Source organism: Cricetulus griseus, chromosome 3 (assembly GCF_003668045.3).
Source record: "Cricetulus griseus strain 17A/GY chromosome 3, alternate assembly CriGri-PICRH-1.0, whole genome shotgun sequence".
NCBI lineage: Eukaryota > Metazoa > Chordata > Mammalia > Rodentia > Cricetidae > Cricetulus > Cricetulus griseus.
Window position 1 is genome coordinate 127538975 of NC_048596.1, and position 72089 is coordinate 127611063.

The window sequence follows — 72089 nt, forward strand, 5'->3', positions numbered from 1 at the left end:
ATTATTGTGCCACAAAGTATCTAGAAAGCACATTCATTCTCTTCCCTTTCCTGTGTGTACTTCCTGATGAGAAATAATGAGAGAAATGAAAGTTTCATTATATGAACTTTCAACATCTCCTTCACTTTCCCATGATATGAAAAGGCTAAAGCACTTGTCCAGGAAATAGCTATGCCTGGCAATCCTTTGGTTCTCCAAAGTCTCCCACCACCCTCTTCCTACAAAAACATTGTTTGGATTCTGTGACTTTATTTTCTCCAATGTACTGCTTGGAAAGCCTGCTTACAAGAGTCATGCTGATGCTTGTTGTCTTTCTTTGTCCTCCCCGACCCCATTTTTCCCTAAGGGAAGATAATCTGGTTCTCGTGTTACTCCTAAGTGTTCTAGTGCATGGGAAAAGGTTGACATCTGAGGTCATTGCTGTGTGGATGAACTTATATCCATTGACATATCAGGGAACATCTAAGGGAAATATTATAGGGGCCATCAAGGCTGTTTCAAATTTCCTGATTGCATATATTAAGACAGGATAAGCTCCAATTACATAAGTACTTGCTTCCTATAATGGAGAATCAGAGCCACATGTGGATTCTCATCTCCAAACACCCAAATGTATCCAGAAATATGAAAAATGAAGTTAACTATCTCCATTCATTATATTGGGAGAGCAAAGGAGCCAGAGCATGACATTTGGAAAAGAAGAAGGGGCCATGAGTTTTCAGAGTAAGGTTTGTGGCTTTTCACCTAAGGCAGCATGGATCTGAAAAACATAGCTTTGTATATCCCTTTCCTGGGGGTAACTCAGATAAGCGATGGAAATGTATCCTTAATGGCTTTAAACCATTCTTTCTGTGATCAGAGAGTTACGCATTAAAATATGTCACTGACCTGAGATCCAGTTGCTTCTGGACCTGTCAATACAAGTCAGATATCCAGGTAAAGCAACAGCCAACTCATGCCCAAAGTTTTCCACAGTCTTTATGTGAGGAGTTGGCCCTGAAGACAGCTGCTTACAACAGCTGTCTACTTACATAGCCATCTTAGGGGAGAATGATTAATGAACTCACTTGGGCAGCAAGGAGCCCACTTCCCTGATCCATGGTTGCAGCACAGGTATTGATGTGAAACTAATGAGAAATTTGATGCTCAAATTTGAATGTTTATTCCAATTACCAACCAACAGATCCAAATTTTTAAAAAGCTAAACCATTAACCTTCTGTTAGGCATGGGCAGTGTTGAACTATGGCTTTATGCTGTGTGCTAGAGCATGCTGATGGAAGCAAATGCAGTCTGACTTAATACATGGTGCTCTTTCCAGGCAGACTGTTTCCTTTGACTTCCCCACAAAGTCTAAGCAGTAGAAGAAAGAAAGAAGGAAGTGTTTCACACCTTGGCAGCTACTTATCACTAAACACTTGGGCAAGATGAGAAGTCCTTCACAAATCAAATCAACCTGCTTCTAGATAGAAAGCATCTCAGTGTGGGACTTAGAACTAGGGCTTTGGGAGAGTAGATCTTCTTTGTGTTCATGAGACAACTCATAAATTATTATTACAACACTAAATGTTTGCTCTTTACTAGAAAAAGTATTTGCTAGCTTATTTTTTACCCTAAGAAAGTTAAAGCATGGTACATACTAAAAATAAATATGTAAATAAATCAAAAGCCCACAGGGGAGTTAGTGACTTAATCCAATGAGGCTAGGCAACCTAGATCAAAGGCCCTGACTGAGATGTAGCAAATATATTACAGACCTGTAGTCTGCACATACTGACTATCTCCTCCTTGCTCCTGTATAACAGCATAGTAGTTATTATTCATCAATCTCCTTTACACTAGCTGGGACATGACTGATGTTCTGCCTTGAAACATAAAGATCTGGAAGGACTTCCTACCAAAATGATAGAGATGAAATCTGTGTATCAATCCTAAGTGTTAAAGGCTAAGATCCTTGCCCTCAGACATAGGTCTTCAGCTGGCCCATTCCTGTCAGTCATCTGCTCACTTACCTTTAATAAGTGAGACCCTCTCTTATCATTTGAGAATAACTCATAATTTCCAACTCAATTTTGTGTATCAGAGTTTCCTCCTTTCTCTACTTCTTATATTTCACTTTGTTACTGTTGTTTTATTGGTTTTATCCTTCCATAGAATATTCGTTCCACAAGAGAAATGATTTTCAGAGTGGACATGGTGCTATACTCATGATAAAACACGCAACTTTTGTTTGTTGATTGCCCCATCCCCCATCAAGTTGATTCATCTGTAAGTCGTTATGAATGCTCAACTGGTTGGATAAATGAATGAGTGTTTTCATTATGATGTTACTATGGAAACCATGTGGATAAACAACTAAAGTTATTCTCTATAGCCCTTAATATGAAATTAACTCAAGAAGGTTAAGTTCATTTCCAATTCATCAAACAAGGGTGTGGGATAGTTCATGAGATGGGGACTTTTCTGATAAGTGGAGATCCATCCAGAGGCCTCGAGTCTACCTATCAGAAGAATAGTAGAGGAGTCATGTATTATGCTGATGGTATGCTTTATTACTCCTCAGACCCTTCCAAACACCCCATCATATACCCATTCCTTCTGAAAGTGAGATTTAGAGTGATTGGTTAATGACTTCAGGTACTGGAAACAAGCCTGCAGAAACTTCAGTAAGATTCAAGTCAGTGTCTGCCTTGGAGACAATGCTGGGAACGTTCTATTTGCATAAGGGTCTACTAGTCACACAGTGAGTGTGATTTGGTCATGCTCTTTCACAGAAGGAAAGAAATCATCACTGTGTAAGCTATATTCTCAAGCAAGGGTCCTTTCAAAGCTGAGGGTAATATTTCAGTCTATGAGAATTTTGTCTTGGGAAATGGCAACTTCATTGCTTGAAATGAGGCCACTTTGTGCAGAAAGAGTTAAGCTTTCTTCCAGAGAAGCCTGACTCTAAGCCAGTATATGGCATTAAGCACAGAGAAAATTGGGCTGAATAATCCCTTTAGTCTCTTTAAGGTGCTGAGCTGACATTTTGATATGCCGTAAGTTGGCAACTCAACGTTTTATACTTTATCTTCAAATTCCACATTTTAAGTCTTATTTTCCTCTTTCAGAAGCACACTGGATACCTGCAACTAACTTAAACCATATTCATAAAAAAACTGGACGTTCCCTAGTACCTTGATAAAATGAAAAGTTAATATCTCCCATTTTGTTGAAAGAGGAACCTAATTTATACTTAGAACTCATTCCTCTAAGATTTTAAGACTAACAATATTCTATAAGGACAGCATGTTAGAAAGATGTGAAGGGCTAGAGTTAGTACTGTTGTAAATAAATTTAATGTAGATTTGAAGTATGAGTTTTCCAATCAATTGGGACCCCTTTATGAGGTTTGATTATAGATATAACAATATAATTCTTATTCTACTCCTAATCAGACAGGCTACTGAGAAAGTTTTTCTGTTGGGATGTCCAAATTTAATTGAAATAAAGCTTTCAAATCCAACTTACATGTTATGATAACTAAAGCAAGAGAAGTCAGTGTAAGCTAGGATTTGGGGGACTGGATCTGCAACTTTTTCTACATGTGGTAGTCCTAATAAGGAACCAGCAAAATCACATCTGTAAATTGACTTTCTTTCTTCAGCAAGCAAACAACCAAATCTCCCATATGCCTCCCTTTTTCTTCCACTTACATTTCTTCTTTTAGATGCTCCATCGGTATACACTACTTTTCTTTCATGTGTGTCAACACAAGTAGAATTATCTATCCCTTACTGCCATTTTTCCTGACACGTGATCTCCATGAGAGCTGGGCTGAGTCCATTGGAATAAAGTATCTCTGGAGGCTGAAATAAAGTAGGAGTTCAGTAAATATTAGCCAAATGTAAGCATGAGGCTTGGACATGCTTTACAATGTTCCCACTATGATGGCTTTCTGGACTGAAACCCTGTTACACAGTGAGCTACTGACGCGCAAACTCTAACCTGGGACTTACTGGTCCACACCCAAATTCTAATTTTCTCTAACTCAGAGACATTGCTTTAGAAATAGAATGGAACCAAAGCGCTTTAGTGTCATGCTTAGCATCAGAGATATCTTCCATGACATCCTGTGACCTATTTGAGAGTAGAAGGGGGTCTTCATCCACAACAGTCATGCTTGCAAGGAATCACTATTGCAGTCACTTTGCAAACAAACAAACAAACAACAACAAAATAAGTTTTGATAGGCTGTGGTATCTTCAAGAACTTGCTAGTGGCACTCATGTGGTATGCCGATGTCACTAGCTCTGGACATCAAGTAAACAATGAGTAGCCCTGGATGAATAGTGGAACTAAAGATTCCAGCCCTGTCACCCATGTTAGAATTTTCTGCCCCTGATTAACAGAGCAGCATTTGCTAGCAATGTTTATGTTCAGATTTTCATGTATCAAACACTTATGGAGAAGTATGTGCCTTAGGGAAGACCTTACCTGGAGAATTGCCTACTATATGCAGTAGCATAAAATAGAACATTCTAATGCTCCAGAGTAACCAATAATCTCTGTACCTTCATCATCGTGGATTACTGAAAGGGTTTCTCTCATTTGATTTCCTACTTTGCTTCTGCCTTATCTGTGCATGTGTGTGGTATTTGCAGATTTGAAAGACTTCTTCTTTGTAACACACACACACACACACACACACACACACACACACACACACACACACACACACACACCCTCAAAATAAAGTGCCTGATCCCTGCTTTGGTTTTTGCCCCTTTGTTGGGTCAGGGGTCTCTCTCTGAGGAGTTTCCCTGTGCACCAGCAGTCATGCAGAACCTGTTTGCTGGCGTTCAGCCCATGCACTTGAAAGGGAATGCCATAGAGATGGGCTGACCTTCCTGGCCTTGGAACCAAAAGGGAGCCCTGTGGGGAGTACCTGGAGGGGGAGTTTCTCTTCTTGGTAGCATCCTGGTTGTTCACTTCAGTGGCTGTGTTTTAACTGTGTCCTTGTATTCTTTACTGGCCACTGAAAAGGTGAGTGTTTTCTTGCCCCAGCTTCAGAGGCACTGAGCCCTTCACCTTGACTTCTCTTAGAAAGCAAAAGCAGGGAAGGCAGAAAGAAAGGCACACTGAAGGACCTAACAAAGGATGTTGATGTTCCTAACACACAAGCAATTATTGTGCCCCAAAACCCAGGGTGTTGGTAGGCTGTGTGCTTGCTGCATGAGATTTCTATTTATAATTATTTTACTTACTGTTTTAAATATAAGATAGTTTTAAGTTAGTGTACTTCTCTTGCTTTTGAGGTCAATAATCTCTGTCACAAAATGTTATTTTTGAAATCATGTCCTTCTGAATTTAGGCAGCTTCTGTAGCTTCTCAGTTATGATTAAATCCGAGAAAAATCAATGGTCTTAATCATCTTTTCCTACTGCTATACAAGAGGTACAAGGCCAGCTAAGGGTGTGTTTACAATAGAAATAAACAATATTTTAAGTAAATGCTTTCTCTTGGAAAATATTCATATAGCAGTATTTTTTATTTGATTTCACAATTGTGTCACAGCTCCAAATTCACCTCCTTGAAGTTTTAAAAGGTTAACAATTAACCTTGGACAAAGGATCCAATATCTTGCATTTCAAGTTGGATAATTGCGGGCCACATTTCCTTGGCATGTTTCAGAGAGATGAGTTAAATTTTGAAAGAGAAGCCTTCTATTTGAGCTTTGTGAGCAAAGGCAAGTTTATATATTGCAAGGCCAGCCCAAGGGATTTCTGCCAAGAAAGATGAAATGACTGTGGTGAAATCAAACTACCTCTGCAGCCCCTTTGTCCAGTTTGTAAACTCTCCTGGGGATTCTCCATTTGCTTGGGAAAAGTCGGTCAGTGGTCAAACAGAGGTAGATCAAGTGTAGCAGGGATGAATATGCACACCCACCTCCAGGGGCCTGGACCACAGCAAAAATAGGCAAGGCACAGACAATGAAAGAGAGGAAAGCACTTTGACAACAGTAAGATGCTATTGTTAGAGTAATCCACAGTCCTTAAGGCTTGCATGTGGTCTGAAAACTTTGCTCTCATTCTTTCTGTAGTTCAGAGAGAATTACCTGGAACCTGGGGCTTGTCTCCAGTCTACATGGATATTTTAAACTCATGTATACAAAACTATAGAATCTGGTTTTGGTTCTATAGTCCGATGGAAATTTCTGTTTACACAAAAAGAGTTAGAAATGGATGAGACTATAATGTCACAGCTACAATGAATTAAACTGGAATGATTGGGTGATGAACCAAATCACAGCACAGCTGGAATATTGTTTGTTATACATGACTCACAAATTCTTGCTAGGTTGAACTTAAGGATTCACTGCATTTATTTGAACTTATTTAAATCAATTTTATTGCTTTGGTTTTGTAGTGTGTGAGTGTATGTTTCTTTCCCTTTCTCTCTTTGTGTTTGGGTCCACCCTCCCCCCCTCTGTGTGTTTGTTTTTTTTTTTTTTTTTTTTTGTGTGTGTGTGTGTGTGTGTGTGTGTGTGTGTGTGTGTGTGTGTGCCTTTGCATGTACATACCACAGTACATATGAACAGGTGAGAGGACAGCTTGCAGGTATCAGTTCTTCTCCAGTCCTTTCACCACATGGATCCCAGGAATCAAACTCTTCATCAGTTTTGCCAGCAAGCACTTTTACCTGCTGAGTTATCTCCAATGGCCTACCACTGTACTTTGTACAAAAATTAAATGAACCAGATTGTATTGCCCTTCACAGGAATTTTAAAAGGATGGCAGAATTATTGGGCTCTCAGAGGAGGGGTAAGTAAACTTGAAACCCTCTTCCTTTGCAAATGAGATATGCTTATCTCAGTGCAAGAAAATGTCACCAACTCTTAAAATCATATCTCAAATGCTTTTTTCTTCCATTTTGGAGTTTAAACTTTGCACTCATAGCCTAGTTTTCCAGCTTCTTTGTTACATCTGGCCCATTTTAACTTGTGGCTAGAGATTGAAACCATGCAAAAACTCTGTGGTTACAGTCATTTCCACCAGGAAAATGAGCAAGAAGCAGAGTGGCATGTGAAGGGGGGATTGGGGGGAAGGATTTTTTTATTTCCATGTTTGAAATAAAGTTGGATCATATGTGTGGAGGACTGAGTACATAACTCCAGAAAGCTCCAGAAAGAAAATGATCAAAGGCCTTCCTTAAGAAAGAAAACATCCTCTCTCTCTTTCTTTTTAACTTATAAAAATTGTAAAAAATTGGTTTTCTCATTTTAAAGAAGTAGCTTAATTATGTGGGTATGTGTGTGAGTCTATGTGGGTATATGCTCCTGTGTGCAGGTGCCCGTGGAGGCTAGAGTTACAGGTGGTTGTGAGGCACTTGGTGTGTGTGCTAGGAGCTCTGGTCTTCAGGAAGAATGGTGCCTGCTCTTACTTTCAATAGCTGAATAGTTGATGACAAAGATCCCTCACTTCCAGTTGGAATCCCTCTAGCTGTGAAAAACCACCATTTTCTGAATAACTTCGTTACTTGTATGTTGTATGTAGAGTCCACTTTGTGAACTAGACACTGTGGGTCCCACTAAGTTGTGTGATACACAACTCTCATTTTTAATTGCCCTGGTCACAGATTATTGTCCTAACTGTCTGAGGTAATGGATGTTCCTCATGTTTGTCTTTGAGAACTTCCCTTTGAAGTTGAGGCAATGGCTCAGTGGATAGGGAACAGCAGCTAGTCTATCGGAAAGAAAATGGTACGTACGCTTCATTTTCAGTGACAAATCCTGTTTCAAAATATAAGTTTGTGCTGGGTATGGTGGTGCACACCTGTAGTATCAGCACTCTGCAAGCAGAAACAAGTGGATCTCTGGGAGTTTGAGGCCAGTCTGATGTACAGTGAGTTCCACAACAGCTAGGTTTCTTACACAGAGGAACACTGTCCCGAACCCTTCCCAAAGAAAAAGTTGGAAAGTAGTAGACAAAGACATTCAATGCCATCCTCTAGCCTCTCATATCTGTCATTATGTATGTGTGCCAGCACATACATCTGTGTATACACCATGAATAAACCTATACTACAAACCTACACACACCCTCCATACAAACAAGCTTCCCCTTGCCCTGATGTCTTTGAATGTGCCTAGTGTTTACTGTGATATTTTCATATTCTAACATCCCTACTTACAAATACATAATATTCTTTGAGGGGGCAACATACAAGACAAATGAGGCTCTGAATGGTTTCCAGTAAACACATAAAATTTCAGTAGTACACATCTTCCTTCTTCAACAAAATACAGTCTCCCAAAGGTTTGGAAACACCTGTGATTTACATGGGGGAGAAAGGACGACAGGGCCAGTCCCTGTGAACAGAGATGGAAGTCTGTTCTCATCATTCCCCCATGGCATTAGCTCTGATGTTGGACGTGTGGCAAACGAGGCTTCTTTGCAACAGTTTGCTCTCAAGGTTGGTGGCCTCCAGTCAGGGCTTATCTGTAAGTTGCCTCTCAGGAGTGAGACCAGATCAATACTGTATTCTTTCAGGGCTCTCTAAACCCAGCGGGGAAGGCAATCACCACAGTGCAGCTCCTCACACCTTCTGGAGCAGATCAATATTCCGACAGCGCAGAGCTTTGTTCCTTCCCCAGCTTTAAGATGTTCTGCATGCTCTACATGATTGCTTAAAGGCTTGCTTTCCCTTCCCCATATGACAACACGGCTCCCACCCTGATCTCCCTAATACTATCACTGTAATTGCCTTGACATGAAATAGCAGCACAAACCCAGTGCTCGGCTTTGAGCTGTTTTATCTTTTCTGAACATCTCCATTAGCAAAGGGTGTTGATTTGGCTTTAATATGTAGCTGGAGCTTTCAAGCGAACTTGCACTTATTTGCACTGGTTTTCAAAACCCACTGAGATTATTTTGCCTATGGGAATCATATAAGGCACTATTTCAGGGAAGAAGACGAGGTAACTGTCTCAACCCAGGAATATTAGCTTAAACTTTATGCAGCTTGAAGCCCATTATACTTACCCCATACCGCCAAGGCAATTGTCTCAGAAGGACCTGTGTCTTACCTACTTTTTAAGTGGTGCTGGATGAAATGAAATATTTATTTGACTGTTTTTGGCCAACATTCCATTAAGTAGTAAATACCACAAGGTTCAGGATATTCCGGTTTTCCAATTTTTATTTTTCTTATTGTAGTTGCCTGCCAAGCCACATTATTGACAGATTTTAAATTTTTACTACCCCCACTTTTCTTAATACAACTGATATCTAACCCCTACAATTGAGATGTGTTTTAAAACATAGTTGTCCTTGGGTATGCATGGGGGTTGCTTCCAGGCCCCCCAAATACCAAAATGGAAAGATTCTCAAGTACATTATACAGAAGTATAGTGTTTGCATAGAACTTAACCATAGCATCTTTTGTATTTTGCAAAACACCCCTACATATTAGTTATAGTGTCTAATACAATGTAGATACTGCAAAATGATTACTATACTGAGTTGTTTAAGGACTAATGAAAAAAATAAAGGCTATACACATTTAGTACAGACATGTTTTTTTTCAAATATTGATTCTACACACTTAATAATCACCATATAGAGGACCAACTGAATACATTGCATGGTAATATTAAAACCTTAGTGACAAATGGAAAAGCTTGAGTGAAAACTCAGAACATGTCTCCCAAAATGCAAGCCAAGCCTGAGCATGATTCTACAAATCTTGAGTTCTAGTTCTGGAAGCCTGACACAAGGGGTCTTGAAATTGAAGATAGCCTGGGTCACATAGGGAGAACCTATAGGAATACAATAATAAGCAAATAATATTAACACTTTAATATGTACTCAGCGTCCTTTAAATGTATCTTGGCGGTCCATTAAATGTATCATGTCACAGGAATTTGCCTTAGAGTCTACACCATGCTGTCTGTTCTGAGCTTCCTCCAATAATTTTTTTAGACACATAACTTGGCCTTTATTTGTTCCTCTAAATTCTTCCTACCTTTTAAGATTGGTGTCAATCTCAGTCCATTTAGAAACCCTTGGTATCTGGTCTAGTGTGATGGATCACAGTTGGAATATTCTGTTGATAGGTTGTTTTGCTGTTCCAAGAAGCTTGATTTCAGAATTTGCAAGTGACCTGAAATTCTAAAATAAGAGGGGAAGACTCCAGAATAGCTTTAGGAATCTTGGGCTTTCTCTGCTACACCAATGTGCTGTTTAATAATAATACAGGAAAGTGGGTGTGGAAGAGTATCTGACTTGATATAATTTTCATCACTTCACTTTATAGCACTGCCACATTTTCTGTCACGATGTTCCACAACAGTTCATTTTTGGTTGCTTTTTCATCCAAAGACTTGATCTAATATACCATGAATACTGTCAGTCACAGATACAACACTTGCTTATGTATTGATTGATGGTGTATTCTTTAATAGAAACTGCTTACATCTATAGATTGTATGCACCAGATTATAAAAAAATGTAAGAGGAAATAAATCGGAATTCCTTCTGTATTGCTAATTAGGTGAATTGTCACTTCCTGGCAGATGCATCAGCCAAAGTTGTTTTATATGATAGCTTAATTTAATATCCAGTCAATTTCAGAGTGAATACTTACATACAACCTCAGAATATGTTGATCTGCTGAGATATATAATATAATTTAAAAGGCTAGCTGAAGTATTCAGGTGTATTAAGCTATTGCATATAGTTGCCTTCTTATAGGTGGGGATAGAATCAGCTTTTCAAAAAGATGGTTGTCACTGGGAACAGTTAAAAGAATTGGTTCTGCTCACTGATGTGACTCAAAAGGCAGCCACATAACAATGCTGTGGTGTGGAATAGAATGTGTAGTGGGTATAGTGTATAGAGAAGTGGGTGAAGATGATCTGTGCTTGTAGAAGTAGACACAGTTAAATTAATATGTATTTTGAAACACGGTATTACATGACTCTAGAAGTCAAAGGCAACACAGACAAGGATTTATAAAATTTATTTAGCATCAATTTATATATAATGTGGATAGAGACAATGAAGACACAAGAGAGGATAAACTCATTATATAGTAGCAGAGGGCTTGTTCATAGATAGTGGGTTTTTAACATTGGAGAATGTTAAAAGAAATAAGAACCAAACTTTGATTTAGTTGTTATTGTAGAACGGTTTTTTAATTTGAAGAAATAAGATCTTCCTTCCTTTCTTGCTCCCTTCTTTCATGTCTTCCTTCCTTTATCTTGTCATCATTTCTTCCTTTCCTTTCTTTCTCTGGGTGGGGTGAACTTGTTAGTACTTCACAACTTGTGTCCTTTGGACTCCATTTATTTTACCCCAAATCCACAATATGCTGCTGAAATGTATTTCAGATTTAAGAACAAAGAGTGGTCTACCACAGAAAGAAGTTATAGGTATCAATCTTCTGTCAACTCTCTTATGTTTTTATTTAAGGCAGTATTTGTTACAATAATATATTTTCATTTGATAGTTTTAATTATTGTGAAAATATATTTCCCATATATTATATGCTAGGCACTGTTTCCCTCCCCAGAACTCCTCCCACATCTTCCCAACTTCCCTTCCTTCTAACCCACTCAAATCTACACTGTTTTTCCTCTCTTAAAAAACAGACAACTAAAAAATAAACAAATGTAAACAGAATAGGACAAAATAGATAAGTAGAGAAAAACAGAGTCAAAGAAAAGGCACAAGAAACACATACAGATAGAGACTCTCTCTCTCTCTCTCTCTCCTCTCTCTCTCTCTTTCTCTCTTCTCTCACACACACACACACACACACACACACACACACACAGTCCCATAAAACACATAAAACATAAAATTGGAAACTATAATACATCAGAAAGAAACTGTACAGAAGATTTAAAAATGCCTAGAAAAGTAATTTTAAGACAAAAACTTTTCCAAATATATCATTGACTTTATTTGTATTGGTAATCTATTACTGCTGGTACTGCTAGGCCTGGGGCCTGCCCTTAAGTGTGGTTCATATATCCAGTGAGACTCCCTTGGAGAAAACTAGTTTTTTCTTTGCAAGTGGTTATGAGCTGGAGATAGTTTCTGGGTTAACATGGGGATTGTGTCTACTTCCCCTCTCAGCATTGTTACCTCTTCTTGTTTAGACCTGTGCAGGCCATGTGCATGCTGCTATAGTTTCTGTAAGTTCATATGTATATTTGTCTTCTTGTATTTAGCAGGCTTGTTTCCTATGTACATCTGTCTTCATGTATTTAGAAGGCTTGTTTTCTTGGTGTCTTTCACTCCTATTGGCTCACAACCTTTCTGCCTCCTTTTCTGCAAAGTTCCCTGAGCTCTGAGGGAAAGTATTTGAGGGAGACATCCCATTTAGGATTGAGTGTTGCACATTGTTCAGTTGTTTGTCTCTGGAAGTTTTCCCATCTACTGTAGGAGGGAGCTTCTCTGATGATGGCTAAGAAAAACACTGGTCTCTGAATGTAGGAGAAAGGTGATAGAAGTCCTTTCATTGCTATGTTCCTTTGGTAAAACAGTAGTATTTCATTTTCCCTTAGATATCCCTGGACTACTTAGATTTTTGGTCACTGGAGTATTGTTAGGTATGGGTACCTTCTCATGCACTGGGCCTTAAATGACATCAGATAATGGCTGGTTACTCTAACATCTTTTGTGCCACTATTACACCAGCATATCATGCAGTCGGAATACCATTGTAGACTAAATGGTTTGCAGCTGTATTTATATTTACCTTTCTCCTCCTGTAGTGTGCTGAGTACCTTAAAGTACCATGAACAGTAGTCAATAGGCCTGAAGGGTCTAGGTAGGCACCAGCTTAACTTCTCTGTGTTCAGTGGGTCATATAGGTACAGTCTTCAGGAATAGGTCCTTACCATCAGTTTGAGGGAAGAAACTTATACCTTGGCTATTTGAGAGTTTCCATGGAGCCCCTTTGCCCAAAAACTCAATGTCATGCACTTCATCCCTGGTGATTTCATTTAGTGATGAGAGATGTCTAGTTGGGACTTTGTCATTCTGTTAACATAAATACAATATGAAAAAATCTAAATAGAACCATAATTACTATTAATTAATCATCTTCTATGTGTCACATAGATTCTTTTAAAAACCTTTGGGTGGATATCTACATAATTGCTTGATTTATTGCAATTTATTATTCTCAAGAATAATATTTCCAGTTCATTTTAAAATGTTTAATTATAATTTTCTCCCAGTTGTTCTAGATGAAGTCTATCTACATACACACTGGAAATCACACACACACACACACACACACACACACACACACACACACACACACACACACACAGAGCGAGAGAGAGAGAGAGAGAGAGAGAGAGAGAGAGAGAGAGAGAGAGAGAGAGAGAGAGAGAGAGAGAGATTGTTCAGTATTTAGCATTTAAATCCATAACCTGAATTGAGCTTAAAATGAATCATTTTTTTTTTCAATCACAACTAACTTCCAAAGAAATCTGAATCTAATAACTGATTTATTCACCTCAGGAGGTATGTCGCAGTTTTTGATAGGATATGCCCAAAAAAGCACACGGGTAGTCTAGGAAATATTGTCTTTGGGTTATATTTCTTATTTCTTAAAGGTTATGAGAGCTTTAAAAATTTAAAAACATTAAATTTTAATTTTATAAAATTAGTACTCCTAATCAACAATGACTTCAGATACCAATTAGCTTAAATTGGCCCAAACTTCAGAGGTTAAAGACAGAATCTGTTGCTCAGCTGTCCTGACAGCCCGAAACTGTGGCACATGGAGGCTTTATTGGGCTATTTTTCATAATGATCAGCTGCTCTTCCTACTAACTACTAGGGTTTGATCTGCTGACTGACTGTCAGAACTCAGGAATGTGCTTTGCTTAGGATTACAGGTTTATTATAAGAAAAATATATGCATTGGAACTGCTCATAATAAGGCACATGCAGGAAAATGTAGACGTGCCATGGTTTACAGGCACACATGACTCTCACATCAATATGTGACATATTGAGTATTGCCATACAGGGAGACTCACCTGTGTTTTGAGAATCACAGTTTTTCACTGGGAGTTGATTAAGTTGTGACTGATTGGAGTCTTTGTCAAATGGCCTTTTCTGCCCAAAGTGTGGAATAATATTAAGTGCTCTAAACTCAATACTGAATAACATAGTTAGCCTTTTTCTAAATAAAACTATCTGCCATCTTAAATAATCTCACTAGCATAAGCTATTAAATGAGGTCCAAGGAGTCAAATATGAATAATAAGGATTATTATCTCATCACTTAGGAAATCTCTCATCCCTTAGGAAATGTCTTGAGTTTAGAATTTATCTCACAGGAACAAGGACCAGAATCTAGAAAATTTCCTGTTATATAGAACCCATTACTACACCGTAAGACTACATATGAGATGAAGACTCCTGAGTATGTTTTTTATATATTCAATATCCTATAAGGTATGAAGTAGGAGCAGGATATGGTAGCCTAGTGGGACTGCATGCCCTAGGCCCTAAATTTGATCTTTGGCTCCAGAACCACATCCACCAACAAAAAAAATCTGAGAATAGAAGTGAACAATTATAAAATAGCTACAGAATATACTAGAACACAATATTGTAAGTACATCTAACACAGTGTCTAGTTAAAAGTTTTATTTTTTAGGAATTTCAAGTTTACTTTTTTCCCTTTCAACTTAACTTTGATTAGGAAGCAACTATTTCATTTATTTATTCTTTTAGCAATTCTTTTAGTTCTTTATTTTATTATTTTAGTTTATTCCTCATCTAATGGTATTGACACTTGTGATAGTCTTAACAAATAATAAAAAATTCCACCTCCTTGGAGTTGTCTGAATATTTCTTGTGGATTTGATAGTTCATGGCTGGAATTTCATATATTCTTTTATGTGTATTTCTCAGGGAACTGGAGCAGGGGACATATGTTGCTTTGATTATGATCATTAGAGTACTATCTTTTTTTTCAATTGTGGAGGTGTCTGTTTTCACATCACAATCAATAAGAAGTCTTCATGGAAACACTTTGAAACCATGTAAATATACTCTCCATTAAGCAACTTTCCCACTAGAGTTGTTTTTTTTTATTTGTGTATTTGTTTTGTTTTGTTTTTTAAAGTTATGAATGCCCAGCCTTAGCTTGGCTTGTCCCACCAGAGTTTTATTAACTATTCACCTTCACTGATAGTAGAATCCCATATTAGTTATGGAACTACAGGCAGATAACCACTTTACAGAAACAAAGGTAAAGTTTGTGACAGCAACCAGAGAAGGAATTTTGTCTTCCTTTCTTACCCAACTGATACTAAAACACTAATTCAATTTGTACCTTGAAACACACTACCTAGAAAACTTTCCTTGGTTGAAAAGAATCTGAACACACACTGACTGCAAGGTCAACTGGTCCAAAATCAGACCAATTGGCTTTAGAGATATAATACATCCTAAGAGTGGTGCAGTGTGGAATTATGGGCCTCCTGAATCCAATACAAACATTGATGGAGGCAGCAGAGTGATGGGAGCTCCGTGCTCAATATAAAATTTGTCACTAGATACTGACATCCCAAGTACCTTCCACTCCTCACTAATTGAGTATTAATACTCAGAGCTCATCTTTTATGCCGTGGCACCTCAATGACGCATATCCTAGTTGGTAACCGACTTATGAGGCATATAGCTATTAAGTACATGAAGCACATATTAATTAAATCACAACTTCTTCCTCAGCCAAAACAGTATTCAGGTCATGAAAGAACATAAGGATGCTGGACCCAATGCCTACGAAGTGATCCATTGGCAAGAGTGAAGGGATTGGCATCTCCAGAGACAAGATGGATTGTCTGATAACTAACATAACATAGCCCTACTATACTGCAGCTAAATTTCACACACTTTGTCTTATCTCATAACAAGGATAAAAGTATGAGCAAGAAAATGGTAGGACATCCTGAAAGACTTCCTCAGGTGTCCATAAAAGTCACCCGTGTAATAGTAGTTAGTACTTCTAATTTCCATATCCCACTTAATTTTTTTCCCATAATTTTACATCTGGAATATTAGCTCAATAAGGCAATCTTTCTTTTATTCTTAAGACTTTTAAAATCACATATTTTATTTCAATAATATAATGAAAACTGATATTTAATTGCTTTAGGTATCAGTTGGGCAAGAAAGGAAGACAAACTTCGGTCTCTGGTTGCTGTACCAAACTGCAGAAATTTACCTTTGTTTTAGTAAAGTGGTCATCTGCCTGCAATTCCATGACTAATGTAGGCTTGGACCATCAATAAGTTAAATAGATATTAAAACTCTACTGTGAAAAACTGACATAACTAACTGATATTTGTTAGTTGAAGATGATAAGATTTTTATTGTGAGTATTGTTATAAACATGATTGTAAAGAAAGCGGCAGATTCTATTAAGGCAAACTTTTCTATTCTATTCTCTCATATGTGCTAAATTACTTGCCATGTTATAGAAACCCAATAATATATAGGAAACTGAGTGAATATCTCTATAATTGGTATGTTCCTCTCCAATAAAATACAGACATAAGTTTAAAATTTACATGTAGTGGAATTTTTACCATGTTATTTAGAATAGGGACAGCTGCACACATCCCAGGTTGGCTCATTGTCCCCAATTTGACTTTCTTTCTTGAGATTCCCTACTGTTCTTGGTTAATTCAGAAACAATGCTTAGCCCTCATTATTCCTGTCAGTAAGTTTATATGTAACACTCTGAGCTATGTATACAATTCTATCTGGACATGAATTCATGCACCATGGCACCTTGCAGGACAAGAGTAGGAAAACACTGCTTGCCCAAATTTGCAGTTACCAAACTGACTTATGCCCTTATGCCAAGTGTGGGCTTTGAAAGACTTTATTACTTCAGAGACTGTGATGTTGTGGTTGGTTATACAGCACTGAAGGAAATGGTCTATTCAAAGTTGGGAGATCATGATTTTTAAATCACAGACCCCTGCAGATGCTTTAGAACCACTAAGAGAATCCAGGCTCCTATGGATGAGCAGCTCTACCCATCCTTCTCTGGTGATAATACATACTCAGGAACCAGGAATGTATGTCTAATCCAGGGCTCTCTTGAGGAAAAGATAACTCTGGCCTCTTAGCAGGGCACCTTTTATTTTCCAGGCAGGAATAGAATATGTCTAACAGCAGTTCATAGAGTGACAGTTCTTATTCCTTTTGCAATATAGTGGGAAGCCATCAATGAATCAGAAATTCAATTCAAATAGAGAAGAAAAATTATTCTAAAGATATTTTTTTGATTTAAATTAAAATTTTTCAGAAGCTCCAACTTTGCTGATATTACTGACTTGGAAAATCAACATTAATTCTCCCTGAATGAAAGAATCTTTTTTAGGTCATTTGGCAGAGGATCATAGCATGGTTTCCACGGGACTGTGAAAGACCTACTTTCATATGTGCAATTCAAATCTGTAGATGAATAGAGTCTATAGATTTCATTGAATTCTCAAATAAATCTGCTATTTATACCTACAATTGGCAGGTGTGTTAAGAATCACTAGATTTTTGTTCAGTACCTGAGTATTTTAAGAACAGAAGACAAATGTAGTAAAAGAGTACAGTGGAATAAATTTCTGATCCACATTAAAGATTTTTTGAGAATGACCATCCTTGTCTTCATAGAGATGGAACATTATGTCTGGTTCAGGAAGTTATTTGGAAATACAAAGATATGGAATGTTCTTTAAAACTCAGTTATCTTTATTATCTTCACACGTAGTATTTGTAGATTGCTTTATAAAATTCTTACTTAGAAGAACTACATATGAGATTTGGTGTGGCACAATGAATTGAAGGGGTAAAGTGAGTAAAATACAAGGCATCTATGTTAGTGGTCTCTTTGGACAACTATGATGTCTGGTGAGAAGTAGGAGACTGTTGAAGATAGTGAGAAGACATCTGTTCACACTGGCAGAGTCACTAACAGCAGAAAATAGATTCTTGAGAGCTGGGGTATGGTGAATGATCAAACAGAAGTAATTCTTATTCTCCAACATGAAGAGTGTGGGGGATGACATCATCATTGGACACATGAGCATCTGAAAGGACACAGTGAGCATCCTTCACCCATATGGAAGCATATGGCAATGTTTTAGTCTGGGCTCTTTGGAGACACAGTACTAATAAGAGCTACATATTCCCTGAGATGTAATAAGATACTAGTCAGGAATGGGACAATTCTCAGAGCCCAAAGTCCACAGCAAAGCAGTCTGATGTGTAAGGCAAATAAATGACAAAGCTTGAGAACTTGGAGAATCCACTCTTCTGCCTCCTACTTTTGTGCTCAGACTTTCAACATAATCAACAATTCCTGCATACCTTGGTGAGAGGGTCTCTCTCTAACTCTATCTTGTGACCCATTGGCTTCTCTCCCCCAGAAACACTCTAACAGTCTTGCCCAGGACATTATGAATATGTTAGCACTTACCTCAGCACCTGGGAAACCTATTCAGATAGATTCAGGAAAGCAATCCTCAAAACTAGAGCAAGGGCTCATTACTTACAAGTAGAGAAATGATTCATAACTGACAGGTGATAGGTGAAATTACATATTTTTCAGCACATAGTGTTTTTCTGCATGATAATTAAATGCTATGAAAATGGAAATGACAACCCTTTCTTCATAGTCTTGAATACAGAATGTAAAAGAGTGAGTTTGACAGAGTAGGCCCTGTGATCAATGGAAGGAATTAAAATAAATAAACTGGGAAAAGGTTGTTTTTGTGAAACATTATTAGAAATCACAGTGTCATCAATCTACATAGTGTTCTCTATAGTTATTTTTCTTTAGAATTTAAGGAAACAATTAAATGAAGGTCCACAAAAAGTCTTAATTTTTAAAATTTAAGAAAATTAATCTTCAAACTTCTGCTTGCTGTGTCCTGAAGTCTTTCTTCATCTGATAGTTATAGCACGTGAATCCAAATAATGTCACTTCCTTTATCCAAACTACTAATTGAGCCTCTTTAGTAATCTTTTTTCTTTGAGGGTTTTTACATTTTTATTTATTCTATGTATATGAAAGTTTTGTCTAATAAATATATATTTTAATTGAGTTTTTTACAATTCCAATCCCATTTTCCTCTCCCTCCTCCCCTCCCGCTTCCCCCTCCTTCCCTTCATCCCATCTCCTATCTGTTCCTCAGAGAGGGTAAAGCCTCCCCTAGGATGTCAACTAAATCTGTCCCATCACCCCCTTGAAGCAGGACCAAGGTGCCCTCCCATAGAAAATGGTTTCCACAAAGTCAGTTTATGCATTGTAGTTAGATCTTGGTCCCACTGCCAGTGGCTTCATGTAATTACCATTGTCACCTGTATTCAGGGGTCATAGTTCAGTCCTATACCACTTCCGCAGTTGAGAGTGCACAGTCAGTGATCTCTTACTAGCTCTGGTCTGCTGATTCTGTGGGTTTCCCCAAAATGGTCTTGACTCCTTTGTTCATATTATTGCTCTTCCCAATAACATTTTTAAATTTGCAAGTAAATGGGCAGAGCTAGAAAAAATCATTCTGAGTGAGGTAACCCAGATCCAGAAAGACAAATATAGTATGTATTCTCTCATAAGTGAATACCGGACATAAAGCAAAGTGTAGCCAGCCTATAATACATAACCCCAGAGAAACTAGATCCCTCTTCCAGATGGAAGCAGATGCAGGACCTGTAACTAACCATTGGGCCAACATCCCAGAATGTAATGGAAGTGAGGAAGGAGCTATTTATTAATGTTTATAGTAAGATGGATTCATTTCCACAGAGTTTAGAAATATGCTGGAGGGTAACCAACAGTAGAGTGTCAAACACTGAAAAACACTGAATGATGTAACCTATGGAAAGCATACCCTCAAGTTAAAGGCTTTTGGACTTAATTCTCACTGTTCTTAAAGTCCATTGACTGGGCTTGTGTCTTAATACCTTCACCTATAATTATTAATCATTGGCTTCTCTCTAGCATGTTCAGTGAAATTCAACTAAAATAAAATCCTGCAAATCGAAATGATGCTATCTTAGTGTTTGTTATCCCAACATCTACTCTCTCTCTCTCTCTTTCTCTCTCTCTCTTTCTCTCTCTCTTCTCTCTCTCTCTCTCTCTCTCTCTCTCTCTCTCTCTCTCTCTCTCTGCTTGGCAGACCTTTAATTAGTGTATTTGTGCCACCTGTGGAAGGACTTATGGCAAGAGCCCAGATCTAAGAAAAAAACAGTTCTTCCAATTATATGAGTTACAAAATCAGTTTACAATTTTGATCTGGATTAAATTATCTAGAACCTACAGTTTTGTAAAGTATGCATATATGAAGCTGTGAACATGGGGTTAGCCATTGGTATTAGGATTAAAACCGGTGATAAATACTTATTCTTATATTTTTGGTTGTGAGCCTAGCCTTTAACGGCTGAGCTACCTCTCCAGCCTTGGATACTTGTTCTTAATAAATATATAAATTATATAACCTCTAAGAAGCATGAAATCAAGTCATGTGAAATAAATGATAATGATGATGTCAGGTGTGTATGTATGTGTGTCTATGTGTGCACACACTCATTCACGCACATGGAGGCAGGAACTAGATCAACACAAAAGTACAAAATTGTACTAGCCTTGCTATTATAGTAATAGGCAAAAAACTAAGAATATAAGGGAGTCGTGATCAATTTTCAGCATGAATCCAAGATCTCAGGCCAACTTTGTTCTTCCCATGGCGTTTAGGCTAACATCCAATGTTTTAAAAAAAGGAATCCAGGGAGACCTGCTTATACACTGTGAGGTCACCTTTGGCTGATCCTGTGTGTTCTTCGGCAGATTGTCCAGGGGGAACTCAGAAGCACTATTTATGAGTGAGAACAGCATAGTAGTTTTTTGGGTTCTTAGTGGTGTCTGGAAGAGAATGCAAAATAGATAGGGATATGCAGATTTCTGATCAAGGTGCTGGTTTCAGGGATATTTTCAGCTTGAGGAACTGTAGTAATTTTTGTCCTGTGGGCTATGTTTTATCAATCAAGATAAAAAGAAAGAGAAAAAATCCATGCAATCAACTGTTCTTTTCTCCTAACATTCATATGTTGAAATCCTAAACTCTACTATCACATTACTTAGAGGTAATTTTGCCTGTTTAGTGTTCTTATGAGGAAAAGCAGGGAGGGCTGTTCTCTGACTCTCTGCTTTCTTTCACACAAGGAGGCAAAGAGAAGAGAGTTGTCAGTTATCTGCAAACCAGAAAATGGAGAACTCCCAGAACTACATCTACCATTACCACAGTCCTCAGAATCCAGACTCCAGAACTACAAGGGATAAATGTGTATGTTTTTAGCCGCCTCCTCTCTGAGAATTTGTTACAGCAGGCTTAGATTTACTAGGACATAGCCTTAGAATTTCATGGACTAGATTCTCCCTATTGAGCCTCCACAGTGCCAAGCGTGGGACAGTCCCAGAAAAAATATTCTCCTATCTTTTGCACTGTCCTCATAATCATCCTATAGCTTCCAACATTATTTCTCTTAACCCATTCAGTGCTATTTTAGAAAGCACCTTGTCCTAAGGGGGCTTAAGGAGTCTCTCTCTCTCTCTCTCTCTCTCTCTCTCTCTCTCTCTCTCTCTCTCTCTCTCTCTCTCTCTCTCTCTCTCTCTCTCTCTCTCTCTCTCTGTCTCTCTCTCTCTCCTCTCTGAAATGTTCTACACTGGGAGTCAGCTGTCTCTCTTACTTCACATTTTTACATCCTCCTGCCTCTCTGAGCACACTCACCAGTCTAACTTCATCAGACTATACAACCCAGTAGCTTCTTTTTTGTCATTACTGATAGACTCTTGAGCATATAGTTTGAGATGCTGCTCATGGTTCATTTCCCGGATGTCATTGTCACAGTTCTCGACTATTCTATTGCCCATGTAGATGATAGTTCTTCACAGATTCAGTCCAATCATTCCGTTCGCTTCTGCTCCTGCTGTAAATCTGACTCTCCACCCAACTTCATACTCTCATACTTCCCAGAGCTCACACTGTTCTTCATTAACACCAATTAGTCACCAGTCTTAATTCTGAACAGTATTCTCTATGACTACCAATTTTCGTTTTCTAATTTACACCCATTTCCCCAACTGTACTTATGCATCTAGCACACTAGAAAGCTATCTCTTTCCCTTTTTCATCTTTCACTTCCCCATAGCTTCCCTTTTCAGATCTTATATTTCAATTCTGTGAGGCATCATTAAAATCATTTTATTATTCAACTGTTGAATCCATCTTATTAAAATTATAACTGACAAAATCTCTCCTAGTTTACTTGACCATTCTCTAAATTTCACAAACATACTTGCACATCCTTATCGAGTGAGGAAATGTTTACTCAAGCTCTCTGGCAATGCTGTGACTTTGTGCTCTCTGTTCTGCTCAATTTTGCTACTATATTCTCTGTCATTCTGAGCGCAGTGATTCCCAAGCTTGATTATACACCTGGAGCACCTGAAGATCCTCTTAAAATATTAGGTAAGTTTTTGTCTCTCGGTGATAGGAGGCTGAACTTCTAGAATCATTCTCAGTACTGTTCTTGCAGATTCACGTATCAAACATAAGGGCAAGATGCTGGCTTGGGTTCCTACTCCTTTCTTGGAACATCTAAATCCTCCAATAGTATTGAACTGATAGCTTGCTACTATTTGTTCCACAACAAAACTTAAAAGCAACCAAATCTGCATTACCAATCTATTTATATGTGTTATAACACCAACTCTAATTCCTTCCTTGTTTCAGGTGAGGGCCCAAGTTACTAACTGAAACTGTGTATGTTTTTTGTCTCTGAGGACTATCCTTAAGGGTCAACAAAGTCCATGGCCCAGGAATCCCCTTTCATCTACATTCACTTTTCTCTTTTGATTCATTTCCATTGATATTCAAGTAAACTGTATATGTGCAGTTTTTAAGTGGTACTAATAATTATTAGAAAATCAGGCATGGAAGCTCATTCCCTATAATGCCTGTGTTTGGGAGGTGGTGGGCACATGAGAATTATAAGTTCAAGGCACAGTTAAAGTTAAAGGGAAAGTTCAAGCCAGTCTAGATCATATGATACCTTGTCTAAAGAACAAAGCAGAACAAGGCAAAAAGCTAACACATAAATAATATAAACTTTATGATAGTAAAATATCAAAATCTATGTCTGAATTTGAGACCTACAATTATAGCCCATTTTTTGATCTCCTTTCCTAAGGATGCCAAGACAGATGCTTCTGCCTTGTTTCTAATGCTTTCTGTGCCCCATTATTTGCTAAACTCAACCTGAACTCACCCAGATTAGTCTCAGGGTGGTCACTAGTGGCCTCCTTAGTGCTAAAAGCAGAATGAAATTCTCAGTCCTCATCCTACTTCACTGAAAGGCATCATTTGATACAACTAAAGATTTCATCTTCTTAAAACAGCTGTCAAGTGAACTTGGCTTCCAAAGCATCAGATTTTCTCCTTTGTTATTTGTTTCAATCCCCTCTCATCTTGATTTCTAAAGGCTGAAATTCTTTTTCAGGCTAATCATTTGAACTTCCACGTTTTTCTTTTGAACTTAGTTCTTATAGAATACAGAGTCTCCACAAGAACAATAAACTTAATTTTAAATTTTCAGCATATATATATATATATATATATATGTACAGAGCATGTCTATGTATGTACATAGCATATATATGCATATATACATATACATATATGGGCTATATGTAGTATACACATGTAAATTCAAACTAAATGATTTTGTAATATTTTCTTATTGACATACACAAATTTATTTTATCATACAGACTCATTAAAGGATTTTGAACAAACTATTTGCAAAACTAAAATCATTCCTTTAAAAGAAAAACTAATTCATACACAGAAACTCATTGATTAAGAAAATATCAAACAATACAAACTAATTATTCTTGGTAATTAAAATTAGTTTTTAATTCGTTTTTATATCGTTTTCTGTTTTTTCAGTTTTTGGGGTTTTGTTTTTGTTTTTTTGAGGGGCATGGTTATCTCTATATAACCCTCGCTCTTTAAGAACTCACTGCCAGACTGTCCTTAAATGCACAGATCTCCACCTTGCCTCTGCCTGAGTGATGGGATTGAAGATATCTGTGACTATTCCCAGTATCTTAGTTAGAGTTGTCATTGCTGTGGTGAAATACCATCACCAAAGCAACTTGCAGAGGAAAGCATTTATTTGGCTTATATGTCCACATCACTATTAAGCACTGAAGGAAGTCAGGATAGGAACTCACACAGGGCACAACCCTGGAGGCAGGAGCTGATATAGAGGCCAGACAGAACTGCTGCTTACTGGCTTGCTCCCCATGGCTTACTCAGCCTGCTTTCTTATAGAACCCTGGTGTAGTCTCAGCCACAAGGAGTTGGCCCCTCACACATCAATCATTAAGAAAATAACCTACAAGTTTGCCTTTAGCCAGTTTTCTAGAGGTATTTTCTCAGCTGCTGTTCTCTCCTCTCCAATGACTATAGCTTGAATTAAGTTGACATGAAACTAGCCAACACAGCATACAATTATATCGGCATTAAATAACATGTCTTTGGTAATACCCTTATATAAACACATTTTCAGTATGAGCATGTTTCTTCCAAAATTTCTGTTAAATTTCCAACAGAGATAGATCCCCTACATGCTTTCTGAGGTTACTATCTAAAGTCATTCTCTCTCGCTAATTCACCCTAAAATTCAAGTTTTGCATTATTTAAATCAAACAGAACTGTATTAGAACATCTACTGATTACACTCTAATAATGAATGGATAGGGCCTGGGCCTTTGAGGTTGTTATTTATCCAATGAATTTATTTAAGTACCACACATACAAAATGTTTCCTATTGTTCTGTCAGTCTACACAAGTTACTTTTCATTTGCAGAGAAAAAAATCCTCCTGGATAAGTTATCTGTGTCTTTTGTGTTTGTGTACATGCATGTTCATGTGTGTGCAGGTGTGTGTGTGTGTGTATGTTGTTGATATATATATATATATATATATATATATATATATATATATATATCTGAAAATGACTCTTGGGGCCAGAGGACAACTTCAAGCACTGTTTTTCAGAAGCTGCCCACTTTAATTTTTGAGTTTATGGAGAATTCTTATTTGTCCCTGAATTAGTTATGTAGGCTAAACCTGCTGGCCAGTGACCACCAGAGATCTTTTTATTTATTATTCTCTCATACAATACATCCCAACTAGAGCCTCCCCTCCCTCCACTCCTCCCAGTCCCCCAACCATCACCTCCCCTCTCCATCAGATCCTCTGCTTCTTCATTTCCCTTCAGAAAAGACCAAGATTCCTAGGGATATCAATTGGACATAGCCATAACCAGATGCAATAAGGCTATGCACAATCCCTCATATCAAGGCTGGGCAAAGCAACCCAGTAGGAAGAAAAGGATCCAAAGAACATGCAAAAAGAGTCAAAGATACCCCCACTCTCACAGGTAGGAGTCCCTCAGAAACCCTAAACTAAACAGTAACAACATACATGCAGAGGACCTAGGGCAGACCCCTGCCATGATTGCCTCTTTATTCTCTATAAGACTCTATGAGACCTGCTTAGTTTAGCTTTTTATCAATAAACACAGTAAGGAGGAGACTCAGAAGGGGAGATGACAGGAAAAAAATATTTACCCCATCTTAGCCTTGTATGGGATCCTGAAGCCAATGAGGAAAGTTGAGCCCACGTTCACATTGCTTGCAGTGATTGTCCAGCATCTTCTTGCTTGACTTCTTCAGTTGTTCTCCCACAATGTCTTCATGCCCTTCAGTTCTGCGCTTTGCATTCTGCACAATTTTATTCTAGTTTTTCTTTTCTCATAAAGAATTTCAAGTTTGGAATAAGTCTATTATTTACTTATTTTTCTCAAATTTTCTATTCATTGATTTTTCCTGGCTCTGTCTACAAAGTTCTGCCATATTACACCCATCTTACTTGTTTGATTGCTATGTTTTTATTTGGTTATAGTTAGCAGTTTAAATTGCCTCATACAATCAGAGATAATGTTTTCTGGTACAAGGTCTATTTTGTTTGTTTTCTTGGTTTGGGTTTCTTCAACAGGGTCTTACAATATAGCCTAGGCTGACTCATGGCCTTCCTGCCTCAGAGATTACAAACAGACAAGTGGTATATCATGCCTGGCTCTACTGAAAAGTTTTAATGAGGTTTCTCCATGACCCTTAAAAATTAAATGCTTTATGGTAGATGTTGGGAAAATATATTATTGCTAGTTACACAAAATGCCAAATAGAATCAGGAAAACAGTTAGTGTGTCCTGACCAAATTTGTGATGAAATGAAGTAGTTGGCAGATCTGCTAGTCTACTGACACCCTCAAACATATCCTTCATGATCATGGCTTTTCCTGATTTTTAGCATAAGACAGTCAAGTAAAACTCTAGGTCATAAGATCTTGGTTTAATGTCACTTTAATGACCCTAGATTTGAATAATTGTGAAGGATATTTTGAAGAGGATTGGTGTTTTGAAAGTAACACCCCATTAAGGGACCATGGATATATCAGCAAAAATTCAATGCATAAAATACTACAAAAGCTGGGCAGTGGTGGCACATGACTTTAATCCCAGCACACAGGAGGCAGAGGCAGGCAGATATCTGTGAGTTCGAGGCCTGATCTACAGAGCAAGTTTGGACAGTCTCCCATGCTACAGGGAAACTCTGTCTGGAAAAAACAAAACAAAAAAAGAGAGGAAATGGATTTTCATTGTAGTTAAAAGAAAATTTAAAACACAGGACTATAAATAAGGAATGATTAGGTTAGTGAGTTAATATGTGGAAAAGTATTAACTGCGCAACTTTATTCTTTCGTATGAAACTTCCAGAAACAAAGCTGAATCCAATATTGTTGCAGCAAAAGTCATAGCAAGTGTTGACTTGTCCCATGCTTACTTTAAATTTGGCTTGTAGATGTCAAGAAATAGACAGAAAATGCAGAGTTATGAAGTAAATAATGTGCATCAGAGAATATGTGTTCAAGTATGGAGGCTAGCACAAGCCAAGGCCAACATTGGTCTTAGCTAAAGATATGGGTCATTTCAGGAACCCTCCTGCCATTTGCTTCAGTAATGGGCACACTTTTGCATTAATGGTACTATTCATTACACTTCTCAGATGCAAGACAATTTCCAAAGGTAGCCTCCAGAGGAAGTGATGATATTCAACCAGCTTCCTAGCCTACTACCAAGGTAAAATCAATGTGTTTAAGGATTCTGTAGATAAAGGCATAGATTGAAGCTTTTATGGGGAAAGTCAAAGTACTCAAAGTTCCAAGTTCTTTGATTAATTCTTTGGAGAAGTAAGCTTCCATTTGCTTTGTTGCTTTGTTTGTGTTTGCTTTTTCTAACAAAAAAGAGTATATTTAAAAAAGAGTGCTAGCTTGTCTAAATGCTAGTCCCTGCATTCATATCACAACACAGGAGGTTGAGAATGCCCAGGAGAATCATACTATCTTCAACACAGTGGCAATCAGGGCAGCCATAGCAACAAAAAGTAGTCTTGGAAAAGAACTTTCCATTGCATCTCTCAAGTTCCCTCATAGTCCATGGTTACAGTCAAACACATTTTCCTGTTTTAAACCATCTTTATAAAGACTTCTGTGTGGAAAATGGCCATGGACCATGGGGAGTCACCCTTCCAAGAGGGAAGAGATGTTTGCTCTGTGGTAGAATACCTTAAGATGGCATGCAACAATTCCCCTCCTATAATGCTAGGGTTGTTGTGAGGTCAGGGTGCCTCAGCTATGGTGGTCTACCACATCACGTTCAAGAGTCCCTGGGTAATCTTCAGAGACATTATAAACTGACAGGAACATGAAATTGACATTGCCTTTGTGCTGTGAGAAATGTCCTCCAGGAGTATCATGGCTTTTGTCATAATTATTCTAATTGAGGCATGACTTGTAATTTGAAAAACACATCAGAAAAAAATCTTACATCATTTGCACTTCTTAATAAAGTTCTATCAGCAGCAAAACTTTTGAAAATTATTTAAGGAGAACTGGTAAATGATAACACTGAAAAACATAGGCACATTTTAATCTACAAGACCTCCAAATTACCATTTTTAAATTGCAAAGTAATTTAAATTCTTTAAAAACGTCCCAGTACTGCTGAGTGCCCAGACATACCTCGCTATGGCTTAGAACATAAATCTCCTGAACTTTTCAATCAAGACTTTTCACTTTAATATTTGTTTTATTCACTCCTGTTTGTTGATAAACTCAACCTGAGTTTAATCAAGGAATTTAGTCATTCAAAGAATCAGTTAGCAATTGTGCTGACCCTCCATTCCCAGACAAAAGAAGAAAAAAAAACATAGAAGTGATCAAAAATGAGAATGAATAATGCAAAGTTGACTAGTGGAAAGTGGGAATGGAGAGAGGAAAGATTCTAGAGGAATATGAGAAAAATATTAAATGAAATAAAATTAGATGTGCCAATAGGAATAATAAAATAAATTAGAAGGCACATAGTTATTAAAAGTATGTAAATTTTCTTCATGCTTTTTCTTTTCCTTATCTTTAATGTTTGAAAATTTGCTGATAGGTGCTTTTTTAAATGGTTTTTATTTATTATTTTTGAATTTATGTATATGCAGTATATTTCCACCATGTCTACTCCCTTTTCTCTCCCTGAAAGTTCTTCTGGGCCTCCTTTATGCTATTGTCCAAAATATATACAATGTTTTCTCTTTCCATGTTAACATTATTTGCCTATTTTTGAAATTAAATTACAATTACAGCATTCTGTCCTTTCCTTTTCTATCTCCCAAACCCTTTCATGTATCCTCTTGCTTAGTCTCAAATTTATGGTATGTAATTTTTCTTTAATTATTGGTTAAACAAAATTAAGAATTATTACTGATATATATATGTATATATATATTAACATATACAATAATATTCAATATATATTCATTCCTAAGCATATAAATGCAATCTACTGTCTACAAAATATTATCAATATTGTGAAAGTGTCTTGGCATGGTTATGCATATTTCTTTTAAAATTTGTTAATATTTTTGATAATTTTCATACCAATCTGATAAATGCATGATACAGACTCATTTTATTGCCATTTTCCTCAAATATTCATGCTTTTGTCATTATTCAACTATGCTAGGTACACAAAGTGATGACTTTGATCATAAAGTATCTTTAACAGGAACATATTAACTTCTTTTGGCTAAGGAATTATTTCAGCAATGCTCTGAAAAATCTAATGTAGTAATTTTAATTTTTAGTTACTGAAGAATTTTAAATGGAAGTTTTAATGAAACAATATTATAAAAAAGCAATTGTGCAAAGCAGGAGCTCTACCACTGAGCTACATCCCCATTCTAATATTTTGTTTTATTTTCTCAGAATTAGAGGTCAAGATTTGACCATGTAGTGAAGAAATGTCTTTTGAGTGAGGATGAAAAAACTATACTGGTATTTTGAGAGAAAGTGTTAGAAGAAGAAATACTTTCTTAGGACTTCCAGATAACAAGAGAGAAAAATCAAGTACTCTAGACTTGGGGGCGGGGTTCAAGCTAGGGTCACAATCCTAATGCTAAATGACATGATGTATGGATTTCAATGGGATGGGAATTGATAGGAAACCATTGCTGTGCATTAACTTGCAGACAGAAAGAATGTCTGTTACCATTGCTCCCTCCATACACGAGCACATGGGTACATGGACACACACTTACACATACAACAAAGATCTCAGGAATGCATAAAAGCAATGAAGAGTACAGAACAGTGCTCAACTATCTTAACTGTTCTCGTACATTCTGGAGATAAATGTCCAAGTTGAGAGGACTTGCCTTCCTTCTCTTCCTAGGTAGAGCGTGCATAATTAGGCAAGAGATGCCAAGTCAGGCACTCAGATTTTTTCTTTTTAAATATATATAAAGCTTCAAATGATCTTGGAATTTATTTCTGTTGTTAGAACAAAATACCAGAGACAGTGTAGCCTATAAAGAGTAAACATTTGTTCAGCTTATGGATCTAGAGACTGAGAAATCCAACACAAGAGTCTAGCTTGTCTTGTCACATCTTAACATCCCAGTGAGCATCATTGGTGAGATAGAGCAAGGATAATAGTTTAAGATTTTCTTAGAAGTCAACTATTCATATCGCCCTCACCGCCAACGCTCAGCTTTAAACATAATTACAAGTTTACAATATATTACTTTTGAGAAGTTTTGGCCAAGTGATGTTAGACTACTGAAGTTGGACGCTCCCCTTGGCTTTAGAGCACCTTTTAGATGGAAGGAGACTTTGTAGAAACGCTATTTGAAAATCAGCTGCATGCATTTTCTCACTTGAAGTTCAGGCTGTCATACTTCATGGTATCATAAAAAGTGAAGAATCTCAACCTGGTAATTTGCCTGAAATAACAGCAACTATCATCTGATCAGTTTCTCCAAACTGTGGCCATTTGAAATTGATGGGGTTTATTCCTGTTAAGATTGTGACACATTGGGACAAGGGTGTGATTACTGTATCTAACTACAGTTGTGTTGTAAATGTAGGCTTCAGAAATGACATGAGTCATACAGTCTTCTCTACATTTATTTTCCGTGACTGGCATGCTAGTGTGCTGGCACCTGCCTTCAGTTCCTTATTTTCTTCAGGAAGTATATCAATTACCAGTCCCTTCAGTTACACTCAAGTGTACTTATCAATTTCTAACCATTCTAGAGACGTTACAACAGGTTTTGCCACAGAGAAAGTGTTGTCACCTCATCAACTTAGGAGAACAAACACTCTAGTGTCAGAGAAGACCTATTGAGACATAAAAATACAATAAGGATAGGATGATACTTTGCTCTTCTTTACATATAGCAGGTACCTTTTAAGACTTTTGGACACACGATACAGTCCCCACTGATAGCAAAACCTGAGCCAACAGGTCAGGTTGATATAGTAAGATATTCAAATCAGTTCGGTTCAGGTAGATGTACTTAGAGAATTATTTATAGTAACAACACAGTTACTGTGGCTAGTTGAAGACTATTTAAGAAATGCCATTCTGACTATTAAGAAAAACACATCAAGAACAAGTAAATAAGGAATTTTCAATAGATTATTAGATTTGTTCCTTTCAGTTAATTCATTTCTTCTGAAGAAAGTTATATAATGATTCTATTATAGTTCACAACATGGTTGGGTTATTTTAGCTATCAGCTGAGACCCATATTAGCAAGCAGTTTACAATCTTAACCATTTATACATATTCTTAGGAAGGGAAGACAAACTTGTCACTGATGAGAAGTAGATTAAATATTATTTAAAAATTAAAATCCCACTAGGCGTTGGTGGCACACGCCTTTAATCCCAGCACTCGGGAGGCAGAGGCAGGCAGATCTCTGTGAGTTTGAGGCCAGCTTGGTCTCCAGAGCGAGTGCAGGATAGGCTCCAAAGCTACACAGAGAAATCCTGTTTCGAAAAAAAACAAAACAAAAAGAATTAGAATCCCTGTACTTTAAAATAATTTTCACAAAATCTTTCTTAAAAATTAACCTAAAACAATGAATTTATAAAATGTATGTTAGAATCTTTCATCTGAATAAAGAACAAGAAAGGTTGTTAGGGAGGTGGTGAGTGTAAATAATAAAGCTGGATTGTCATTAATTTTTATGGGAAGAAACTAGATATGATAAAAATGACAGTGTGCAAAAAAGAGAGGAAGACACAGGAGAAAGAGATGGGAAGAAAAGGAGGGGTGAGGAGGACATGAGGGAGCAGAAAAGTTGAGTCGGGGGAAGAATAGAGGAGAGCAAGATAAGAGATACCATAATAGAGGGAGACATTTTAGGTTTAAAGAGAAATCAGGCACTAGGGAAATGTCTGGGGATCTACAAAGATGACACCAACTAACAATCTAAGCAACAGAGGAGAGGCTACCTTAAATGCCCTCTCCTGATAATGAGATGGATGACTGACTTATATGCCATCCTAGAGCCTTCAACCAGCAGCTGGTGGAAGTAGAAGCAGACACCCACAGCTAATCACTGAACTGAACTGGAATCCAGTTACTGAGGAGGAGGAATGATGAGCAAAGGGGTCCAGACCAGGCTGGTGAAACCCACAGAAACAGCTGACCTGAACAAAGGGGAGCTCTTGGTCCCCAGACTGATAGCTGGGAAACCAGCATGGTACTGATCCACACCCCATGAATGTGGGTGCCAGTGAGACCTCTGAAATCCATGGTGCCTCTTGTAGTAGATCAATACTTATCCCTAGCATAGGTGTGGACTTTGGGAGCCCATTCCACATAGAGGGATACACACTGGGGTAGGCCTAGGCCCTATTTCAAAGGATATGGCAGACTCTAAAGACCCCCTATGAAAGCCTCACCCTCTCTGGGGAGGGTATATGATAGATAGGGTTTTAGTTGGGAGGTGGTTGTGGAGGAGGGGAGGGAGAGGAAACTGGGATTGACATGTATAACAATCTTGTTTCTAATTCAAATAAAAAAATGAAAAAAATCCTTCCATGTTTTATTGGACAGAATAGGTTGAACTTGGAGGTAAAAGAAAAAGAAAAAAGAGAGGAAGAGGGAGCATTGCAAATAATGGACCGAACAATATGTCTTCACTGCTGGGGAAAATGTTAGACAATTATTAATCAGATAATACATATCTGCAGCTACATCTTAAAAGAAACTGCACAGTGATTAGTGAGCCACCATGAGTTCCAAAGGAATGAGCTTATTTAAGCAAATTCATTGACTTAACTGTAAAATTATATGTTATATACGTTATTTTATCCATTTATTTGTGTGTATTTTGCACCATGATGATGCATGTATGGAAGTCAGGGGACAACTTTCAGTAGTTGGGTCTTTCAATTCATCATGTGTGTTCTGGGGTTTGAACTTAAGACTTCAGGTTTAGCTGCAAGCACCTTTACTTTCTGAACCATTTCACTAGTCCAAATATAAAATTTTAAACTAGAAGAATTTAGAAAAACACATAGTCTTATATACCATAATAACTTTTAGACACATCAAAGACATGTTCCATATACAACTGGAGAGGTTAAAATTCATCATATTAAAATCTCCTACACTCTCAAAGACAGTGCAGAGAGAATGAGAAGTAACAGGTTGGAAGACATTATTTGTGAAAAGTTTGGTAGATGAAAAACTTTCATATGAAAAAATAAAGGTCCCTTCAAGTTCAAGAAAAAACTTTATACTTAAAATCAATTCATAGTGGAAGACTGAACACTTAAATGATGTATACTCTCATCACTTCAATTCAGCCAAGCTCAAATAGTTATAGCTATGGGAGAAAGGCATGAAAATGAAATAAAAATTTGAGGTGAAGATACAAAATTAAAACTATTCCTACTTTCAGATATAACTGTGTATTTTATAACTCATCATAAATCCTCACATTAGTAAGTCTAGGATATGAGATAAACACACAAAAATAAATGGCATTTTGATAGACATCAACTTACAACTGGAAATCAAGCTTGTTTAAATCCACAGATAGTAGAATTTTAATTAAAAATTTCAGTAAATCAATTTTTTCTAAATCAATCTTTAAAGTTTAAATAGAAAAACAAAATAAATTGAATCCTTGGAATTTTATTAAAAGTGAGGTGAAAGTGGAAGGGTTATATGCTACCTTATTTCATAACTATAAACCTATAACAATAGTCCAGGCTCTTATTGGTGAGAAGGTAGACAAATAGATCAATGGAACACAATAGATGGTCCAGAAATAGACTACACATGTATGACTATTTGATTTTGACAAAAGTACGAAAAGAACTCAATGGAGAAAAGATAGTCTTTCAACAAATGGTTTTAGATCATAGATCAAAATTTGAAATATTTTAAAGAATACATATGAGAATAAAACTTCATGACCCAAGGTTAGCAAGAACTTTGAAACATGATACCTACAGTAGGATCTGCAACCAAGAAAAAAAAAAAAAAAAGGTAAATTCTACTTTATCAAAAAGTCATGTGCAAAAAAAAAAAAAAAAAAAAAAAAAAAAAAAAAAAACAAGGTTGAGATAATCAAAGAGAGAAGAGAGAAAAGCCAAAGGCTGAAGAAAAGTATTTGACATCATGTATCCAAGACTGGACGGGCGTCTCAAACATATAAAAGAGTATTTTTCAATTAAACATTGGCAAACACAACAGCAAGCCTATGATGCTGGCAACAGTATTAAACAGATAGTTCACCAAAGAAAGTATTTGGATAATAACCATATTAAAATATGTTCTGCACTGTCATTCATGAGGAAAATACAAGCTAAAATAATAATGTACATTTTACATACACTCATTAGAGTGCTTTGAACAAACACAGGCACACCTAAGAGATTATATGAGTATGGTTTCCAATCATAAGAAGAAAGAAATTAGGCCAGACAATGTTCAAACCTGTTTCAGTTTCCCAGTGGTTACAAAAGTTTTGCTTACCCTGTATCAGTAGCTTATTTTGTGTGCAATATCAATATGCCAAAATTATCTTCTTTCTTGGAATGTGTTCATGTCATGCACAAACATGGACAAGTGCTACACGTGTGTGGGTGTGCCTGTGCATGTGGAGAGCCAAGATTGATGGTGAGTATCTTTTGATCACTTTGTACCTTATATATTAAAGCATGGTCTCTTATTGAAGCCAAATCTGAAACTCCAAGAGTTGAAGCCATCTTGCAACTATCTTTTCTGCAATTATTAGTAGGCTTACATGCCTACCTGGTTTTTATGTCTATTTTAGTAGATTCCAACTCCAGTCCTCATGCTTAGTACTTCATAGCTGGGCTGTTTCTTATCCCCCAAATGCAAATACCTTAATTTTAAAATACATTATTTACAAAAACACTATCTGGGACCTCAGTGAATCTTCACCAAAAGTAGATTGCATCTCAGGAAAGTTCTTGTTTTCTTTGCTCTTCTGTAAGAATCAATATCTCACCAGCCAACTCTAATATAAATTATAATGTTATTAATGTTGGGAGTATCCACTTCTAATTCTAGTTCTTTTTATTTCATCACCACATGCATTCACTTCTCTAGATACAAAAGTCCTACACTGTATCTTCTAACACAAAACTCTTTCAGTTGTGTGGAAAAATATGTTCAGCATAGCCACCTTCCTCAATGATCTTAGGTCAGTGTTAGGGATAACTTGCTATAGATCATACATCAGCCCTTCCTCCTTTCTCTTGTCCTTTGTTGTTGCAGCCATGTCATTTTCTCTTAAAGCTCTAATCCAACCTCTGCTAGACTCAAACATCTTCAGATAAATCAGTTTTCTCATACCTGTTGAAGACAGGGACTTTTTTGATTAGCCTTTACCTTAAGGGAATGTGGTTGGTTTGGTTTTCTGTTCTGGTGTGATGGTTAGTTGTCAACTTAATATAAATGGAATGTGTAGGATGTTAGTAAAGTACACCTATGAGTGTGTCTATGAAGGCATTTGCAGAGACAATGAAATCATTAGGGTTCTGAACTATGAAATGAATTAATGCCTAAAAGGGTGACATGATGGAATTTTCATGACAAGGAAAAAGGTGCCCTGGATCATGTGTTTGGGGCTAAATCTTGTCATGATGGCTTCTTTCTATATCCCTGTCTCTGCTTCTTGACTGTCATCATGAGAACTGGCGGTACTATATTTAATTCTTTCAAACAAAACTGTTTTTTTAGACTGGCTGTTTTGCATTTATATCAGCATTATATAAAGCTGTCTGTATTCTCTCAGTTCTTGCAAGCTCTTACATTTTTTAGCAGTAGTTCAAGGCTACCCCCACATACCTAATGTCTTTGAGGGACATAAAATCATGTCTCAAAATGAAAATAAACTATAAAAATTAAAATGAATTGAAAGGATATAACACCAAAATCTAACCTGAAAACAAATGAATGATAGCATTAGAAAACTTGATATTTTTATATTAATAAAAAAATGACCAGCAATATCACCAGATGCAACATTACTATATAAGTCAATTCTCTGTATTATAGCCACTAATACTCTGATGATAAAATGCATTCTGATTCTTTCCCATTTCCAGAGAACTCACTCTTCATATCAGAACTTTTCATATGGAAAATCACCTGGACCTGCCTATTTTTTTTTTATCCTTTTCACTTGATAAATTATTTAGACTCCAATGCCTACCAAAGATTCACTAATCAGAATTTGCCTTTCCACCAAGGTTTTTGGGAATTCTCTTTTGACACAATTCTTGCAAATTTGTCTTCAGGTGCCAAGGATAAGCCCTACGACCTGCTATTCCCATTTTGGGACCTGAGTTTTTAACATTTACCAAACTGATTTACATGCTGATCAATCCCCCAGATTTACCAGTGAGTATCCAACTGTGCAAAACTGATGGCCCACTTTCAGCCCAATCTTCTCTTATGGTGTCTTAGGTGTAGTGCATGGGTAATCCTGAAACACAGACAACCTCTACTCCATTTGTTCCTCTTTTCGACAAGCTTACTTTGAATACCAGAAGTTACAGAAAGCACCACAGCATCCTTCTGTGTACAGAGAACACCTTAATACAACAGGCTCCAGGCTCCAGAACTCTACCGAGAGATATTCGAACCACGTAGAATATGGTTATGAACAGAGAAATTTAAATCTCTTCCCCTGAAAACTGACTTCATTACAATGAAGTGGTGAGATGCTAAGCCTATAAGGGCTCTTAAATCAATGTACTATGTGGTGAAAAGCAATTATAAGGAACCAAATAGATCTTTTAGTACTATGTCAATCCCTCATATTGATTATTTCTGAAGAGGATTGAAGACATAGACAACCAAGAAGACTTCTTCTGTGATCAAAATAATCTCAAGCACAGAGACTGTATACTGCCATTGTAAAGTAGCCTAAATTTAATTAGATCACTCTTCTCAATAATTTATGTACCTGGTCATTGTTAAAAACAAAACAACCATCCAGAAAGCAGTAGAGCCAAGTATATCAGAAACAAGGACATCCCCAAGAAGCAAATTATCATCTGACCAAGCATTCAATTGGGGAAGTAATGGGAGAATGAAAACATATGGAGAGCCTCTGCAACCCACAAAGAGGTTGTGAACTAGTTACATAGCCTTGGGAGAGTTCTCACACCTCACAACTCATGCACTACCTTTGGAGCCACTCATGAGTTCCAAATGTGCCACCACTGATTTATGGCTACTCACAGGGCCATTGAACTCATCACACACATTGCTGCATAAGTCTCCCTGTCTGAATGAGAGAATTTTAGTGAGAGAGTCTTGTGTGAGTAACTCTAGGCTCCTGTGATTTCAACATAGCCAAGGCTATTCCATGTTCATAGAATTGTACTCCACAACATCAGTTCAAAGACAAGGAAGAAGATTGGAAGAGTTGGCTATTTGTGTACAAATAAGTGAATTTAAGTCTTTTTGTAACAGATCACACAGAAATGAAATAAAATGTAGCAAGAAAATTAATGGATGAATTAAAATACTATTTGAGGGGAAACAAGAAATATGGGGTCCCTGCATTTCAGCAACACTTGCACGCAAGTTGTTCTCTATCACAGGTGGTCATGTTCCATTGAGAAGTGCTGATCAGGGATAAGATATCATGGCCCTTTAATTAGTAGATAGATGAAGGGGAACCTTGAATCCTCAACTATCCACATCTAGACTGGAACTATCATTCCTGAGATGGAGCATCATTTCCACCAAAGGTGACATACTCTGACAAAAAGCTTCAGTACACTTTCTCAGTTAAATATTCTTCACTTGTTCTCTGTCCTCGAGTACCTTACCAGAGACTTCCAAAGCTTATTTCCCTTGTTTTTCATGGATACCAGCAGCTGTTTGTTTGGGGCAAGTTGAATGTCAATAGAAAGAAGGCCATGTTTCAAGAACCATGCTCTTTCCCTTTCTCCACTCTGATATTGCTCCAATGTGCAGAAGAAGAGAATTCAAAATTTACTAATGTGAGCAAACTTTTCCAAAATCTTTCCTTCACTATATTAAAACTAGAACTTATGGTAAGGAATAATATCCAACTCATTATCCTCAGACCTTAAGTCTAATTCTGTGAAAATCCTCCATGGTGCATAAATTCTGCATGAATAATTTTATGTCTCTTTCACTTTGACCTTTGGATAAATTAAACAAAGCAATGATAAGATGTACAAATGAGAAATATAAGAACTATAGAATGATTAAAAATTAAAATACATAACATAACCTTTCATAATAAAAATGGATGTTTTACTAATTTGATCTCAAAAGCATATTGATCAAATGAATGTTATAACTAAGAAATATAAGGAATCTAATTAATATGTGCCTGAATAAAGATATTCATAGCAATGAACTGGGAGATCATTCATGTTAATGCATTGTAGGAAAATTTTCACTACATTTTGTAATTGGGTCTCATTATTAGCAAACATTTGAAATGGTATTTTCCTCGGTTGTTTATAAAAATGTTACCATTTGCCACTTGAAGTATTTTTTATTGTTTTCTTCTGTGCAGACATAATTCAAAATAACTTTTGCGTGCTTTGCTTTGTTCATCATCAATATCTGGATTACGATACTGATAGACTTTACACTTTGTTGGAGTGTATATTTTGTGAAGGCCTATCATGAATGCTCACACTAAACAGCTGTGCAAAGACAATCACCTGTGACTAAACCAACACCACTTCCAAATGTGCTCTCCTGTTCTGTAGTCTCTTTAAAGATGCATAGTATGGGAGTGGGCCACATAAGGACTGAGTATTTCTTGAAACATATATTATGTATATACTCCATAACGTATAAAGTGCCTCCCAACTTTTAGAGAGTCTTAAGTGTATATGTCATATGTTTGGAGATATGCCTAAGCCATGGCACATGTATGGAGGTCAGAGGACCAATTTGTGGAGTCAGTCCTCTCTTTCCATGGGCTCTATGGGTTGAACTCAGGACTTTGAGTCTCCTGGCAAGTTTTGTACTTACTGAGCATCTTCCTGGCATAGCCCCAAACTTTTGACCTATTGTATTATATGATATAATATGGATCACTAGTAAAGAATTACAGCACCACTGACATAAACATTGTTAACATAATATATGTTAAATAGGTATTATATAGATCAATACATATTTACAGTTATATGTGTGTGTGCCTGTGCCTGTGCCTGTGTGTGTGTGAGGTAGTTCTCAATGTGGTATCCAAACAAAGTAGTGTTCATGCCAGCAGAAGTAATAGCTGTCATCATGCACTAACTGGACTGTGGAGGTGTGTGGAAACAGAAGAGCAGAAGGGGAGAGCAATTCCATTACAAAGGTGTTGAACTATGCAAGTGGGAATTATACAGTATATTTAAGTATAATTATATATTAGTATAATTATAAACATAAAATCAATAGAAAGCATACTTCATTAGTTGTAATAAAATATAATACACTAGCTATAATAAAATAAAATTATACAATCTTACATAATTAAAAAAATAGAATTCAGGACAGAACACCATTTTCTGGGCTCCATACAGCAATTGTAATCATTCGATCACATTAGATGTAGTTGTTTACACTGGGTCCATATAAGTCTATAAAAGAATCTGTTAAGTGAGTGGGAGAGGCTCTAAGGCCTTACTGTTTACCTCTGAATAATTGACTATGCATGGATTCTGGAAAACAAAAATTACTGTCTTTTCTTAGTTGCATACCCTGTGCTGAGTTCGTCAGGCTGCAGTGGATAGCTCCCAACCTATGGTCACATAGATAATTTTGGCAAAGGTTTTTGGGTCACAAAACAAAATGAGTAGCCATAACAAGATTTGTGGATAGTAGGGGAAGGCAGACGAGGGCGTCAGGGAAGTAGGCAGCCAGAATGATCGATATAGAAGGTATACATATGAAAAATTTTTAAAAAATAAAACTTGAAAAATAAACCATTATTGAACACAAGTCATCATGTTTCTATGACATATTTACTTTTTGACTAATATTTTAAAAATAGGTATGTAATATTTCATCTTATAAATGTATCACTACAAATTTAGTTGTGATTGTCAATTTTTTGAGAAAATTTTAGTTTTTGTATTAAAATAGTGCTGAGACGATAACTTTGTATCTATTATCATTTGTCTCTCAGTGAATATGCCTTAAACTGACTCTGCTTTACCAGTCTTGAACAAAACTGTCAAATGCCTATAGCTGGAGGTAAATTCAGATGCTTTTGTTTAGTCGTAATAAATATTTAAACCAGAAGTTTGATATTTAATAATACTGAGATTTAAAAAACTAGTCTCCATATTATCTAGACTGTGTGGGTGTGCATGTGCATGCGCATCTGTGTCTATGTTTGTGTCATGTGTGTGTCTATCTGTATTTATTCAAGAAATCAATGAGTAAACTATGGAAATGAACAGAGAATTCTCACAAGAATTGTCAAGAAGCATTTGGAAAAATGCTTAACATCTTTAGTGTGCTGGTTGGTTTTTGTCAACTTGACATAAACTTAAACACATCTGTGTAGATGAAATCTTAATTTGAGAAGAAGCCTCTGTAAGATTGGCCAGTAGGCAAGTCTGTGGTGGGTATTTTCTTGATTAATGATTGATGTGGGAGGGCCCAGCCCACTGTAGGCAGTGTCAACCCTGGGCAGGTGGTCAGGAATGGTAAAAGGAAACAGGCAGAGACAGCAGGAAGCAGTGATTCCAGGTTTCTGCTTTGAGGTCTTCCCTTTCATGATGGATTATGACTGAAACATGTAAGCTGACGTCAACCTTTCCCTCCCCAAGTTGCTCGTGGTCATGTTGTTCTATAGTAGCAATAGAATCCCTAACCAAAATATGCAGATAGTTGTAAATTAAAACTACATTAAGATTCCATCTCACTTCAGTCAGAACAGCTATCATTGAGCAAACAAACAGCATAGAATGCTAGCGAGATCATGGGGAAGTGGTTAACACATATAGAATGCTGGTGTATAAGGAATCTGCCTGATTCAGTAACAATAAATTTAGTATGATGTTTCCTGAAAAAATAAAGAAACTTAAAAAGGTCACTACCATATGATCTCCGTAACAATTCTAGGGCATATACCTGAATGATTATAAGTCAGCATATGACATAAGAGATACCTGCACATCTGTGTTGAGTGTAGTACTATGTAAAATAGCTAAGTTACAGACTCATAAGTCCATTAACTAATGAGTATATAATGAGAATGTGGTACACAGAGATCATGACTTTTATTTAGACATAAATAGAATATCATTTGATGTATAGCTGTTACATTATAATAAGATTATATAACACACACACATATATATATGTACATATACATATATATGTACATAGATGTGGGGGTTATGAAAGCAGAAAGGAGACAAGGGGACAGGAAATAGGAAGTGGGGAGACTAAAAGATACAATAGAATTGAATCTGGTAAAAGTACATGACATACTTAAAACTGTCTGTAGAAACAGTACACTATATACAATAAATACACACGTAAAATGTTTTTAAAACTTTTAAAAAAGCAATAAGATTTTGCAGAAAAGAAACACAAAACAAATGACAAACTCCAATGGCCTTCTTCAAGAAGGTTGCATTTTATTACTCTCACTTAATGCTGTTTCACAGACACTCTGGTGATGTACTCGTCTCCTGCCACCTCCAACTTGGCACAGAATACTTTGAGAAGACCATAGATTGCTTCTTGATAAGAGATAATTACTGCTGTCCTTGATAGAAGTATTGCCAGGTACAAAGTATTAATTTGCTCAGACAAACCTTGGTTCTATTTCATAAAACTATCTTCAAGGTATTCTTTTTATTCTGTTTCATAGAGAACAAAGGACTTGTCCATAGGTAAATAGACACAAATCCTTCCATCTCTCTGCTTCTCTCTTGGCCCAGTGATTTAGCAACATTCCCACCTCGTCAGGTCTATATAGGGATTTAAGAAGAGCATGTGTCTAGACATAAGAATATATAGAGTGCCAAGCGGTGGTGGCGCACACCTTTAATCCCAGCACTTGGGAGGCAGAGGCAGGTGGATCTCTGTGAGTTCAAGGCCAGCCTGGTCTACAGAGTGTGTTCCAGGACAGCCTCCAAAGCCACAGAGAAACCCTGTCTCGAACCCGCCTAAAAAGAATGTATAGAGTTAGCATCATCAATAAATATGGAGGGGCATAGGTTTCCAGCATCTATACTATTGTGAATTCAATTTCTTCATGGTTAATTCCATAAATGGCACCTAATAGAACAAAACTCAAAAGACCCACTCCTCTGTTCCATGTCTTTTGCCACTGAGGAAATCATAAGATGTCATGGTTCTTCTGCAGAGTGATAATGGCAGTGAACATGGTCCTTTACAGCTGTTCATCGGTCATGAGTATTGTATTTTATTCAATCAGTCATTACATATGGGAAGCAATGCCTTCATTTCTTGTTATCTTATTTTCTTCTCGTGAGAGATCAGAGCTATGTCATACTATGGAATCTTCAGAGCAAAATATTTCTAGGAAATACTAAATATGAAACTCTATAGTATTTCTAAGAAGGCTGGGGAGAAGCATGTCAGAAAACAGAGATCAGAGGTATTTCTGGAATCAGTACATTCTCTTTGTTTTAGAAGATGTCATGCCTGAAGATAGATTAATCAAGTGCTGTGTGAGTGTGTGTGTGTGTGTGTGTGTGTGTGTGTGTGTGTGTGTGTGTAATAGAGAGACAGAGAGAGAGACAGACAGACATAGAGACAGGCAGACAGAAAGACAGACACGGGAACAGAGACAGGAGATAGGGAAACAGGAGATAGAGAAATTTTAAAATGCTACAGAAATATTATAATTCTTATGCCTTAATTCTCAAATCTGATTTCAATGGAAATAAAGAATAGTTAACCTATAATTATCATTCTGTAAATATGATAAAATACCATAACTACAAAGCAACTATGCTTTCTTTCATCATACAGCTCTTGGGTGATTCAATACCACCTGTTCAGGTATGGCACCATCCACTGGAACCTACCCCATCAATCATTGATCAAGGAAATTCCCTACAGTCTTGACTATAAGCAGTCTGGATTCAGTCAGTTTCTCAGCTGAGGTTCCTGATTTCCAAATGACTCTAGCAGACATAAACTAGCCAGAACACTTACCTATGGTAACTCACACAATTACTTCTCTGAGAACCTATTCAAATTCTGCAAAGAGGTGACAGAAATTTATTGTCACATTTCTTCAGCAGATGAACAGCAGAGAGAACCTTGTCTCCCCACGACTCCCCTGTGTACTACAGGACCAGGAGTGGGGATTTCTCTGAACTCAGTGGGACTCTGCTTTCTATGGAGGCCAGAGTTCCCCAAAACACAACTCTGCTCTGAGAAAATGTGAAAATCCAGGAGGTAAGAAATAGAAGAGCCACAGACTGGGGGAGAGTGATCCAAAATGTTTCTGAAAATAAATTTCAACATTAGAGCCACATACTCAATTATAAAAATATCTAGGCAGTGTCATAAACTGATAGTGCTTGAAATATCTATAGTTATGCCTCAGTTTTCCATATCGGGGAATATCACACAATGACTAAGTGCCAGGTTCAAAGTCACTCACTGACTTTAAAAGAATAGTTTAGTCTGTGTCTTCTGAGTGCCCACTCTAGTCACTTTTTTACTTCACTTTGCAGCATTTGAGACTTTTCTTTTGATGGTTACTTTAGAATTATTTTGCAAAAATTTAGGTCTTTGTCAACTTCTGAGTATATACAGTTCTAATTATTAGTTATAATGTGACATTTTTACTGCCTAGGCAGGTATGGCTCCTATACACCTTTGAAGGCCCTTAGTAATGTGATCAAATTCTTCCTACCTGTTGCCAATGAGGCAAACAAATGTGATACAGGTGCCATTTCTCTTGGTTGAGTGAATGAAAGAAATGGAGAATTACTAAACATGGCAAAAAGAGGAACACAAGGGAGCAACCAGATCTTCTAAACTTGCAGTAACAGGGTAAGGGGAGGATTACACACAGAGAAGGAGCTGAGAGTTAAGACTGTCCTGGAAGTGCTGAACCCAAGCTTGTTTACAGAGTGTGCAGGGGGTAGCAGGTGAGTATGAAGGGGGTCTCATAAGCAGATGATGATGGGGGAGATGCAGCCTGCGAGTCTAAGGAGAGAGTAAGTCTCCCAAATATGAGAACAGAAGAACATCATGCATATTGTAGAATTCCCAAGTGTCAGCTGACGTCACCAAGAAAGTGATATTATTCACCAAGTGCAATCCAACAATCCCACTACTGGTTACATACCCTAATGCAATGAGTGTAGTGAGCCAAAGAGTCATCTCTCTGATACCCACTAAAGTAATTTCACAGTAGGTGAGATATGGATACAACCTAAGTGGCTGTTGATGAACAAATTAATAAAAAGTGCTCATTCTCTCCCTTGTGTTGGATAAAGGAATACTAGTTATGTAACAAAAAAAAACTTGTTACAATTTGTAACAAGAAAGGTGATTGCTTTCTCCATCAATGGAAAGCTGAGAACAGATGCTACTTAGTATATGTGACTGAAAATGAGCCCAGGCTTCAATTGTGAAGCAGGTGATGGAATTTGGGATCTACCAAAGGAAATGATGAGAGAAGATTATGCTGTTTAAGGTAATGATGGACAATATTTGCAAGCAGAGCTGCTTGATACAAGAAACCCATACTTAAGAGGACCTCAGCTCTGGACTGCCATCTTGATATCCTCAATCATTTTAAGTTTGAATCTTCACTTTTAGGAGACAGCTGGGTGAGACAATGGGGTTGAGACTTTATAAATGAAGTAGATTTCCCCCTGCAGTGCTGAGCATTGAACTCAGGACACTATACATACTAGTCAAATGCTCAAGAACCAGCCTACATTCCCAGCCCTTGAGATGTGATGAATGGAGAGACCAAGAGATCACCACCAGAGTAAGTAGCTAAACATAGAGGCTTAGGCCTATAATCCCAACATCTAAAGCAGGAGGATTGCTGAATGTCTGAATATGGTGTTAGCTATATAGAGAGATCCAGGTCAGATTGCGCTACATTGTGGGGCTGCATCAGTAAAGGTAAGAAAAGAAGATAGAGGATCGAAAGGCAGATAATTAACTCAAAGTGAGCTTTGATATGACATGAATACTATTAGTGGAATTCGAACAACTTGGCACAGACATTCTGGGAATCTTAGGACTGTGGGGCATCAAATAAAGTACACTTAACCAAAATTCCTACCATACGTCATATTAAAATTTCCTTTTTATTACTTTTTAAATTTAAATTAGAAAAAAATCTTATTTTATATGTCAATCCCAGATCTCTCTCCCTCCCATCCTCCCATGCCCCCCACAGACTCACATCCCATCCCTCTCCTGCTTCATAGAAAGTGTGGGGCCTTTCATGGGGGATCATCAACGTCTGTCACATCATTTGGGACAGGGCCTAGTCTCTCCCCGGTGTGTCTAGAGTGAGAGAATATCCTTCTGCTTCAATTGTGTGGAATAATTTGAGGAGTATTGGTATTAGCTCTTCTTTGAATTTCTGATAGAATTCTGCACTGAAACAATGTGGCCATGGGCTTTTTGTTTGGGAGGCTTTTGATGACTGTTTCTATTTCATTAGGGGTTATAGATCAATTTAAATGGCTTATCTGTTCTTGATTTAATTTTGGTAAGTAATATCTCACCAGAAAATTGTCCATTTCCTTTAAATTTTCGAATTCTGTGAAGTACAGATTTTCAAAGTATGACCTGAAGATTCTCTGGATTTCTTCAGTGTTTGTTGTTATGTGCCCCTTTTAATTTCTGATTTGGTTAATTTGCATGTTCTCTCTCTGCCTTTTGGGTAATTTGGATAAAGTTTTGTCTATTTGTCTATCTTGTTGATTTTCTTGAAGAACCAACTCTTTGTTTTATTGATTCTATGTATTTTTTTGTTCGTTTGTTTCTACTTTATTTATTTCGGTCCTTGTTTGAGTATTTCCTGGCATCTACTCCTACGGGGAGAGTTTGCTTCTTTTTGTTCTAGAGCTTTCAGTTGTGCTGCTAATTCTCTAGTGTGAATATAATCCAGTTTCTTTATGTTGGCACTTGGGGCTATGAACTTTCCTTTTAACACTGCTTTCAAACTGTCCAATAAGTTTGGGTATAGGACCTTATATTCTTCTCTAGTTCTTTCTATGACAAGAATAAAACATTAAAACTGCTTGTTCTTCTCTTTATAAATATTAAGAAAAATGAACATAGGGACCCCAAGAAAGCATTATCAAAGCATGTGCCTGAAATGGCTTTGTATCAAGACCTTAGAAAGGGCCCTTGATTCTCAACAAAAGAGCTGAGAATCCAATAAAAGCACAACAAAGGAATGTACACTTCCAAAGTTGTCCATAATATTAATAGCAAAATGAAATATCATCCTACATATGCTATAATGCTGAAATTAAGGAAAATGCTCAAATGTACAAAGTTCGGGTGAAAATGTGATGCCAAGAAACAAACTTTTGTTGTTAAGGAGAATGTGAAATAAGGAAAGCATCTTAGAAAATAGTTGACGTATTTCTCATAACACCTAACTCTTACTTATATGATCCAGAAATCCCACTCTTAGACATAACTGATATATATATATATATATATATATATATATGTATATACATATATGTGTGTGTGTTTGTGTGTGTGTGTGTACATATATGATCAATGTTGCTAGCAGATTTTATTAAGAATAATAACTGCTGAGTTAGCTCAGCAGTTATGAACATTTATTTCTCTTGCAGAAGGTTCAGGTCCAGTTCCCAGTATTCTCATGGAATCTCACACACCTGTAAGTCCAGTTCCAAGGAATCTGATACACTCTTCCTGTCCATTATGGACTCCTACATGGACATGGTGCACACAAACTAATGAAGGCACATGCAAACACACACACACGTTTTTAAAATTAAATTAAGAGCAATTGCTCATATTCTCCTCAAGAATAAATATAAAAATTGTAGTACATTTACGTTGTAGGACAATATTTAGTGAGAAAAATGGAATAAACTTCCTGTTATATGAATCAAAATTGATGGATATCAAAAGAAGTGATAGAGTGCTCAGAAACAAAAGGCTGCAAATCGCACTGATTTTATGATATTGGGTTTGAATCATGGCCTCAAAATCCTATGATAAAGTTTGAACCAACAGTGAGTGTATCATACTATGACCTTGTTTAGAAGTAAGGACCTCACATAGATAACCAAGTTATAATAAGCTCATTCGGTCAGTCCTATCCCAGTGTTCCTGATGTTCTTATATCCTGATGTTCCTGATGTTCTCTATTTATCAAAACACATCAAGCTCCAAAAAGAAGCCTGGAATGGATCCTTTCTAATAACTCTCAGAAAGAATCAATCCTTAACACCTTGAACTTGATCTTCCAGATTTAGAAATGGGAGCCAAATAAATTTCTACTGTCTGAGCCAACCAGGGGATTCCTAGTTGTTATGTCAGACACAACAAAGTAACAAATCTGCCAGGTTATCTGCAGAGAGAATCGGGAGTGAGTGTATTCTTCCTGAGAGCATACACCAACTTTTCTGGATCATGAAGGTTGCTTATTTGATGATGTTGGTAGCTACAAAACATTGTGTATTTATAAAAAGTCATCAAGTTCTGCATCTCAAAAGGATGGACTTCATGATACCACCTCAGGAAACCTGATTCAGTGCTGGCAGCCTTTTCCCTGTGGCTTCCCTCTGAAGGTATCCTTGAAACTCATCACCATCATCTCCAGAGATGTACAGGTGTGAAGCTAAGCAAGTAAAATGGCTCACCTCTCTGCACTGGGAGCACGGTGAGAAGAAAGAAAAAGAGTGGGGAGAAGAGGTAGGAAGGAGAAAAGATGCGATACAGTTGCAAGACATCATTACAGTGAAGATAGTCACTTGGAGGATGATACTAGGAAGACAAATAGCTATAGAGAAGTTTTAGGATAAGCTGTCATGGGAAATCAAACTAGTCTGTACTGCCTAGTAAATTTTACTTTTAGTAAAATTCTATATTACCTCTTAAGGATTTTAGATTCAGACATAATTTTCAATTTGCATTTATCAATATGCTAAAATAAGACTCAAATAAATGAAAATCCTCATTTTCCTCAAGTTTCTCACTCTTTCATTCATTATTCACTTATTCATTCACTCACTCATTCATTCATTCATGCATGCATTCACTCAATCACTCACATGTCTGATTGCCACCAGAGAGCTAGAACCAGAACTCATGAATTTCCGTAAGATGGGCCATTCCTGTTCCTGGCTTCTATGCACCAAACATAATTCCAAGTGCAATCTGATGTGTGACCACTGACTTTTCACTGAACTGGACCTACTTTCAATTTTGTACAGTGATCATCATGTATGAAAGAAGATAGCCTAAGGAATACCCCAATCTCAGTGAAATGTGCATGGAATGCAAGTGGGGTTCACTCTCTAAGCACTTACACTTAACATTGTATAGCATACTTTCTAATTTATTACTGTGCATATTTTACAAGCAAACATTTATGAAATCTCCTAATTAAATACAACTGAGATTATAGTCACTGCCTATTTCAACACATCAGTTTAGGGAAATTCGGGTCTTGATTCTGTGTAAGGACAGAAGGAGTTTTGAGTGTGTCCGAAAATGAGTTTTATATTACAACCAGTATTTTAGAAGCTGAGTGGAGATCGTCTTACTCCATCTTTTATGAGTATAGCCAGAGATCCTACCATTGCTCATTGGAAGGAGGGAGAAATATACATTTCATGTTTAAGAAAGCCCAAGCAAAAATTAAATAAAAAAAATTAAATGATCGGGAAAACAATGTCTCATCCCAAGAAAATACTGTGAAAATTGCTATAGTTCGCAAACACTTGAACCTTGTTCTTTAATGTGCAAGAACATCACAGAATATAAAAAGGGATCCTTAGAAATGACTGCTTCTCTGGGAGCTGCTTGTGAGTGGAGACATGCACAGATGTCTTTATTAGGCTCTGGTCTAAGTAGCTTCCCTGGAGGGGACCCTGGTGGCTAAGCATTAGCAGGCTGATGCCTAATCTGTGAGAATCTTTCTGCTCATTACTGTGCTCATTAGCAGTGGGTGACCTCACAAGGAGGCACACGGTATTGCGGATTTTTTTTGTTTTTTTCAATTCTTAGCCCTGTGTTTATTCTGGGGGTAAGCATGTAGGAGTCTACAAACATCCCCTCAAAACGAACCATTGTTCCTGCTCCAGACCATAGCACATTTTGGTATGCACTTCTTCGGCACATTTCTCTCCACAGCCTCTTCAGCATGCAACTTCCACTCCCTGGGAGCCTTTGCAAGTTGCTTCACATATCTGATATTTGTATTTGTAGTTAAACAGATAATTCTGGCTCCTGGATTTAAAAAAAAAAGCTATACCAACACCATCAAAATTTTCAAGTTGTGCTTTTCCTTCCTTTGTATTTGATGAACACAACTGAAGTTGCAACCATTTTCATTATTGCAGCCTTGTTTTCCCTGTTTGTGTCAGATACAGCTTCTACAGTGTAGATCACAGGGAGCAAAACAAATCAACCTTGTGCAGGGTTCTGATGGAAGTCTTCACTGTGTGTTATAAGCTGGTGGAACTTCAGGATTCTGCCATCAGCAGTGTGGTTTCTGTGGGGACCCCGGATATGGAGGAAATTGTGTCATTGAACTTAAGAATTAAAGTTCAAGTTTATTTGTATATTTGGACTTTTGCAATAGCCCTCGAATCTCTCCTGAAGTGTCATCATATCAATTCCTTAACCAAAAGCAAAGGCTGTACAATTAAACATTTACTGTTTTTTTTTTTTTTTATGAAATTCCACACTGACTGCAATAATGATAACACTTTTCACTGGAGTGCACCCTCATGCAAGCACTTCAAGGCAGACTTGAATCTTGAGCTCCTGTACTGCATTATTTCTGTTATGCTGGGAACACAAAGGGAGGGAGAGGGCCCCCAAGCTGGACTTTTTCTTTCCAGTCTATGACTCTGCCGCCATTTCTCTGGTAGTCATTTGGGAAATTAGGAGGAGAAAACTCATTTCAAAACCTTTCTTTTAAAGGAGAAGTCATTACAAAATCAGTGACTTTGCATATTTTCACTGATTTTGTGTCCACCTACGTAGAAAAAGTACTTTTTGTGACTCACTCACGGGAAGAAAAGTAACTTTGACCCTGGCTTTGAGTCACTTGTTTAATAGAAACTGGCCCAGGAACACTGTAAATGTGGTTAAGCCACAAGTTAATTAAGTTTGACACTGTTTCTGGGAGTTGGCGAGGGTGAAAAGAGAATTATAAAGTTTGTACTTTGACACCAGGGTGATTTCTTTTTTGTTAAAAAAATATAGAAGTAATAACCTTGCATTAGGGGATTAATTGACAGAGAACCAAGAGAAGTTTGTTTAAAATCTCAATAGTTAATAGTTCTCCACACCTCTTTGGTCTTTTTGGAGCACATTCTTATGTATATTCTTGTTGTACTCACTCTTGTCTTTTTATACCAGAAACAAATACTTTTAAAGTGTATGTATGTACACACACACACACACACACACACACACACACACACACACACACAGAGAGAGAGAGAGAGAGAGAGAGAGAGAGAGAGAGAGAGAGAGAGAGCACAGTTCCCATAAAGATGATATCTTAATTACTGCATGCTGCAAGTACTTAGAACTATAAGCAGCACACATCACACTGAAAACTACTCAAAAAAGTGATGTTACTTGAAACAGACTGCACAGATGTCTAAGATATATCACGATGTTTTTCAAAATTTCAGATAAATTAGTGAATGGCATTCAAGTGCAAGGGGCTGAAATGTGGTGGAGGCATGAGTGTGTGGCAGCACTAGCTATGTGTTCCCTCTGGGTTGCACATTCCCATTTTGGCCTTGAAGCAGAGCACTTGTGAAAACTCACAGGTGACCCACACCAGACTAGGTAAATGAACATTCCCTCATGGGGGGAGTTAGGGAGGTCATAAGACCTGCACAAAACCCTTCCCTCTTAAGATTCCACTTGCCTTATATGAAAGGTAAACAGTTGATTGGGGTGTCCTTTTGTGTGACTGTGCCAAAGTCATCCACCAGACTTCCTCTGGTGTAGCTTTTTGAAAGTCACCCACATTCCTGTAGGTAACCCCAATTGGTCCAAGGTAGACTTGGACAGAATTCTTTGTTCTGTCTGTCACTGCCTTGGATGTAGTGAATACATATTTGTCTGTCAGATAAGTCAATGCAGCCAAGTACTGAAGATAAATGATCTTCTGAAATGTATCTATCCCCATTATGTAAAACTTAAAATATACCCAAGAAAGTTATATGTAAATTTAAAAGAGAACACTACCTCTATCCATGTAACAGTAGATTGGAAAATATATTCCCACTGCTGGGAAGAGGAGGAGAACTGTTGTTTGTAGCCCCCCTCCCATGCTCATTGCTCTCCAGTGCTCACAAAGGGAAATTTATAGTCTTAGGTTCTCAGTCAGGATTACTTAGGGCCAGTCCAACTGCTTGTGGGTTTTTATCCACATTGGATTTGCTTGCTTCTTCTTCTTCTTCTTCTTTTTTTTTTTCTTTTTTTTTTTTTCCGAGACAGGGTTTCTCGGTGTAGCTTTGGAGCCTATCCTGGCACTTGCTCTGGAGACCAGGCTGGCCTCAAACTCACAGAGACCAGCCTGCCTCTGCCTCCCGATTGTTGGGTTAAAGGAGTGCACCACCAATGCCCAGCTGTGGCTACTTGCTTCTTAATTGCAGTGCCTGTCTTGGATTGACTGAGTTATGGACGAAGCCTCAATATGTGACAGTGGTTTTGAAATCAGATCTTAAACATTAAAAAGTCAGATTTGGTGGAAAAATGACGAAACTCTTCTATGAAATATCTCCCAGGTTGCTAAATGCTACTATAGTGATACCATGATGCATATTACAGTACCTGGAGATGCATGATCCTTGGTATGTGATTTCAAATAGCTCCAAGAGCTTCTGTAAGCTATGATATTTCAAGGCTTGACCTGAGACTGCCATGGTCTGCCTCTCTTCTCTCTACTGTTGAGTAAGCATTCTTTTTGCTTGTTTGTCTGTTTGTTTTGTTTTTGAGACAGGGATTCTCTGTGTAGCCCTGGATGTCCTGGACTTCACTCTGTAGATCAGGCTAGCCTCGAACTCAGAGATCTGTTTTTTCCTCTGCCTCAACAGTGCTGGGATTAAAGGAGTGAGCCACCACTGCCTTTTATGTAAGAAATATGGAATCAATTAATGGAGTTAGTTAATAAGTACAGGTTACCACTGGTTTATCAAGTTCTTTTCAGTCTGACTTCCTATATACATTTGACCTCACAGGTTCAGGCAAGGCCTGTGGGTATGCATGGTTACAAACTTCATTCACTGGTTCACCTTGGCCTGCTTCATACCCATGTAGTTTTTGATCCTTCTTTTCTTTCCATTGCTTTTCTTCTTTCTTCTACTTCTTTCCCTCTATCCATCTTTCTCTTTCTTTTATTCTGTCCTGTGTTTTTAAGACATAGTATTGCTCTGTAGCTTTTACTGTCACTGAAATCACAATATAAACTGTCCATGCTTAACTTCATAACCTTCTTCCCTTAGCCTCACAGATACAAGGATTGCAGACATGTGAAGTCACACTTTGTAAAATTTTGTCTTTAAAAACAATTTGTTCAGCTGGACAGTGGCTGCGAATGCCTTTAATCCCAGTACCTGGGAGGCAGAGACAGGCAGATCTCTTGTGAGTTTGAGGCCAGCCTGGTCTACAGAGCAAGTTCCAGGAAAGGCTCTAAAGCTACAGAGAAAATCTGTCTTGAAAAACAAAAGCAAAAATATAAAATGAAAACCATTCATTCATTCATTCATTCACTCATTCAGAATTGTTTATTCTGCAGCCCTAGAAAAAGAACCCTGGGCCCCCTGCATGACAATGCTCTGCAATGCAAATGCTGTCACTGAGGTATGTCCTCAGCCTTTTGGTGGATGTTTCTTACTTCAATTCTTCTCTGAGATGTTAGCCAGTGAGTAAACAGAGACCATGATTCACCTCCACTGACAGACACAGACCCTCATTTTTCTAGGATTTCTTGTTCTCTTCCTGCTACCTAGAGCTCAATGTTTTGGTAGCACGAGATAATCCCCAAATGCCTCTGCCACCATCCCAAATCAGTGTAGTCCACAATCTTTCCCATATTATCAGAGCAGGAGCATCCTTAGGTGCAATCATCTTGGGCTTTCTGTTTTATTTGCTTGAGATGCAGTTAGGAGGGATTCGACTTTTAGTTTTCCTGATGTTCCCCCGGCTTTTAAGATATGTGTGTTCTTAAACCCATTTCTAGACTGGTTAGATAAATTAGTAAGTGTGGAGAAACTGGTCCTAGCCCCCAGTGTTTAAAGTGGGGTCTGGGGGAAGTAGCATCAGTACCACTCAGCTACTAGATAGAGAGGCAGCACTTCACACCTCATTCCAGTTCAGTTGGTGGCATTGCTGGGGTGATTGACACAGGCACAGTAACATCAGAAGAGCCATCACCTGAGAAACCCGGTGATCTGTCTGTTCTACCATTGATTACACAGAAGATGCTGAATGCATGTGAAGACAAGAGGATGATTTTCAAATGATGAGATCACTAGTCACATGGAAATGTTGGCTAAAACATGAAAGCAAAACCGAGTTATAAAAATCTCAGGGTAAAGTGTCATTCTCACACCACAATTCATTTTCAAAACTCTAATTGTTTCAGTGAACCTTTCTATGGCTTAAATCCATAACTCACACTGCTATTTTGACAAATGATCGGACATGAATGGGATGGCTCACAACAATGAAACAAATATGTAGCCGGAGTGCACGTGGGATCTCAGGGTGCAGCTGGTGGCTCTCTGGACCCGTGGCCTCACTAATAAGGCCAGGGGTCAGGCTCCTTTCCAGTTGCCTTGTGTGTGAAGAAAGCAGAAATGAGAGGGCTTGTACCTTGAAAACTCCCTTTGCAGACCTCAGGGGAGGGGGAAATCAATTGCAATCCTAAAGGTTTGAGCTGGAGATCAGAAACCACACTTTTCCAACTTTAAGACCCAGGAGCTGAACAAGTGAACGTTTAAAGATTTTGTTGTTATTGTTTTAATCTACATCCATATATACCTCTGACTCCAACTCTAACCTTAGACCCCGGAACTTTCTTTTATTGTACACTACCCCTTCGATATGAGGCAGGGCTCTTCAGCTGGGTTCACTCCTGAACAGGGTTTTTTGTTTTGCTTTGCTACGTTTTGGATCAGCCACGATATACTAGTGCTGCACCAGTAACAGACAGTCCAATAACTTAATATTTTGAAACAGCTAAGATATCTCCCTTGTACCAGTTCGCAGTTTGACAGAGAACTCTGAAACAGTCGTTTTCAAACAGTGGGTCCTGACCCTTGTGCGAGGTTCAAATAACCTTTCCACAAGGGTCACCTAAAACCATGAGAAAACACAGATATTTACCTTATGATTCATAACAGGAAAATTACAGTTTTGAAGTAGCAACAAAATAATTGTATGATTGGGGGTTAGTTACCACAACATGAGGGACTGTATCAAAGGGTTGCATCGTTAGGTAGGAAGGTTGAGAACCACTGCTCTAAAATGATCTAGAGTAAGAGCATTGTAACCTTAAACACAGTCAGTGCTCCCACAAGAATGATAGAGCTCCTGAAGGTGCTTGTCCTTATGATGCTTGATCCTGGGGTGACAGGTACCACTCTGTTAGGAGCTCATCAGCCACAGATTTTCACTGGATCATATGTACTTAAGCAAACCAATGCTTCACTCTGACTACAATAGGAGACCTCTCTTTCTCCCCTCTAAAACTCTCCTTACCATTTTATTTTCCTTTTCTCAAAATCTTTACACTGGCGTTTCTTTTTTTCCCTGCCCCTCACAATAATTTCTTGCCCACCATGGCATAGATGAACAGAATTCTGAGATAAAGTCCTTTAACCAGAGCCAACTGCTGGCCTGCTTTTCTGATTAGACATGTGTTATTAAGGATAAATGATGTCATCATAAAGTCTACTCTTATATTTCACTCATTGATTACTCAGAGGCATCGGTCTTATTGGTCTTATTTAATTACTGGCATTTGTACGGAGTCATTGTGATTATTTTGCTGGTATCCATATGTAGAAGTTTAAAATATCTACCCACTTAACAAAAATAGACAGGATTTTCAAGGGAAAGGATAGCATCCCATTTCATTTTGTACAAACAGGTTTAAAGTATTTTATTGTTCAGTTTTGTTTCTTTTTCTGGACTCAGTACACCCCCCTCCTTTTTTTTTAACTTGGCTAGGCATTTTTTATTAATCAAATTCTAAGGTAGCTGTTTCTTCATTATTTTTAATTCTTTCTGAATAAAGAAACCTTCAAAATCCATAGAAATATATAGCATGCAACAATAAGCCAAACTGGCCGGGAGAAAGATTGATTAATGTTACTTAAAAAACTACCAACTTGCTGTCTGCCTTCCTTTCTACTAAATCCCATTGTTTTATTATTTTTTCTTTAATGTTATGAGCCAAAAAGAATGGATTCATCAGGTCATCTTCCCTATTAGTAACTCCAAAGTACTCATGTAATTTACTAAGGTCACCCAGTTATTCTAAAAGCCTTTTAGATGGTGCAGCGGCAAGAGACTGTATTCTTTTCCTACGACATTCAAAGGCAAAGGCAGCCTGTGTCTCACCAGATTTAGGACAGATAACATGCACAGTAGAATGTTTCAAACTCTCGATGTCAACACGATAAGCCCTGTAAAATTATATGGATACAGATAATGCCATTTTATCCAAGCAATTGACAGAAACCGCTGGTGCAGAGAAACTCAGGAGACTCCTGTCCTAACACCGGGGAGTTGGACCTGCCAGTGGTCAACCGGAGCAGCCAGGCCACTCCTTTCTGAGCTTGTCAAGCGGCAGGCGACTTGCTGGGGTCTGTGAAGTCATTCTCCGATCATTCTCCGAAGCTCACCATAGGAACCGAGGGAGAGAGCTTTGCCAGAAGGACATACACAGCTGTGATGTCACAGGCACAAAGACAATAATAAAATGTGGCCAGTGTGATGTCAGCTACACCTTGGCTCCTTTGTCTGTTTTCTCTCCTCGTATAATTTTGTATCCTTGTGCGAATCGCCTCATTAGGGAAAGAGACTGAAAATTGGGGTCAGGGTATTTAAACCTGACCTGTGCAGAGGCCAGACAAGGCCTGGGCCCACCGAGGTTTCACTTCAGAGCCTTGGACCACCCCTGAGGTGACACCAATTCAAGCCTCATTTTATAAAGGCCTTATTAATTATTGTCCTTAGAAGAAGGAGAAGAAGCCTTATAAAGAAATGTGTCATTCTTAGAGTAGGAGTGGGCAGACAAGAAAAGGAAGAGAGAGGGAGCGGGAGAGGGAGAGAGAGAGACAGAAGATCAAAAGGAGCTTTTTTCCCCTTTTTCTTTTCATGCCTCCGAACCTCAAAGGAGGTCGAGGAACAATCAGGCTCCGGGGTCTCCTGCGCTTTCTGGCAATTAGAGTCAGCTGATGGGCTGAAAGGGATTGAATGGCAGGGTTCAAGGCCCTTCTCCGGAGCGGCAGACAACAGGCTTTTCCAAAGCAGCCGAGCAGCAGACACCGTCAAAATCATTTCAAATGGAGACTTACAGCGACGATTCATTAATTCACTGGCCTAAACAATTACGGGAACATATAATGTCTCTATAAACACTTTGATAAAGACTGTCATCTTAGACCTTCATTTTCTCTATTTTATTAGATATTTTTAATGCCAGGTTGGAAAGACATCTTTTATTTCTCCAATTACTAAATTATAAACCTGCTTTTTTTTTTCCCTCTCTCTGAAAACCATCCACTTCCAAATAACTGAATGCTTCATTTTTCACGTTAGGCTGCAATGTCTAAAAGAAAAAAAAATCTATATCTGTGACTCTCAATTCTATAAAGATCAATTTGCCACCTTGCTTAGACTTAGCAAATATGATCTTTTGTCTGTTGTTTCTTTAAAACACCCACTTCTTTATCGCTAATATTCCTAATTATTTCTTTCATTTGTTATGGATAAATTGAGAAGATAAAATCTGATTTTACCAAATCATTGCTGGTTAATGGGAAGGTAGCGAAACATAAGATAAGTACAGGGGGTCAAAGGACTAACTATGGTCAGTATTGTTTTGCCTTCTGGGCATCCTGTAAGTTTTCAAAACATACAAAAAGAAAGTAAGTCTATGGGCTGTTCAACCATGGGGACAGTGGGGCAATTAGAAATGGAAATTTTCATCATGATGATGCCCCAGAATATGCAACAAACCTGAATGATTTCAAGGACTCTGTCTCCCAAGTCACTACCCAGACAAGTAGTAGCTTCCCTGTAAGCTACATTAACCAGTTGTTCAAAAGATAGCACCCATTTCTAAAAGTGTGCAAAGAGGCTCCGTGAAACATGATCGGCTTTGTAACTCCAGCTTTATTTCCTATGAGCTTTTCCACCTATAATCTCTGCAACACTTTGATTTTCAGGTGGAACTGATCTAAAGCACAGTGCTTGCAAGGAAAAAAAAATAACTGCTCATCTTTGCCCGGCAGCACGGAGAAAATGTTTATATGTGTGTGCTCTTATTGGGCTGTTCAGCAGGGCAAGGGTTAACTACTTATGCACTGTAGACCCCTTTCAAGCCAAGACTGAGAACCCCTGCTTCTAGGCAACCACATCAAACACTTGAGGCTTTGGTGATGACTGATGACAAAGTAATAATAAGAAATATGGTTGCTCTTGGAGTACCTTTCATCTGCTTCTCATGGGGCACTTGTTGCAAAAAAAGGACAGTGTTCTATTTGATATATTTGGAAACTGAGGTAGCTGGCTCTCCCTTGCCTGTCTTAGAGGTACTCAAGCAGCATGTGTGTGAATGATCCTAAATACTTGACTTGTCTACCCCACATGGCAGAAACAGCCATTTTGATTTAAGGTAATAAAAAGAGGCTACCTCACACATTTCAATTAGTGGTGATCTCTTGGGGCCAGGATAGTCAGACAAATAAACAAGGATTTAAGCTTCCAGGACAACATTTTCCCACAAACACCTTGTGTTCACCTTCTTGGCAACAGAATTTCATTAACCTACAAGTATGTACTAGAATACTCCCTGGATATGATAGGTCTGCCACACACTTAAACTTCTCAGTGACTTTTCTCCAATAAGATAGGAGTTTGCACTCCTCTAAGAATTGCCATAGATGTAAGTTCAGGAGTTTGGGGTATATTTTATCTGAGCTCATCCTCTGTAGGAACTATTGTGTCAAACAGCAAATACATGTGAATGTGTGCCATTTTACTGAAGGAAATATTATTCTGCATACTGTCCATGTGTTACTTCCTTTCTGTGGCTGATGGTAGAGGTTGAAAGGGCCCAAGTGCACTCTGGTAATTAGGGTTCCTTCATGCTCTGTCTTCACCTCATTGAGAGTAGCCTAAAGGAAATGTTCACCTCAGTTCCCTCTGCCTTTTGGCAGAAAGAGGGTCAGTAACTATATTTTGATTAGATTTTCATTTTAACCCCCTTCTTTCCTCTCGATAAATAACACTCACAAAGAAACAGCGCTGTAGCCAAGTTGCAGAGCTGGTGATGCAACATTAATCTTGACTTGGTTTTTGTCTCCAAGGTATGTTTTTTTTTTTTTCCCGTTTCACTCATTACTCATCTGTTGATTTTTTTTGAATCATATATCCATTCAATTTAGAAAAATGTATTTCCTAATCCAAATAATCACTGCTGCATGAATCAATAAGTGAAATGTAGAGCATAGGATATGATTCATCCTTTAAAATGAAGAAAACTTTGATTCATGCTACCAAATAGATGTACCTTGAAGACATGATCCTGACTGGTATAAGCTAGCCACGAAGGACCAGATGCTGTGTGGATCTGTTGGTGTGGTGCTCGTTATGTGGTCAAATTAAAACAAATAAAAAGTAGAAGAGTGGTTGCCAGGAGCTGCTGGGGAGGAAGAAGTTAGATTGAAGAGAATGTCACTGGGGAAGTGACAAGTTTTACAGATCCAGATTCTCGAACATGAATGGGCTGCTACTGAAGTGTATAGACTAAGTTATACACTTAACAACGGGTAAAATGGCAGATGTTACATTCTGTGAATTATAACATAAATCACAACAATAGTATGTGAAAAACAAAACTGTTTTTTTCTTATATTTTTGAGACTAGTTCCAGAGATCACAGGGCTGAATACAAAGCCCATTTCTACAATGAAGACAAATAGAAAAAAAAAAAAAAACTGAATAAGTGAATGGTGGGTTTTTTTATGGCTCTGTTTTATTCATATCTAGAAAAACTGGGTAATACTTTCAGCACTGAACAGGGCAGAGAGTTTTATCCCTAAATGTGTTCTAATTCTTTCTCAGAACACTTGCTGTCCTTGTCCCTTTGCTGTTGCTGCACATTCTATAACGGAAGAAACTGCTCTCATCTTGGTGTCCATTTTAAAAATAAATGTCGCCTTACTCTTAATATGCATATGTATCTTCTCTTTCAGAAGCAAGCTGGTTGGATTTCATTCACAAAAATAGCATTCAAATTTCCTTCCCATTTATTAATGTCTTCCAAGGTCTGATTTGACTCACACATAATCCCTCCCTTTGTTTGGTGCCAATTAAAACTTGAGCTCTCTTTATGCAGAGATTCTCATAGTGTGCCTTTTATTCCATGCACACAGTCAGTGGAAGTCTGACCAAAGGCTTGCTGTGGTACACACATGTCCATGTTCTTATCTCAAGTCTGAAATAGTGATACCCAGTGTCAGGTAGCACGCTGTAGAAGCTGTGCCAACCCTGAGGTTGGAGGTCACTTTCTCACAACTATCTTCTAAAAGAGTTCATGATGGCTGGTGATTTCCTTAAATCCGCCAAATAAATTAAAGGATTTTACTTTGAAAAATACTGAGTCTAAAATTTAGGATGTTAAGCAGGGGTTAAATGTTTTATTAACTTCCAGTGATTATTGATTTTTTTTAAAAAAAATGTGTTGACTTTCTAATTAAGACTGACATTAATTCCATTTTTGAAGAGGGAAAAGTGAGTCCTGTTGATCCCCATGGAGAAGTAGGAAAGGGTGATGAGTAACAGTCATCTACTTCACCCTCAACCACTTCTCCACTAAGGTAGGAAGTTCTATGTGTAAGGGTCCCTATTTCCAAGCCTATTTTAAAACGAGGGACCATTTGTCATTATTGCTTGTAAATTGTCTCTTTTAGGGTATCTCTCATAATCACTTACTTTCTGAGTTGCAAAAAGTGACACTACTTAGACCACATCTTTCTTGCCATAGTGCATGTGTGCATCTTTCCATTTTGCATTGATTTTTAACAATTGATCCTAATACAAAATTATTTCCTGTTTTTCTCCTCTAGAGGAAAGCAACTCATTGGTTTTGGCCCCACCCACACCCTTGAATTACTTTGTACATCTTTCCAAATGCTGTGCACTTCCTTCCTGGCAAACAACTCCTTTCCTCTTAGTCAGTTTACCCTGTAAACCCTGAAGCTGACACATTCTATGATAACAAATGACTATCCTTGAATCCTCTTTAATCATTACTCATATGAATAGGGTGCATTCTGGCCAAGTCTGCATCTAAACATTACTTAGACCCCATTTAGGCTACTGACAATTCAACAAAACATACCTTGAGCTACTCATCAGAAGGTATCAGATAAATCTGTGACATCCATTCCTTCAAAGCATATACATATAAGGAAGGGGTAAGATGTGGATTTTGTGTACACAAGTGAGGACTATAAGAAATAATTTTATGACCTATGTACTTGCTAGTTGCCAGGTATTTGCATTCAGTTTTTATGTGTGCCACTACTGAATGTTGATAAAATTTATGTCCTATTTTGACCACCCCCTGGAGGCACATGTATGTGGATTTGTGATATAGTGTCACATGTACTTTTGAGACATGGTCTTTCAATGCTGGGAAGCTTTACCCGAGTAAGCTAGGTTGTCTGGCCTGCAAGTTCCAGAGATCTTCTTGCCTTTGCCTTATAGCACTGGAATTATGAGTATGTGGCACCCAGGTACTGGGTGACAGAACACATGGCCCTTTTTTTTTTTAAGCAAGGCAAAACACTTGGCAAACAGATCTGTTATCCCAGTTTTATGTGTTTTTTTTTTAATTAATCATATGATCACACTGAGTTTCAAGGATAAATTGAACCAGCTGTGGTTTCAAAGCCCTTGTTCTTCCCACTCTGGTACATCACCCATGAGTCACTTAATAAAGAAGCATTGAAGCCTACCACCTATGAATCACTCAGTAAAAGGGGCTTTGAAATCCACATGGGATTACCAGGAGTTATCCTGGATCACTACAAAGCACAGATCTCCTCCCTGTGATGCTGTCCCTAATGTGCTTTGACATCTCATTGTTCTTTGGGTGAAAGTAAACAGCACCTTATAATTCCAAAAGATGCCTGACCAGCAATTACTAAAGGGCCAGATGATGACCTTGGCCAAAATTAAAATCCATGACAGATCTTTCCCTTTCTCCTGTAACTGGACAGAGGTCTTCTGAACAGAAATCACACATTTCCAGCCCATGTGTGTGGGTGGAACCTATTTTTTACTTCTGCACTAAATGTCCTCTTGTTCTAGGTGAGTCACTTAAAACATCCTCAGAACCAAGAATCCCAGTGTGCAAAATGAATGGGAAAATTATTCAATGGAGTTTTAAGCAATAGCAATTCATTTTTAACCCAAATTCACAAAAGTAAATCACAAACATTGCTCTGAGAGTCTCTCGATTTTTTTTAAGTACTTCACCAAGATTTGAGAGACTTTCTGTTACATATTAAGTGTATCTTTTGTAGGAGCTGGTGTGCTATTGTGGGTGCAATTCAGCAACCCCTGAGAAAGGTGGTAGGTACCAGCAGGGAGAGAGTTAACTAAGCATGGCCCCAGAGTGATCCAGAATTTTCAGCTAAGAGGGTGTTCAGTCTGCTGTGAACCCCAATTAAAAATAAAACCCCTAGCTGGGCAAGCCCACCCCATCCTTAGGATAAACAAGATTTGATTCACTGCAATCACACTGTACTAACTGTGCTGTAGAGTAATACAGTATATATGCCTCCTCTGGGGAGGCACAAAGGAGGCGGCTTAATTATCATCTAGCCAGAAGGATGGGGCATAGTTAACACCTTTCTGGGTGGGCTGAAATTAATGACCCTTTCCCCCCACTATTGCCTACCTCCAAGCCCCTTTATACATGACTATACAACACAGTACTTGGTATTCAGATCACAGGGGAGGGCATTTAGCCAAAGCATTTGTCTACAGGGTTTGATTTCTTTTTAATTTTATTCAGATTTACAACTGTGTTATTAAGTGAGATAACTGGATCCTGTCTGAAGTAGACCAGAGCCTTCCACACTCAAATCTAAGCATCTGAAGTTAACATTAATTTTAGATTGGATGCAATGTTTTTTCCCTAAGTGTTTTTGCAGGCTGTTTTCCCATAGCTACAGTGAACCCTCGGCTCCACCAGGCCATGTGTGCAGCTTGCCTGCCCACTTCAGGCAGAAAGAGTGGGCTTTGGGGACAAAAAACACTGGACTTGTAAATGTGTCACAGAAGGTTTAAAATTCACAGATGGTCAAATGCCTGGGGAATTCAGTTCTCTTTGGACAAGAAGAAAAGTACACCATGACTAATAAAGATGCTTGAATTTAAAGTAGCATTTTCTTCTTTACATGTATGCATATGTCCATGCAGATATAAAATTTAAATAAACACATGATATATTCACATATACATCAAATACATATCATATATACATATAATATTTAATAGCCATTTCTCTGTAAATTATGGATTCCATCATTCATAAATTAATGGCAATGAGTAAAGGCCTGGTGATGTCATGTCACAGGTGCTAAATGGCAAGATTAGATCATGTGACAGTCTTGAAACAAGCAGATTATAAACAATACATAATGCTTGAGAAAAGCGATCTTCCAAGCCCAAGCGATTCATTAAAAGCTGGTGAATTCCAAGCTGCTGCTGCTGCTTCTCTTCTGCCCCATCTTTTTTTTCCTCCTCCTTCTCTTTCTCCTCTTCCTCCTCTCCCTCTTCTGTGTTTTTCCCCCCACTAAGCAGAGTACCATCTCAGTGTGTTCTGGAAGTCAGCCTTTTCTGGAAGTCATATTCTGTTCTTAAGGAGCCAACTTGTTCCTATCTCCCTCCCTTCCCTAGTGAGTGGTATTGCTGTTGCTGGAAGGCTTAGGAGGCATTGGATTCAGTTGCTACTCTCTGTGCTAGCTGCATGAAATTTTAAATATCTCCAAACATCTTTCTACCCATAAAACCAAAAATGACTTGGGGGATTCTACAATGTGGAATCCCTAAAAGGGGCTTGAACTCTCCATAGGAGAGATTGTTTTTCTCTCTGTATGCCCCCAGGGTGCATCCTTGTATGAGCATGGATTCACAGGATGTTCATCAAGTACCCATTAGAAACAATACATACATGAGTAGAGTCTGTCATTGCTATTCCAGGACACTGGTAGGTTTAACATCTATCTGCAAAGGTGAGGCCTTATGTGGAAGTGATCTCATTCTAAAACTCCAACACTGTCCTTTCCTTTCACGCCTGAAGCCTATGTAAGTCAGCTGGATGAAGCTGCCAAAATGGGAATGTTGGGTTTAAGACTTAAGAGGAAGCATCGAAATGTGATGAGCAGATCTGAAGGAAAAGAAAGGGACTGGAGAAGGATTTAGGCAAAGAAGACATTTCCTAGGGCCCAGAAATGTATTTACTCCAGAGCTCCTGAGCACTTTGCTGTTGTTTCCACTGGTTTTCACAGAGTTCATGATAATGGTGCCAGGTCTCACACTAGAGGAACATGAGGCCACCATGGGTAATTCTGGCAGTTGATGTTAAGATCTGCCTTTTAAAAGACTTACTATTCTATATAACATATGCTTGCCACAGGTTTCTTCCATTCATTATGCAGATGTTTAATGTGTACCTACTGTATACTGAGTATTGGGGGGGGCACAGCTGCTTGGGATTCAGTAGGTAGACTGAGTCTGTTCCAAGACTTCTATGTGCAAATAGAGCCTGGATTCCAGTAGAACCAAAAGAGCTCCATCCAATAAATAGTGAGGTCCATTTAAGGACATCTGAAGATGAATAAAGGTGAGTAAAAGGTAGTCACTGAGATAGGACAATGGCTCTATGGTATGGGATAATGAAAAAATGTGACATAAATCTGGGGATAAGGGGATTCTTAGAAAGACATTGAATTGAAACAATAAAATAAAACAAATATTGGAAAATACTGAAAAGGCATTAGAAATGAAAAATTGTTCACTGCTTTGGGAAATTTCGTGTTGAGGTAAAGACCTACTTTTCCAAGTGAAGTGTGTTACTTGTGACCCTAATCATATGAGCAGGATCAAAGAGAAAGATTACAAGACACAAAGTCAAATATAGACAATGTTTTCAGAGAATATATGTAGATATAAATATGTATAAATATATGTATATATAAACGAAGAATGGATGTAAGGTAGTAACTAGATGTCACAATCCACTATAAAAAAATTGAGAATGTCATTACACTGTGTAGTGTAAGTTTACCTGGTCCAAGCTTGCTAAATAGATCATCCTGGTCTTGAACTCAAAGAGACCTGCCTGCCTCAACCTTCAGATCACTGGGGTTAAAAGCTTTATGATTATTTTTCTTAATTTTTTGTTTTATTATTTTACGTGTATGTGCATTTTGCCTGTACTACATGTGTGTGCCTGGTGCTTTCTGAAGTCAAAGAAGGTGTAAGATCCCCTGATTTTGGAGCTACAGATGATTGTAAGCCATCATGTTGGCGTGGGAATCAAACCCAGGTCCTCTCAAAAAATCAGTGCTCTTTTCTCATGAGCCACCTCTCCAGCCCTATCACAACTTTTGTTGTTATCTTTAGGTTCTGAAATGTGTTATTCCTGATGCTCTGAGGAGCATCAGCTCTTTATGTATATGATGTTTGGACTTTCAGTTTGTACCATTAGCCCTTGGCAGGAAAAATCCTTTGCCATTTGAGATCTCAGGTTAGCAAATGGCAGTTTTCTTAAGCAAGTCCACTGAAGCAAAAAGATATGTTGTGCACTGCCATTCCACCCTCTGTCCAACCCACCGAAGTAGTTACCACTCTTACAAAGGTCACACATCTTCCCTCTTCTCTGATTGGCAGCTCAAACATTCCATACACAAATAGAAATTTTCATAGTCTTCTCTTCTCTGTTCTTCCAGAGATCACCTGTATAAAAATACCTTGACATTTTCTGGAATTGTTTTTCTTCCTACATACAATCATTCTAGAAATCCTTTTTGATTTTTCATGGACCTGTCCAGATACTGATCTCTTCTTGTTGCCACTTCCAATACCAAGGTTATACTGGAGAGAACTCTTGTTTAGGCAAGTGCAGTAACACTAATTAATTTGCATGCCATTCTCATTTGCAGTTCTCCACAAACAGTGGATGAAACATATAGTATTTCCTAATATACCCACTCACCTTGCCACTGTGTCTTGCTCTGCTGGCTTCCACAGCACATGCACTGATCATTTGCTGATATCCTTATGTAAATATTCATTATTATTTTATATTTCTTCCCTTGGTACTTGTCTAAGTACCAAGACAGATGAACTATGTATTCAGTGCTTTCTACAATCTTGCAGATAGTTGAGGATCATTAATAAGTTTTAAATAGATAAATCCTGGGGCTAATATTATAGCAAACTAAACCTTGGCAGACCTATTGATGGGTTCAATCAATAATTTCATCTGTACAGAAAGTTAGTGGTAAGAGTTGAGAATATGGCTACAGAAAGTTGTAGAGATATATTTGTTCACATGGACTAACTTGAAAAATGTCATATTTTGGGGTTCACTAATACATATACTCATAGTCAGTTTATCAGAAAAAATAGAAGATGATGTTAAATAAATAAGAACAGACTGCTTATTCTTAACACAAATTTGAAGGCTGTCACAGTATCCATTGTTTGGGAGGTTATATTTGATTATTAAGGAATTCAAATTTTCTCCATGCTTTTTCCTAACTAATCATTATTGCCTGACCCGACAAAGAAAATCCATCTTTTCCAAAACTATAAACATTATTATTTAATAAATTTGGATAGAAACAAAATCATTAGATGCCCAGCAGAAAGCTAAATTGACCACATCAGGAAAATATTCATTCAAATAAGATAAGGAAGTTGATTAGGAGAGAGTCTGAGGAAAGCAGTTTGGTGTGTGTGTGTTGTGTGGTGTGTGTTTGTGTGTGGTGTGAGTGTGTGAGCGTGTGTGTGTGTGTGTGTGTGTGTGTGTGTGTGTGTGTGTGCGCGCACATGTGTCTGGTGTGTGTGTGTATGTGTATGGTGTGGGGGGTTGTGAGTGTGTGTGTGAGTACATGTACTTGCAGAAGTGTCTGTGTGTGTCCATTTATCTATAATCATTTTTATTTTCTGTTGTTACAAACTCTGAAACAATTGTGATTTCATGTAGGAATGAAAGGAAGAAATGAAGTGAACAAAATAAATTGGTTGGGGGAGATTACTCTACAGGTGAAGAGGAGCCCAGAAAATGGCAGGGAAGGGACTATGATGGAAAAATCAAACAAGAAAGACAGTCTCAAGCAGAAATTTGGTGAAAAATTCCCAAGTCCATAACGCCCTTCTGAGCAATCCGCTGTGCATTACCCCATGTTACTGCTATAAATTATTCATTTGCAGTTCTGCATGGGTAGCAAAGAAATGGCACCATTTTGACTCCCCACTGGCCCCTCTTGCTTTTCTTCATGAGAAATGAGTGCTTCTCTCCTCTGCAAGTTTCTTCCAATTACATGTGAGGCCATCAGCAAATGTCTGTACCTGGCTGACAAACAGTATACATTCCTTTCTTTGAATGCAGAAACTGTCATTTCTAGGTTTCCTTTGTGAGAAACAGTTCCCATAACAACACGAGAAACTGGACCTCTCAGGGACCTCCTGCAGAGCTCTGGAATCTTCCTTGCCTGGAAGGTAGGGAGGAGACTGCCAGCAATCTTGCCCAGGCTCCCCTGTTGATGCACTGATCTGGAAGCAAGCCAATCCCAGAACACCATGGGCAAATCCATTTCTCCCAGGTTGCCGTAAATTATGCAGCATCTCAAAAAGCAAAGCAATGTTTGTACATCAACGAATGATTAAAAGAAGAAACTATTGTGAAACATTCTCACAGCCTGAAAGAAGAGACGCACATATCAGGGAATTTAATTAATCACTGATATCGACAAATATTCTGCCTTTCATTCATATATATATATATATATATATATATATATATATATATATGTATATACATATGGACACACATACAAGTGTTTGAAAATCCTGCCTAGTCCAATTGAATAAAGGTATATTCCCTATGAAAGATTACTTTAAAGTGCTTATTTCTGGAAGAATTAATAAAAGCAGAATTTACTGAAAATCATTTTATTTTACTGCATCTTAGACATACAGTTCTCCTATCATATAAATGCTAGCAAACATATTTTAAAAGATGTAGATAGGTCCAATGGTACACTACTGAACTGCACAGTAATACAAAGGAATAACCTATTTTATATTTTTAGGAATATCCTATTTTAATAAATCCATTTGGTAGCTGCTGCTTAGTCATTTTGCTTTATGATTATTTATCCATTGTCATTAGTGAATACATTATCTCTAAATGACTATTTTAATTTACCTAGACCTAGAGTGATTGGCTGGTGCACAATACTGTCTCTGGAAGGTAAGGTTGCAACAATGGGTCACTTTCTCTTCACATTATTTTATATTTCTAGACATGCTGTAATAGCCCAAATGATTCCATTATACAGGTATTTTTCATAATAATATTAAATTACCTTTACTTCTTCCATAAATTGTACATAGTGATTTGTGCTATATCCATCCTCTTTCCTCCTGCTAGTTGAAATGAGAATTTGCTGTGGGATTTTTAACCCCAACTTTCCCAAATGCATCATCCTATATGTGAAAAAAAAGAAAAAACAATCGAACAGGGGAAAACTGATTGTTAATTCAGGTTGGAATAAAAAAAAGTTCTGCTAAATAAAAGATCTCCACTTATTCTTTTCTTTAATACATTTATGTTGGTTTGGCGTGTTATATTACAATAGATCATAAGGATTCAAAATTTATACATTTACATCCTGTCCACTAACATGGAGGGTGAATTTGTTTAAATTGACCATTATACTCCTCTTTACACTGGAAGACAAAAGCATATATTTAGTAAAACTATTAAAATACTTGCTTTATCCCAGCTTTTAGTTAAATTTGACAAGTGGATTCAGAGATGGAATATTTTGCATCCAGAATTTACATGTTTTCTGATGGTCAGTTGCAAGACATTGATTTGCAGTTAGAACACAGTCTATAGAGATGGCTCAGCAGTTAAGAATGTGCAGATAGGAGTCCAGGGCACAGAGCCCACATTAGGTATCACATAACTACCTGTAAGTGCAGCTTCAGCTGATCTGATTGTCTCATCTAGTCTCTGTGCGCGTCTGGAGTGGAGTACTTAACACCCTCAAGCCTCACATATATATACATGCAATTAACAAATGAAATTAAATACTGTATTTAGAAAATTTACAGGAGGTGTAGTGTTCTCTGCTCAGCATATCTAGAGGCAGATGGTGTCCTTTGTCCATTCAAGCTGTGACCTGTGCTGCACACTGCAGATATATTTTTCTCCCACGATGTCAGCTTGTGAGAAATCTTCATACATATACCGTAATTCATCCCTTGTGCAGAATCCCCCATTAGATATTTTCACTCTCCTTTTATTTTTAAAGAGTTCCTATTGGGAGGTTCAGCACCTACATTGTCATACAGGTGCCTTATGCTTTTTTAGAAATGGGCATTTGGGGCTGGAGATTAAGAGTACTGGCTGCTCTTTCAAAGGTCCTGAGTTCAAGTCCGAGAAACCATCTTCTGCATTATAGACATACACACAGAGTACTGTGTACATAATAAATAAATAAATCTTAAAAACAATAATTGGTAGAAAAAAATAAGAAATGGGTATTAGTCCTTATTAGTTATATTCCTGAAAAGTTGTTAATTTGTTTCACACCAAGAATCCTGCTTTAGTATTAATTGTCTGTTAATTTGCATATTGAGATAAGATTTTGCTGTGTAATGATGGCTGGCCTGGTGATTGCCATGTTGTCCTTAAAAGCTCTGCAGCCCTCCCTACCTCATCCTGTTGAACAGTAGGCTCCCTTGGAATTTCTTTATTAAAAAATATTTAAAGATTTATATTTATTTAATGTGTATGGGTATTTTGCCTGAAAATTGTCTGCATACTACCTACATGCAGAGATAGCAGAGGCCAGAAATGGGGATTGGATCTCAAGGATTGTAGTTGCAAATGCATGTGAGCCACAGTGTTGGTACTGGGAACCAAACCTGGGTCTGTTTCGAAAGCAGCAATTTCTCTTAGCCATAGAACCATTTCTCCAGTCCCACCCCTCACCTTTGACATTTAAACAGTGACTGTATTTGGAACTAATTATTGCCTATATGGCTAATTTATTTTTATCTTTATTTACATTCATGTAGGTTCTTTAGTATAGGTTCTTACATATAGGGAAAAACAAAGAATTTGAAATTGCCTGCATTCTGTGGACACTAAGTAATTTCAGTTTTAGCATAGTGTAGTAAAGAATGTTCACAGATTTCCAACAAACATTAATGAGCACAACTCATCAATGGAACAATCTAGAAAGACAGCTGCTAGGATTATCTTATATAAGGTAATTGACTTTGGTTGTCATTGCCAAAAAGTCTTGGCTTATCTCACCAAGCCATTCATTAATGGAGACACCTAGAGCTATAGTTTGTAGAGAATAAATCTCTACACTTATCTTGTATTTATATGCTTCTCTTCTAAGGCCCCTTCACTGCTCTGGATTTTGTTTTCAGTGCCTGAATATATTCATTTAAGTCAGTCCATTGCCTGTAGTGTAAATGAGTCAGAACAAAGATGATTGGTTGAGGATTATTTGTACCGCTTTGACTATACTATTTACTACTTTGGACACCTGACTTTCCAGCCAATTCTACATGCAACACTAGGGTAAATTATTGAGATTATGGAGTTTCCTTTGTTTTTAAAAGATGACCTCAATTATTTTTTAGTTCACATTTACTGTTGTCCTTCACTTGGCCTTACAGCAGTGTTTCACAGCCTGTGGGTTGTGACTCAGTTGGCAGTCACAACAACACAAATAACTTATTAAAGAGTTGCAGTATTAGGAAGTTTGAGAGCATTAAGACTGCCTTGGAGCGTCTTGGATCACATGAGCACATGCTTCCCTTGGTGAGCTCATTTCCCCAAGATTCAAGTGTTTTCTACAAAATGGTGACCCTCATGTTTTTTCTCTGGTGCTGTACTTCTTTCTCTGTGTTTCACCTCAAATCTAAAAGTCCATTCAACATCTTTATCCATCCCTTGGGTAATGCTGCAAACCCAACATTGAATTTTTGATTCCCATGAGGTGGAAATTTACCCTAAAGTTGTATATGAACCTTCATCCTGTAGCTTTGAAGAAAATGGTTTGGTTTTATTCTGGCCTCTCCTTGTTCTTTATAGCCCATATTGTGTGCATGAAAAAATATATAGCCTGTATCCTTTAAGTCATGGCTACTAGTGTAGACCATTCATGTTTTATCACTCTTGTGGTCAGCTGGTAGCATAAGAAGTCAGGACCAGCATGGATTGAATTCTGAAACAAGCTCTTTTAAACCAACCAGGAAAGCATCTATACTTCATAAGTCCCCTCTCTGATTACAGCAGGCTTGTTTCTTGGACCTTGTTCTTTAATCATTTATCACTTTGAAATATTTATTTATTCTTTGAGAATTTCACAAATGTGTATAATGTATCTTGATCATATCTGCCCTATTCCTTCCTCCATAGGCAAGTATGTTAGCCATTCTCAAATCCCAAAGCAGTGTGTCTCCTTGGATATCTTACAGTGGGTTGCTATTTCTGAACTTTTCTTTAAAGTAGTCAGTAAGATTTTAAGTTAGGAAAGTTAGACAAGCTGATGTTGAACATCAAGGCAATGCAAAGGGATGCAAGTGAAAATAGATACATTTTCCCTTTTTCTTAAATCATTCCTCAATTCTGGAAATGATAAGTTCTAGTGTTGAGATTTCTCACAAAGTAATTTTTTATGCTGAAAATGTTATTATAGCCTCATCATAGGACTTTTAACTTCCTTTATAATGGCACTGAATGCTTAGAAATGTTCCATCTTGGCCATTTGTTCTATCTTGCTTTTGTAGAATGTAGTGTTTATAAACTCATCACAGTATCTCACATATTAAAGGTATGTACTTCTTAGATAAAAATGACATAATAGTGAGAAAAGTTGAGAAGGATCCTTGTTAAGCAGCGACTTTGCTATATTGCAGTCGCGTCTCATTGTATCCAGAAAAAATTTAAGCATGCTTTTCAGTAAATTTATTTGTGTGGCCTCAACAGCACCCCACATCATGCCAATATGCTACTCAGCTGATTTATAGCAGCCGTACCCATCTGCCTTTTTAAGAAACCATTTAATTTTAAAAATTACATGTATGGAGTTTTTGTCCTTGACCTTGCTACAAATATTACTGAAAAATCAAGCTAAAAACTCTCCAAAATATCATAAATTACCCAAGTCTTACAGCTTACATCACCCCAACTCCTTCTTGACAGCTGAATTAATTTTACAAAGTCCCATGGAGTCATCCTTAGCCATTCATTATCTCATGAGCGTGGCAGCGC